The sequence below is a fragment of the Cryptomeria japonica genome, chromosome 6, assembly GCF_030272615.1.
Source record: "Cryptomeria japonica chromosome 6, Sugi_1.0, whole genome shotgun sequence".
NCBI lineage: Eukaryota > Viridiplantae > Streptophyta > Pinopsida > Cupressales > Cupressaceae > Cryptomeria > Cryptomeria japonica.
In genome coordinates, this window is record NC_081410.1 from 50,057,571 (window position 1) to 50,129,659 (window position 72,089).

The following is a 72,089-nucleotide window of genomic DNA, read 5'->3' on the forward strand; positions in this document are numbered from 1 at the left end:
AATAATTCAAAGCTCTTGTAGAAAACATATCCGGGAAGAAAATCAAAACATTAAGAACGAACAATGGGGGGGGGGAATATACTTCAGACATTTTTAAGGAGTTTTGTGTAAATGTTGGAATTAGAAGGGAGTTTACTATACCTTATAATCCCCAACAAAATGGGGTGTTGGAAAGAAAGAATAGGACTATAGTAGAAGCTGTTAGAGCTATGATATATGATCAAAACATAGAAACTTCATTTTGGGTTGAAGCCTATAGAACAGTTGTCTACATCCAAAATAGATGTCCTCGTTCACTTCTAGACAACAAAACACCCGAAGAAGCATTCACTGGCATCAAACCTGATATAAGTCATCTAAGAATCGTTGGTTGTCCAGTCTACTTACATATACCTAAAGAAAAGAGGTCTAAGTTAGAACCCTTGGGCAGAAAAGGAGTGTTTGTAGGCTATAGTGAAACATCTAAAGCCTATAGGATATACATACCTAGCCAAAGATTAATTGAACTTAGCAGAGATGCCATTTTTGAGGAAGACATTGCTTTCAGAAGATCCAAAAGCTCTCTTGAGATAGAAGATCAAGATCCTCCTAACAATATGGAAGAGGATCATACTCCTGAGATTCAAAGGGAGACTCCTGAAGAAATTGATAGTGAATATCAAATTGCTCCCTTAAATGAACTCAGTAATGAAAACCAAAAGAAACCTCTTTGGGCTAGGAAGATGATTCAAGAAGCCAAGAATTATACAGCACCAAAGGGAACCTTCAGGGAAAGCAAGAGACCTCATAGATTCTCTAGCTATGTTGCCTTGATGAGTGAGATCATAAATTCAGAACCATATTGTGTTAAAGAGGCTCTCAATCATCAAGTGTGGAAAGATGCTATGTCAGAAGAGTATCAGTCCATTATAAAAAATGATGTCTGGGACATCGTACCAAGACCTAAAAAAAAATATGTTGTATCATCAAAATGGCTTTTCAAGATCAAACATGCTGCAAATGGTAGCATTGAAAAACACAAAGCCCGGTTTGTTGCCAGAGGTTTCTCTCAGAAATAGGGAATTGATTATAAAGAGACTTTTGTCCATGTTGATCGTTACACTTCAATTAGAGCCGTAATTGCTATTGCAGCATCAAAGGGATGGAAGATCCATCAAATGGATGTGAAAATTGCATTCTTGAATGGTACGATTAAGGAGGAATTCTATCTAGAGCAACCTGAAGGATTTGTTATACATAAGGTTGAATCACATGTTTGCAGATTAAAGAAAGCTTTGTATGGACTCAAACAGACCCCTAGAGCCTGGTATGAAAGAATTGATCACTACCTCTTGGGGTTAGGGTTTTCCAAAAATGATCCAAACCTCTACTTTAAGGTAATTGATGGTGATATGTTAATTCTTATTTTATATGTTGATGACCTATTAATCACATGAGAAGATCACCTAATTACCCAGTGTAAAAAGGACTTAGCTTCATAATTGGATATGAAGGATTTGGGTATCCTACATTACTTCCTTGGATTAGAAGTTTGGCAGCAGGGAAATGGCATCACGTTGAATCAAGGAAAGTATACTATTGACATTCGGAAGAGGTTTGGAATGATGGAGTGCAGACCCATGTCTACACCTATATAAACAAATCCGCACAAATTGAAGGAAGTAGCAATAGACTCAGAATTTGCAGATCCCACTCTCTACAGACAGATAATTGGATCCTTGATGTATTTGGTCAACACTAGACCTGATATTTGTTATGCAGTGAATGCACTTAGCCAATTTATGTGTGAACCAAAGGAGATACATCTTGTTGCAACAACATTCTAAGATACCTTCAAGGATCAATTGGATATGGTCTTAGATACAAACATGTAGACCTAGATCGATATGGATACACTGACTCGGATTGGGCTGGAAGTGTGGTTGACGGAAAGGCACATCAGGATGTTGCTTCAGTTTAGGATCAGCAATGATCTCATGGATCAGTAGAAAACAATCCTTAGTTGCACAGAGCTCTACAGAAGCTGAGTACATTACAGCCTCCATGGGAGCAAGAGAAGCAGAAGCAATGTGGCTTAGAAAATTGCTTGTAGGATTGTTTAGTCAGTCCTTGAATCCTACTGTCATCCATTGTGACAACTAGAGTTGCATCAAACTTTCAGTGAATCCAATGTTTCATGATAGATCAAAACACATTGAGATTCTTTATCATTGTGTTAGAAACATGGTAGAAAGGAATGTGATCTAGTTGGAGTATATTAGTACAAGTGATCAAACAGCAGACATCCTCACCAAGTCACTCTCCAAGATAAAGGTTGAACACTTTCGGGATAAACTTGGTATGGTTGAAAATGTAAATTAAATTTGAGATTGAGCTTTGATCATTTTATTTGTACTAATATTTAAAGATTTTTAATGTGTAAACTCTTCTATTGTCATGTGTGTGACTCCATGACTTCATGGGCCCCTATGGACATTGTTGAAAGGTGACGATTTTCCAATAATGAACACTTGTATCTAATTGATGTTGTGAAGTGACAACTTTACAATGATCAATTTTACTGTCATGATGGATATCTGTGGACATATCATGATAGTTAATATCTCTTAGACATTATGGTAGATATCATGAGACTTGATGTCATTAAATAAACCATAATAACTCTGCAAGAGAACGTCATGTTGGATATTATGAGTCTTAATATCTGTGGATATGCCATGATCTGATATCCATTATGGTGGGCATCATGAGATGTGATGCCAAGTGCACATACCATAAAGAAGGATATTTATGAGATATGGTGAATATCACGTGACTTGATATTCTTGGTTATACCATATCTCTTGATATCTTGATAAGGTATCTCTCTTCCTCCACAATTAATGGATCTATTGTGTTATGCTCTTGGATAGATTTTATCCTCCCTAGCTAAGAGGGAATGTTAAAGATGATAGCTTCGGTCAAATAAACATGATCATGAATGAGACTTACATCATTGGAATAATTTATATATGTATACCAATATACATAATAATAATAATTGAGTTTATTATTATTATATATATTAATATACATACATTAATATTATTGTCATGAATAAATTAAATTCAATTAAATGATCTAATGGCTGATCATATATCGATCATCATCTTCCAAGTATAAATTTGTGATCATGAATGATCTATACCCTGTCAATAGTGTGTATCGACTACCTTCTTCGATTTACCATAAATCGATAATGTGTATTGATTTACCATAATCGATAATGTATATCAATTAATGATTCTTCATTTTAACATAACAATTGTGAATTGGTTGTGTTAAATGAATTGTTAACTATCAATTAGAATTGGTTTGGTAAATGAAATGGTTTGTGTTAATGCATTATGAAACTACCGATTATGAATCGGTATGATGTTTGTAATAATAAATGAACAGACATATCGGTGAAGAGACATGTCTCCACACCATAATCGATAATGTATATCAATTAATGATTCTTCATTTTAACATACCGATTGTGAATCGGTTGTGTTAAATGAATTGTTAACTATCCATTAGAATCAGTTTGGTAAATGAAATGGTTTGTGTTAATGCATTATGAAATTACCGATTATGAATCGATATACTGTTTGTAATAATAAATGAACAGACATATCAGTGGAGAGACATGTCTCCACGGAGACATGTCTATCCATCATGTGCCTTCTCATATATATATATATATATATATATATATATAATTCACAAACAGATCAACGAAGGCATTACAGCAATCAATAAGTACATGCCTTTGAAGATCGATCTATTCTTCTCACTCGGCAATATAATCATACTTGGCGAATTAACTTACTGTGTGCATTTATTAATTCCTCCTTACACTTGCAGCAACCTGCAAGATTCATAGGTTAGTAAGAGCATCATTTGTGAAACATAAAATTAAAGGATACCTCTATTCTATCTACTACGAAATCTAATATACATTAACAACTTGTACTTGGAGACATTAGAAACTGGTACTGGTATTGGTACGATTAATTTTCAAAAATAGGAGAGGGAGGTACTTGGAGATGCCATTTTAAAATATATATAATTTAATAATTTTCAAAAAATATCATTTGAAAACAAAAACAGTGGTAAAATTTAACATTAACTTTAAAATTGAAATTACAACTGCTTATACTGCTGGTACCATAGCTAGTCTTAATTGTTCAGCAGAAGTAAGGAAATATAGTTGTTCAGCACAATCAATATTGTCGGGTAAATAGTAAAGGCAATTTCTCTTTAGACCATTACAGTGACAGGAAATCAGTCATACAACTGTTCATGTCCCTCTCAAAGTCTACACTGTCAGTAGATCCGATCACTATAACTTTGCATGGATTTGTCTTCCTACGATGCAATTTCCTTATTAGTTATTTCCCTGCGACTTTGTTGCAGGCTTATTTTATTTATTTGCCTTCCTTTTTTGCCATTTACTGTGTTTTGCTCTAAGCTTTTTAGCAAGAAAAAGTCAATTTCTGGTCAGGACACTTCAGAGACAGCAGGAGACGGCAGCCAAAAGCACCCTATGTGTCAGGAAGTTTCTAGGGACGTCTCTGCAACTGGAGGCACATCTCCATCTCCGAGGCCCGTCTCACGTGGTAGGAGACGGTCTCCTAGTAACAATGATTTGCAATATAAACTGCATAAATTTTAGCATAATGAAAACTTAAATGAACAAAGAGCATTAATTGCAGACAAACACTGGCACTGACATGCATGGATCCATCAAATCAATAAAGGATCCCAATCGGGTCTATTTACCACACAACAAAAAATACGCATTCGAAAGGATATATATTATATAAGTTCTCAAATTGAACATCTGAGGCCTATAATAAAAATATTTTTTAGAAATTTTGGGCATCCGAAACCACCCATTAACCAACTCCCGGTGAGGGACCAGACTCTATTCTTGCAAAGTAGTTGACATTATTGTGAGGTGCAAGCCCATGACATCTGAACATATTCCACGTGGAAATAAGTGCTCCAACTTGCTGGAAGGTCACCACACCCCAACAGACTACTTAAAAAATGCCCTTAAAACATGCATACAATTTTACAAGATCCTGTAAATCATTTTGTCGTTTGAAATAGGTACAGTACTTATGTATAATTAAATAAACTGGACAAAAACTTGGATGTGTCGTTTCAATTTGAGACCCAATTTATCAAAAAGAGTGCCAAAATTACTTATAAAGCCTTCATCCATTATAGCACACCTAATTTCATGAGACTGCCATTCACAAATATAAAAGTATTATCTAGGAATCCTGAGAACTTGCTCAGGCTAGACACAAATTCAACCCTCAGAGGCCATGTAGTGCAAGCATAAGGGTAACCGGAGCATGCTGGGACCCATGCTGTCAAGCTGTGGTGAAACTTCTACCGCAAAATATGTTCTTGCCAATTAACCAAAAAATGGATTTCTGTGTAAAATACTGTGAGATTCAAGGTCCAGGCACTGCCTATATCCCAAAGTGATTGGTGTGTCAAAGCTGAAAATGACACTGCTATAAATACTTATATCAGCTTACAATAATACACCGCCTTCTGTACAAACGTAGACTTGCAGGGCTATAACACTGGGGACAAACAATACTTACAAAGTTACAAGTAATAGAGTTTGACCTTGTCAATTTTTTTCAAATGGATTTCATTTCTGTGTGAATCTTTGTATCCAGCATATATCATACCTAGTAATTTTTGGGCTCCAGTCAAAACATTCAAATTGTCATTTTTCCAGCTCCCGAACTCTATTTTAATGGTAATCCATTCTAGAGAAAGAAAACGGCAATGACAGGGGGATAATCAAATGCTTCACCTATCACAAAAATTGCCCTTGTAAACATAAAAACGCTTAAATTTAGATTGTATAATATTCAGAAAAAAAGAAAACCACAGGAAGAGCTGGAAATATGATCAATCATCAATCAGTTGAACTGCAGCTGAAATTCTCAAAGGCTCATCCTGGACAATATCTTTTGCCGTCAATTGCATTCCAACTGAGTTTCTTGAGTCACCTCGTAGACCAGTTCCAGTAACTCGCCACAATCCTGAAGCTGTCTTAAGGTGTAGCCTTGCCATGAACCGTACCTTCTTCCTAGTATCAGAATAAGGGTATGCATCAAAAACATTTTTCCTGCTCTGACAATACACTCCAAAATGCCAGCCATTATCCAATTCATAAGTGACAGCAATCGTCCACAAGGAACCAGCATAAAAGAGACTTTTATGCTTAGGATCCAAATTCCATTTTTTATCCTTCCAAATATATTCCACCCCAAATCTGAAAGGAGGAAAATCTTTTAGTCGCATTCCTATATCTGGCTTGGCTGCCCATGTGAAGCCACTTGTTGTCTTCCTTCTCTTTGATTCAACTGACTCGGGACTATCTAACTCTAAGCATGAGAAGCAAACCAGTGAACAGCTTTCAACCCGTGATCTCTTGGGTGATTCAGTAGTCACTGCATTCCTTGAACTTGAATCATCAGAATCTCGATCACTTGATTCTTCTTCTTCATCATAATCAACCTCATCTTCATCTTCATCCTCATCATCTTCATCATCATCCTCATCGTCGTCATCCTCATCATCATCCATTTCTAAGTCGTCGTCATCAGATGAAGTACCACGAGTGTGACTTTCACCCAACCTAACCAAGTGTTTGTTTAACAACGCATTTTGCCATATACTGTCATTTATAGCATCAGAAGGTAGATTTGCATCTTCAAGTTCCTTTTTCACTGAAAACAGCTCATCTACCTCCATGTGTGCATATATGATTCCATTCCCAGTAAACAAATCAATACACATATCAAAATCATCCTGTGATCCATAGGAAGGATCTGCAGCATTTTCTTCCCACAGCCGTTTCAGCTTTTGGAGGTCAGTTTCTGAGTCAACTTCCTTCTCTTGGGGTGACGAGATCTCATTTGAGCAAACAGGAGAACCTTTTCTTTTGGTTCCTCTACTAATCTTTGAATTAAGCTTATTACACCGCAAACTCCTACTCCTTATTGATTTGTGAGCTGATGTGAACTTTAACTTGTGTCTTTTTGAGGCTGCTGAATCTGTAGGAGTATTGGCCACCTTCACTCGAGCAATCTTCCAATCTATAAGAACCTGTTTTGCAAGTTTATGCCTTTCTAATTCATTTGGAACCCAAATCTCATCAGACTTAAGAAGCCGACAGAGAACCTGCATGAAGATGGCAAACATAAGACTGTTAATGTATATGAACAATAAGGATTAACACAAAGATATTCCCTGCAAATAAACATTTCTACGACTTCCTTGCATGCACACAAAAAAAGTAAAAAATAAAATGTCAAATACAAATCTTGCCCAAACGTACTTGTGTGCAGATACTACCAATCTCGTTTGGAAATGTCTCAAACACAAATTTTGTTTTTAACTTTGAATAGAAATAGCAAATATCTCCATGATGCTTTTAAGGAATGTAGGAGATGAAAATAAACTATTGATACATAATAGTAGCATCTTGTATGGGATCCATGTTTCAGAGAATGAGATATTTTATTGCATTTGTGCCATCATGAAGTTAAAAGATACATGCGGTACATAGAAATGCCAAGTGGATAAATGTAAAAATGTTCAAAAAGTATATCCTAGAATTCTTCAGTAATAGAACATAGTAAGAAGTTGGAAAAAAGCTGGAAAGAAAACAAATATGAGGAATTAAGGCTGCATAGGTGCTAAGGTATACATGGAGCTGAAGCATTTGGTGCAACCCCAAACATTTGGATAGAATGCAGCCATGTAGGAATTATAATAAATTAGCTGAGTCACACAGGGAATTCAAGAAGCATTCATCTTGTTGCAGAGGGATCGATCATGAAGGCAGATTGATGCCACCTTGTCTATGATATGTCACCCATATGTATCAAGTGAAGGTCTGAGCTGCAGGAACAAGTTTACTGGAATGTGATCACTTCTGGAGAAGAGAAGGAAGAGAAAGAAAGTGTATATGATGTTGCTCCTTTCAGCTGACTACCAGTGATCTTTGGAGTAGACGCTATGATCGATATTCATATAACAGATACAAACATTGTCAAATGCATTACTATCTATTAAGATAAAATTAAACTTAATTTCTTTGACCAGAAATAAATTTCCCATGTTTTCGAGGGCTACCGCCTACCGAATCAGGACAACCAAAAAAAGGTGTTCAAGAATATGACTCCGTGGTCACATCAAAAGGAATTGACTCTGCCACACAGCATGCACCTTGAAATAGGCATCTACAGGCTACAGAAAACAGGGGAAAGGGAAATTAAAATCAACAGGGAAAACATAAGTCAAATTGAATCAAAGAACCTACCTCTGCTTGCAAGTAGACTTGTGCAAAATATTAAGGTTTCATCTTAGGGTTCAAATTTTTATTTTTAAAAATGTTAAACTTCAGATAAGGCACAGTCAATATGATCATTGAATCCAGGCACATCTGGTGCAGCTCCGAGTTTGTTCACACTTTGGGAACAGGTGGGTAGGGTATCCTAGCCATATTGTGCCTATATTCATGCTGGGTATGCCGGTATATGTACTAGGGGAAGGGATGTGGCAATCCAGTATCTGGGATATGATATGCATGAAATAAATCTTAAATAGCAGGAATGTCCGATGTTAGTCCCAAAAAGTTGAGAACCACCAAAGAGATTAAAGGAACTTTACTTGAAGCTGTGTAAAATAAGTCTAATAGGATCTTGGATTCAATTGTATTAATTTTGCTTCTGTAAGAACTCTACTAAGGAAATCTGCTGCCAGAGAATTTGATATTCTTGCCAGTGATAGGCAGAGGAAAGGGGATCGTCATCCTATCACCCTGTAGGATCTAAAATGCATCCCCTCCCAACAAAACAGAAGACACTCCCATTCCACAAAAAAGAAATGGAGAAATTAGTATAAAACACGTCTTCTAGAAGAAAAGGTACAAAATAGAAGGCAAGGTGAATTTAAGAACAATCCAGAGAATTTTAAGGAACCAATTATGACCTCCATATGGAAGCACATGGCAGAGATCAAGAGATAATTAGATAAGACATGTATAGAATCTCCAAGACAGAGATGAAAGGGGTTGGGAATAAGGAAATCTTAAAATTCCAAGAAAGCCCTCGGCAATAACCCAAATAAAAGAGTACAAGACTACAACCAAGCTACAATTGGTATCATGGGATTCCAAGAGAGCTCAGTCTTCTAAACGAAAATTATTTCAAAGAATATAGGGTGCTCCATGCCCCACAAAAGAAGAGGTTTCTCACAAGAACAATTGCAGGAGAAACCAAAGCCGTTGATATCCTCTAAGCAAACATATTGAGTAAAGAGCTGATTTAGCAGCAGAGCATGTAATTATAGCTATGCATAGATGTAGAAGGAGTAGAATCAAAAGGTCAATCCAAAGGATTGGTTATTTTTGGGAACCCTAGAGAGGTTTGGCATCATTTTGTTGAGCCCACTACTAATTGGATTACATACTAGGCAAACGACACCATGCATTGTCTACATTTTTCTTATATACTTCTAATGCCCAAACTATGTCATACAAAAAAACCTATTGGGACCAACTTTAATGATGCAACACCCTCATCAACTCAAACAACTGGATTAACAAAAATGACTAACTCCTTGTTGGATTGCTCAGAAAAACATAGGAAAACACAACATTAGAAAAATTATATTTCCATAAATTTGCAGCTGACATTAAGTTATAAGACCTGTGACAAGAAGGTTTACTTGGTCAAATGGGCCTAATGGTGTTACCTCCATTCGAAAGTTACTTTGATAGATTCTTAGCATCAATTATTAACTAAGCACCAACTACATGCTGAAATAAAAAATGGTGAATGGAAACAGAACAAACAACTTTCACAAACTTGATCAATTAAAAAACTTGAAGTGGTATGAGTTTCTTTCAATCTGAATATAAATGGTTAGACCACCCAAACTTCAATAAACATGTCAAAAGGACATAGATATGCTCAAGTTATTTAGCAAAAGCGCTTAAAGATGCTATCAGATGGCCAATAAGCACATAAATAGAAAGCTCTGATGGTCACACATTACACGAGATTACAAATTCAAAAACAAATAAGTTTTCAACAATACTTTTAGATAGCGAACCTTTAACGCCTAGATGCAAGAAAGTTTATAGAAGTATCTAAATGGGTGCCTTAAGTGAGAAACTTTAAGTAGAGGAAGAAACAACTCAAAATCTTTAAGAGGCTTGTAGACGTGAGAGGTTCTAGAAGCAAAAGTCAAGAATGAGATTATTGAAAGAAAGGGATGGACACACCAACTTCTATCAAGCCAATAAGATGAGACAAACTGACTATATTAGAAGGCTTGAAATACATGATAGAACTATGATTGAAATCCCTATGGAAATCAAACAAGAAACGGTACAATCCCTTGAAGACATAATTTCTGAAAGCAACGTCAATTGAGAGTCTTCCAAAAATCTAATGTTGTAAAAAAATCCTTTCCCAAATCTAACTAACAAAATCGGCAAAAAATGTAAGACCAAGGTAAGGAACGTTGGGCGCTGGGCTGGGTCACGGGGATACCTCCTTTGGGTAACAAAAAAAAAAGATCTTATGAAAAAGATTTCCCTATTAGAACACTATCTTAAAAAAATGCTGAGAGATATCAATTTGGATCTATTTTAATTTTTGGTAATACAATTTTTTTCCCTGTAACTTTTAATTTTACTTTTCAAAATGCCACCATTCATTATTTTGGTAGTTCTATTTTTTTTAAATAGTTATGTGCTGTATATTATGTTTATTATTAAATATTAATATTTTGACATGCAAATGGCTGTCAAATGTAAGGTAAGAAGTTTTCTTAACACACACACCATTACACTCCACCCCTTGCTGCCATTGTAGAATGCCTCTCGGCATTAACAAGGGCATTAAAAAAGCCACATATGATATGAATGGGGAACCTTGCAGATGGCATGGAGTCATCTCAGCAGTCCAAAAAAACTAATGCAATCTTTGTAGCTTTAATTACTAAAAATAGTGAAGCAAGGAAACCAGAAGGCTTCTGTCTCATCTCTTCTTTGCACCATTTATACAGAATCATCTCCAAGGTTGTGACAACAAAGTAAAAATCCTTACACCTCACTTTAATCTCATAAAGTCAAGGAGGCTTTGCTAGAGGGTATCAAATCACATACATTAATGTTCTTGCACATTCAAAGATCCACTCAATGGAAACTAGCAAGAGAAAGGGAATGTTAATCAAGCTTGATATCTAAAAATCGTATGACAAAGTCCCTTGGGTCTTAAGCGATGAGCTTCTAAATTGATTTGGCTATTCTTGAATGCAAAAAGTGAGTTAAACAATGTTATATGACGCCCACCATTGCAATGCTTGTGAATAGATCCCTCAAAGGATTTTCCCCATCCTAAAGAAGATTGAGACAAGAGGATCCATTATCCCCATATCTTTATATCATTGTGGTAAGAGCCATAGGGCATCTAATAAAGGCGGAAAAACACAGGTGTGTGCTAAAAGAAATGCAAGCCTCATCTCCATTAAGTGAGAAAATAGGAGACTTATTCTAAATCTTCATGGATGCCTTGGGTCAGGCTATCAACAAAGGAATTCGTAGCATTTCTTCTTGGAGGCTAATCCTAACAAACAAAGTTTTCCCTCCAAGCAAATGGGTTTTGAAAAAGCCAGCTTACCTAACACCTCTCTTGGAGTTCCCTTCTTTAAAAAGAAAAGCCAAAAGCCAATTTTGGCATACTCTAATTGATGTTAAGCAAAATGGCTCTCATCAATTTCCATGGGGCAAGGCTTGCTTGCCCGCATCTTTAAGTGGATCAAGGATGTTGAATCTTTGTAAGTGAGATCGCATAAACCAAAATTGTGTCTCACTTGATAGTGACCTTTACACTTATCACACAAATTTGGCCCACAATGATAAGCTGTTTTGGAAAAGTCTTTTACAAAAACTTCAGAAACTTAATAATTAAACTTGTCAAATAGGATAAACTCAAATAGTAAATCATTGAGGATTTCATAGAGGAGATAAATGTTCAAATTCCTAGGAGACATTATATTAATAAATACACAAATGTTGAATGTTATAATGCATCTATGTCATTCAATGTGAGGTATATGGTTAAAAGTACAGATGTCGAATGTTTAAATTTGTAAACTACCACTTCCGATTTTAATTGCATGTTAAATTTACAAATGTTGAGTATTCATATGGTAAACTACCACATCCAATTCTAAGTGTGATGAGTACCTCAACAAACAAGGCCAAGTGCAATGCTAAGACAAATTGATTGAAGCGTTATATCTCAGTCATGGCATCTAAGTAGAATACCATTCCACAAGGAGAATTTATCAATAAAAATAAATATAACTTAAACTACACAAAACAAGAAACAAATGACTTGAAAGAACATATTTAAATTACAAAAAAGTTAAAAATCTAATAATTTAATTAAAAATAAAATAAAAATAATAAACAAATCTGAAGAGGCAGTTTTAGCAAAAAATATAGCCATTTCCTTGCACCATAAGAGAAAAGAAAAGGCCAGCAAGCAGCCCTCACAATTTCTACATGCTGCCGATAAAAATGCCACTCCAACAACATCTAATAAGTCACAAACATCTCAACCCCAAATCACCAATGATAAGCTCTCACACTAATATTGCAAATATTTCTAGATGGAAAATGCCCCGTTACCAAGACACCACTGGTGTTTTACACACAGTACTCATTCAAGATAGATGCATTGTCGCCCTGCTCTTTCCAGGACCCTGCCAAAAGGGGCAAAAAACATGAAATTTGGAATAAGAAAATCTTATGGGGAGGATAGTCTTACTCTTTGAAGGAAGAAGATTGTTATGCTTGAGAATATGTGGCATTGGAGGCCTTTTTATATGCAGTCACACAGGGATATGGTGGCAGCTTCTTCCATTGATGATTTTAATGTTGCTGCTCTGCTTGTTGCAGTTGCCACCACCATTTCTACAGCATTTGATGAGGTTTTATTTACTCCTTGACCGTTGGGGTTTGTAAACAAGACCTAATTGATTGTTGTCATATAGGAAAATTGAAACTAGGACTACTTGACTGAAAAGTTTTGGACGGATAGTATATTTTGTGTTAGGTTGTAGTGGAGTGCTTTTTTACTGGAAGACAGGTAACACAATGTGAGGTTCTTCAAAATGTGTTTTTTGTTTTTGGTAGAAGCTTATTTTGTTACACAATGCCCATTAATAGAAAAAGTCGTGGACTTCTCAATGTTGGGTTTACTGTACAGTAAAAGTTTGTTTTATGATGCTACTATTATTTTATAAAAATACTATAAGCGTATACAACTTTTTTTATTAATTTGTTGTAGATAAAAATGAGATTTTTAGATTTTATTAATTAGACAAAGAAACAGGCATAAACAATATTATCATTACATATGATAATTTTAATTTTTAGCTAATAGCATGATATCTTCCCCTGAATAGTTCAATCATAGTTTGCAGGCTTAAACAAGCCCAAAATTTACAACTCGGCAAAAAGCTTGGCAACTTAAAAAAACAACTTTTTTGCTAAATTAAATAGCAAAATGTATCAAATGAATCTAAAAATCCAGGGAGAAGTGTTTTAAATTAGATTTGATTCTTGAATACATATGAATTACAAATCACATCATCATGTGAAGCTAGAAACAAATAGCTAACAACTAACTAATAACTAATATGAATTTATAATGATTGTTTTTTTAAATCGTAATCATATACCGCATATCTAGGCAAGTAAAAAGAATCACAAGTTTTTACAATTTCCTCTTCCCAATTCTAGTAAAAAATCAGGCAGAAAAAGGTAAGATCCTCACACTCGATTATGAGTCCCTCATCCACTGACAATCCAATCTCCCCTTAGTATAAATCAGATCACAAATTTAGCAAATTGAATCAATTCAATGTTGGTATGTGAAGTCAGTTTTATTTCTTCCAACATTGATAAAGCAGTTTAACAGCTAGCTACACACATGAACCATATGTGTCAAGAACAGCTGAAGGCCTAAATGGCAAACAGTTGCAAGGGGCCTGTCTGTAGCCCCCTGCCACAACCAAAGACCTCACTAGAAAAAAAATTGCATATGTACAATGTGTTTAGGCTTAGGAAAAAATTTTAAAATTTAAATTTTAAAAAAAGTGGGGGAAAAAGATTCAACCTGAGAATTGCCTAAAAAATCTTCTCTATTTGCTATATGTTGTATGAGGTGTGGAAGAGTGAATGGAGGTTTGGTAGAGAAAAAAATGCATCTTTCCAAGTTTGCATCATTTTGAATCAAAATCGCATTTGATCTATGTCAAAATTGCGTCATGATCCAACATAGAGATTTTCACATGGAATTGCTGAGTTTCAACAAGTACTCGCAAAAAAAAACCAAGAAAACCAGGAGAGTTTACTTTGCGATCGCAGGGTGAAAAAACTTGCGACAACTCACCCAGTACTTGGCAATATTAAATCATAAATATTATATTTACTATTCAATGACAATGACTCCCTTCATTGGATCACTCTATGAATAAAGCATTAACAATTTCAATAGAGCGAAAGAGGTATTGACCGTAAAATAGAAGGTAATTCAACCCTATAAGCACTCTACTAGCCATAAACTGGAAGGCGAGGCATACTAGTAAGTATACCAAGAAAGGAAAGCACTTGACTGCTTAGCCTTCAACCGTGCTTCACGACCTTGACCTAAATATGCATCAGTTAAATGATATGCAACTGAAGCAGAAAGCATAGAATAGGAGTTTGAGTTTGAAGCATTAAATTGAAGTCTTAAACCCTCAAATGGGATTCCATTTGGGCATATTGCATGCATGCTCCATTATTATGCGGTTGCATGATGTTGGATGTTGCCTTTTAAGTTGCATTGGTGAAGAAACCATGCACTTGGGTGAAGGCACAGAGTTATAAGGATATGCATCCACGGGCTGCCTTCAAATGGCAATTAATAAATGCTTGGCCTTGTTTTGGAATGGGGATTGGCTTAGTTTGCTAATAGCAAAAATGGGCTGATAGGAAGAAGACATGACACTATTGCAGCATAATGAAAATACACTTTCCTAATTGGAGCTGTTCAAATCTAAAGGTCAGGTGTATCATACAACTTGGCATCTTTTTGCTAATTCTTCTTCTTTGTTTGTTAATTTTTAGGGCATCGGTGTGTATCTTTTCTACGGTGGAAAATGGTGAATATCTTGTATTAAAATGAATATGTACTGCCAGAGGATTGAGATTAGTTAGATTAGTTAGATACGAATAAGATTAACCATGAAATATAACTTGACTTGATGTGTTTGTTTGTATTTTGAGTTAGAGTGGTTACAGCTCAAATAAGCATCCATTGTTCCATGGCAAAAGTGATAGGTTGTCATGGGCCAATGGATCCATGTTGAACCCTAGTACTTCCATCTCCTTGACTGAGTAATTGGCATTCTAGCTGAAGGAGAAGAATCAAAGAGTATAATAACTAGATGCTTGTTTGAACATGAATCTGATTTGTATTATTGAGGCCTTAAAAGGAGCAAATTCTGTATCTTCTGTTATCTGCTGTAGCAGACCTGCAGTGTATACTTGGCAATGACCTTTTAACTAAATAGCGGATACTGTGACAATTATAATCATCGCTGGAGGGTGTTGGTGAAGAAAGTTACGCACAAAGTTTAATACTAATTTTCATTTGTATCTTGGCCACAGTTCACTCACAACAAACTCAGGACCCTGAACTGGAGTATTATGAAAATTCATTTTGGAAATTTCCTTATGATCCATGGATACTTGAATAATGCTGCTCAACGGACTTCTTGTCCTTGCTTCTTGTATATTTGATCTTGATTGTTGATTTGTTACTGACCTCAGGTGAATGCTTTTCTGCCATGATTCCAGAGGGAAGAGCCACAGAATAGTGGTTCTTGCATGAATGGCTGGCTTGAACCTCGACGACTGAACTTACCTAGTTTATGTGCTGGATATTACTATATATAGATGCCTTGACTATCTTAGAGCTCCTGGCTTTTGTGGTTGGATCCTATTTAGTATGAATCCTGTAGACTTCCAATCAAATATGTGGCCGATAAGTGTAGAAAACAGGAACGAACTTGGTCAGAAATATGATTGAAAGGATTATTTTAATACTTTGGCTAATGCATGTTAACAAGTCTTGCATGAGTAACTTTTTCTTAGTTTTATGTTGGCTGCCATATTGCCACCATCAAAACTATCACGCACTTCAACGATGTTTTTCCCCAACAAACTTGAGCATTTTAGCACAACTTTCACCTGACTTGAAGACTCAAATTTAAAATTAGAGATGAATCATATAGATGGATTTACAACAATTATAAAGTGGCAGTTACAGTCCTGGTTGTGTAAAATTCATGATGTTCAGTTGACTTGTCTAGTATTTACTAACTCCAAGTAAATAGCTGTACATCTGTTGTTATCTTTGTTTGTACCAAGACAATTGAAATTCTATTATTAACCATTGAGACATTTAATTGACTAATCTTTGCTAATGTATAATATAGGCGATGCAATATGCAATTGGAATCTATACTCCTTGTACCCTGTTTGGGAAAAGAGATCTAGAGTTTGAATTGAGTTGTACTAACCATAGTTGGAAAACTTAGACTGGGCAAAAACTCGCCAGGCACAAAAAGCTCCACTTGGCAAAAGCTCAGTAAGAACTCAAAACTTAAAAAATTGCTTAAATTTCTTAAAAAACACATTTTTTTGACAAAATTCAAAGATAAAATATATCCAATGAGTACAAAAGTGTTTTCTATTAGATTTGATTCATTTGAATACAAATTGAGTACAAAATTGCATCATCGTGTGAAATCCTGATACAATAGTTATCTAGCAACTATTATGAATTTATGATGATTGCCTTTGAAAATCATCATCATAATTCATAAATTGCATCAGGATTACATCCTTCCTATCATGGCCCCAACCTGACATTGGAGGAACATCAAGGCAGGAGAATGAAATTGTCTTACACCTGTAAGACTTAACCATTTCATTGCAATCGATTTATCTCTTTCGGTCGAGTATAGAGCAAACCCTATATCATAAGAATTGGTTAAGGGATCAATCCTCTTCCATAATTACGTGTGAACTCCTCTAAAGCACGAGTAAGAAATGGTCAGAATAATTAATAACAAACTGAAGAAGTGATTGGTCGTGCGATGGATTAAGGGACACATCTCCTCCCAAAGACCACCACTGTGAAGAGAAACATAACCTTTCACAACCAATGGAGGAATATAAAGCAACAACACCGCATGGAAGAGGAGAATTTAATAAGCATTCAATCTAAGAAGAGTGCTGACTCAGAAAACATACATTAACCAGCAGCATATATAGTAATCCAATATTGCGGTATGAAGTGTAATGCATAATAATGTGGTTGATTTATTATGGGTCCTTCATTTGATAGATGTACAATATTATATAGAACATATATATATATATATATATATGCATATATTGTTTTCTTACTATGATTCTGCCTCATAGAATAGAGATAAGGATTCCTTTAAACTTTCAACAAACTACAGTTCCATTATGGAGGGGAGAGTTAGGGTATATGAGGAGAGCAAGAGGCTTAAGGGTCCATTCAAGTTGGGTAACCCCGGGTGGGGCTGGGAGGCCGAATGGTGGCTGTCATTCCATGCTTCTGGGCTTGGTGGACAACCTCAAGGCACCTTGTGTGACCTCCCAGGTTGCTTCATAATGTGGATAGGTTGTTAGGGGAAAGCTTGAGGGAATTTCGCATGTACATTATGAATATTCTTGAGTTGATTAGAATCCTATTTTTAACATTGTTGAACTATATGTTTATCTTGTGAAAACTAACCTATTTGCAGGCTCTAAATCGAGATACTAAGTTGATATCTTACATTCCCGAGCATAATCCAAACCCTATTTGGGAATTCTAGAGCAAATTGAGTAAAGTCCCAATAGGGAACATTACAACCTTCCTCTTCCCACGTCTGGTGAAAACTTGGGGAGGTTCTAATCTTTGCACTTGGTTGTAGCTCCTCGCTCAACATTAAAGGATGTGTTTGTGGCTCTGATTCGACCAAACCAATGAACACCTCTAATTTGTTGTCTACCTTTCTTTTGCAAGGCTGAAGGTTGTATTATATTTTATAATAATAATAATAATGGCATTTGACTTTTTTGTACTCCTAGTATGATACTTCATCAATGATCAATAATATTATGATAGCGATAAAGAAAATTGTCTAAGCTGTCAATTATGGTTTCCACTCCCAAATCCCCTCATTGTAATCAAATTTCTTATATGAGAAGAGATCCAATAACTAATGGGGGTCTAGGAGTTGAAATCCCAATGGGGTCAAGGGGTAACACCCCTCGTTGAGGTTTTGGGGCAACGCTCCTCGTGGGAGTCGAGGGACAATGCCCCTAGCAGGGTCGAGGGGCAACACCCTTGGTATTCAACACAAAACTTCTTGTCGCGTACCATTTCACAATTTTATGATTTAACAAAGAAATTAGGTATTTGGCACATTTTTTATGAATAATATTTTCTCTCCAAGTGTTATGCAAGGAAGCTTGAGGGAGCGTCCATGCATTTATAGGGCAAAATCGTGACCTTTTTGACTATATTTCCGCTTTTTTTTGCCTTATTTTCGTGTTTTGCATTTTAATGTGTCTGGCAAGTTTCTTTGTCAAACTCGACAAGTTTCTAGCAAGTAATTGCCAAAAATCCAACAAGTACCCACCAGAAACTCAGCGAGTCTTTCTAGAAATAAATGGATCAAAAACTCATTTTGTATTGTACTTCCCGAGTCGGTGAGTATGCCATATGTGGACTGCCAAGAATCCCCACTGAAACACTCTTGTTAGCTAGACTGAGATAGCCATCATTACCATCACTAGGTTATGTCTAATTGATACAGTGTCGTTAGTTATTAACTATCAATGAGTTTTGAGTGACATGGTATAACTTGCTTGTAATCATAGCAGGCTCTTCGATTTCATTATGTTATAATTTGGTCCCCTTGGCCTTTCTGTCAAAGCCTATATGAGGGATTGCTTTAATGAAATTCTTAAATATTTAATTGACAGTCATTTCTGCTCTTCCTTATTCAACAAAAATGCAATATTCTGCTAGGAATGCATATATTAGAGTTCGGAGGTTGAAAAGCTTCAGCATTCACAACTTGAATCATTATTTTCCATTCAAGGTTCAAAGAACCAATGACAGGCAATGGAGAGAGAAAATAAAATGACAGATAAGGAAAATCTAAAGAAGGCAATATGCCTTGCTACTTCTGTCCCACCTTGGACAGCCCCAACAACTAGAAGGTGTAAAGATTAGAGACGCTAGGATACTATGAGAGTTTTGGAAATGCATAAGATTCTATATAAGAAGAGAACAAGACAGAAATTGAAGGCATTACAAGAGGCTATGAAGTGATACTTTCCCAACAGAGCTTTATGCTTCAGAGGTGGTAAAAAACAAAATAATCCTTTCAAGGACAAGCTAACCATTGTACAAGTACACCGTGCAAAACAATTAAAATAGCCAAACATGCTATGTCCCCTTAAGCAATAATCATAAATTAATCAAAAAAACTGACAATTAAAATACATCATTAATTGCTTAAAAAAGCAATAACATAACCTGATTGGATAGCTTTGTTAAGACATGAAGGAGCAATAAAATTCATAAGGAAATCAAATAATTCACACATATTTCAGAGAATATAGCAGCTAAACAAACTCAACATGTTGAAAGATGTCACAGCAGAGCATTTAAAGTGCTCCCCAAGACATGTTCCCAAAGCCTACACTAGTACACATCCATCTGGGGCATTCTGGGGGCAAGGATGAAACATTTCCCCATCTCCCTTTTTGATGAAATAGGAAAGTCTTGAATGTACCCTTTTATTTTTCTTGAATTCAGGTGCCCTGCCATCCTGAAGATGGGCGTGCCCCCCAAACCTGCACCTTTTAAACAGCATGTAAAATTGTAGGAGGTTTCCCATGAGCGTATTGTGACTAAGGTCAAGCCCTCTCAGGCAGACTAGTAAGTAAACTGAGGAATCTATGTAGCCTTCCAGATTTAGCAAAGCCAAACTGGTAACACCAGTCTACCAAAATTTGGCATATGTAGTTCCATTCCATTCACAAGACAACTGAGGAGACTCATTCTCAAAATAAACCCAATTGAACTAAAATGCATTAGCAAACAAATGATAAGAATCAACTATTTTGCATCCATTTTGCTATGCAAAAGCAAGAAAATAAATAAGCAGGCATCATTGTTTAGAAGCAATGAATTAAGAACACAAAAATTAACTTAAGTTGAGGATGACCTATTGAATACAAGGCAATCTTGTGATCTCATCTTATTGGTTTTGGTCAAAGACATATTCAAATGTTAGCTAAGAAACTCGGCCTTGATGGAGTTCTAGTCCACTTTAAACTACTGAAGCATAAGAGGATCAATAAATTTCAGCAAAATTTCATTAAAAAAAAAATACTTTACACATATTTCAGAAGATACAGCAGCCAAACAAACTCCAAACATGAGAAATGTCACAATGTAAAGAAGTTTACAACACTCCCCAAGGGCATGTCCCTGGAGCTTAGGCACCCATCTTGTACGTCAAAAATAAAATAAATTGGCCATGCAGGAACCAAAATGAAATTTCAGAAGATGGAACTAAAAAACAAACTAAATGCTGTAAATATTGTCAGAATAAGTAAACATTTTAATAACCTAACAACTAATTTTAAATAAAAGTCTAATACATCATTAAAAATATATAACCTACCCATGAAAAGATATCTCATTAAAAACCTAATTATGCAAAGAAATTCTAGTTTCAACCCATGGTAATTTAAAGAATTTTGATTCCAGCAGCTTGCCCTTCTAGCAAGTTTCAATCCTGGCCAATGTAAGTTCCCTAGCATTTAGACAGACAAATTGTGCTCCCCATTATAAATGTTCAGATATGAAGAGAATTCCAATAGGGGATCTCACTTGTAAAGATTCAAATAAAATTCAAGTAAAATCCTAACAGTTCATATGAATTAAGAAACTTCACCACAAAACAAACCTGCCAAGGTTAATTTTATCTCAAAAATATAAGATTTAAAAAAAATGAATATAAAAATCTAATAATTGAAATTCACATGATTTTGGAATATTCAACAAAAAACGAACTTAACCTTACAGGCAATGCCACAAACACAAAATTTTAACCAACAATTCACATAGTTTCCAAAAATTGAACACCTAGACAAAGTTAAAGACAAAAATTTAATCTTTAAAGTAATGAAGGTTCACATAAGGTACAAAAAATTGAAAATCAAACAAACTTAATTCTAGAGGACATGTCACAATTATAATCATGAATTTGTTGGTGTAATTATTTAATGTACCTTATCATATTAAGTTTATTTGGGTAATTTATTTTCATTACTTGGGTGGGACAAGATAGTCGATCGTTGAATCTAGCATACAACTTGTTTTTAAGACATTTTCAGACCAGATAGACCCTCCCATTGCATCTAGAAGGCCTGAAAACCCCCATTTTCATATAAAATTTGTCAATATTGGGCTCAAGCAAATTTGGGGCAAAATTTTTGTGGCTTCAAGGTTGTACAACTGTGGGCCATAATATATAGCTCTGTCTAAAAAAATCTCAAAAATAAATTAAAAATTCCCTAACCTAACTCTTATAGCCACTTGTAGCAAGGGCTAAACCACTTGCAGCAAGGGCTAAACCACTTGCAAATCGCTAGTGGTTTGCCTTCCATGCAACCCAAAAATCACCACCAAGACAATGCCCCCTATAATTTGCCCCCATGACCAAACCACCTTTTTATCCCTCCAACAATTTCTTGATGAATTTGACAATTTCCAAAATTTAAATCAACAGCTTTAAATAATAAAGAAGGTAGTTTTATGGCAAACTAAAGGCAATTTTTTGGAGGCATCTTGGAATATTCCTCTACTGATGTTAGCATGACATCATCTTCTTCCCTCCCAACTTGACCCCTCTCCAATGTAGTTTGATTTTTAGTGTTGAACCTCAGAGGCTCGATTCTTGCTCACTTTTACTTCTTTCAAACAATTTTATTTGAAATACAAAAAAAATTCAACAGCTTTATGGTGGGCAGATGATTACTGATTTTGGTGGTCTAGTTTTCCCACAAATTGCAAATTATCTCATCAGGTGATTCTAAGTAATTCTCATTTTGAGGAATTTCAAGATTTCATAGGTATCACTTTTGGGTACAATTTTTTGTGTACTTTTCATTGGTGCACTCTAATTTATCCCATTTTGTATCAAAATTACAGTTCATCTCTATGGCCTATTTTTGGCATTCAAAATAAACTAAGATCAACATCACATTGCTAGTTTGGCAAGTGGCAACCACACTAAATATAAAGTGCCATCATCATAATTTGCTACGAGGTCTCATAATTGTATCAATTTTGAGAGGTAATCTCATGATTTTTCATTTGCTTTTGTTGGTTTCATAGTTGAATAATCTTAAGGGAGATGATTATTTCTCTCACAGTCTCCCATCCATTTGAGTATTCTACATAAACCTTCTAAATCATGTAATATCAAATGCAGTTATTGTGGAAAGAAATTATCATGATAAAAATCAATGTTTTCTGAAACAATTTGATGTACTAAACAACTTCTTCAGCATAATCAAATTAGCTTATCAGATTCTTCTGTTCCAACATAAACAAATATATCAAATGTTCATACTCACACATTTTGGGCAGTCATATCATGTAGGGTTGAGCAGTGTAGTTAGATGGCATGCATTGAGATCTCATTTCCATTGCTTGTTGCTTCTACAAAAATCAATGTTGTTGCATCCATAACTTCCAATGATTCTTAATTTCTTTGTAACAAGATCATATTCATCATCTTCTAGATATAGCTACTTGGGATGACTAGTTGATAGACATTGCAGATTTGTTTTGTGAGTCCTGTCTTGCAAACTTGGAGAACACCATTGAGGACATTCACCTCCTCTTAAATAACAGCTCCTATGGAGTTGCATCGTCATCTTCTTTAGATGTCATGAGGGCATATTCAGCCCCTCTTGTTCTTCCTTTGCCTACATCTACTTTATGTCCACCCCTTGTACAAGAGTACCATATTCCCATCTGTCCAGTTGTCTTACACATGGTGAGCACGAGCACCATATATCCACCGTTACTATATTTGAACCTTGCATGGCACCTAATTCATCTTATCAACATTTGACACAATTTGGTAGTGGCTTGGAGATCCTAGTTATTTGAAGGATTCGTCTTCATCTTTCGATCTTGTTCTACATCTGTTTCTACAAGGTTATCATTTGTCACTTTTTTTAGTTTAGCCTGAACTACTTGAATTGATTGTGGCGTATCTTAGCACCGACGTGACAACACGTATGTAGCTTCTAGAGAAACCACATATTCTGAGTTTCCTTCCCTCCTTCCTTTTAGGATTAGAATGATATCCTACATACCTCTTTGGCATTGTTTCCTCCCAAGGGGAGTAACATTGTTCAACAATCATGGACCATCTTTTGCATCCAATGTAAAGCATCTACCACTAGTGCAACAGGCTACTTGAAATGGAAATGCACGGTCTCTCTTAACTCTCTCTTGGGGGAGTTTTGTCCTATGTGTTTTCTCCTCCTCATCTTTTGAGGGGCATCATCATTGTACATGGGTACCTAATTAAGACTAGGTGTCATGACTTATTTCATATTTCACATTTCCCTAAGTTGCACTAAAGGGGGTGTTGGTACAATTATTACTTAAATAGGATTGGTTAATTGAGTACATGTCATTTCCTTCTTTCATGGGATTATGTTTTTTGCCTTATCCTCTCAGATTTGGAAACTTTGTTAATACAATCCCTTGTTGTTTGGTTTTTTGCCTCTTCCTCATCCTCCTCGGATTTGGAATTTTGGACTCTTGAGGCTATAAATTGTAGCTCTTCTATTCCATAGAATTAGCAATTCTAATATAGGTCTCATATTTTTTGTATTCAAATTCCTATTTTGTGATTACCTATTAGAAATTTGATCTTGGGTAGAATTCTTGTTTATGTGAAATTCTAACAAGATTCTCATCTACTAATACCCATAATTTCAAAAAAATATACAGCAAAACAAACGTGTTCCTAAAAGAAACATCGCAATTAGAAAAACTATTGTAATAATAAGCATATTGTCAAAAAATTGAACAACATAAGAAAACTAGGTCTACAAAAAATGTCATTGTTGCATGAAAACGTCTAAACGTCTAAAGCAAGGCCTTCACCCTTGTTTTGTGACAATCAAGGGATGCTAAAGCTTGCCAAGAATCTTGTCTTCCACACGTGTACCAAACATGTGGAGCTTCATTGTCATTTCATATGGCAACTTGTAGAAGATGGATCGATGGTGTTGCAGTATTGTCCAACTGAAGACCAAACTATAGACATTCTTACCAAGTTCTTGAGTCTTGAAAAATTTGTAAATTTTTAGAGATAAACCTGGTGTAGTTAGTAGATTGACCATTGAGGGAGGATGTTAAAGTAATATTGTAAAATTTCGTTCGTAATGGTCAATTAAGTCTTTAGGATAGACTTCAAGAATATTCTTTTATTTTTTTAGATAAGATCTTATCTCCTACTTTCTTAGTTGTTCATATTATTGTTTATAGATAGATCTTTTGTATCTCATTTAAGGAGACTTTTGCTGCTTGTTAATTAATCGAATATCTTGGTAATCATACTATGTCTTATATTCATAATAATAATACATATAAATTCAGAAAATTGAACCACAAAACAAACCTAATCCTATGAGAAGCATTACAATTACAAAATCAAATGATAATTATACCTAAACAAAATAACAACCTTACTTGATAGAATGGTGTCACAATTACAAAAACTACACTTATGATACACATGGTTCCAAAAAATTGAACAGCAAAATAACCATGAGTTCTACAAGAAATGACACAACTACAAAATCTCACCTAGTAATACGTGTAATTTCAGAAAAATAAGAAGCAAAACAAACGTGATCTTATGAGAAATATCACAATTATAATATATAACAAGTATGTTGTCACAAAAGTTTGCACCCTTGTTGAGCTATCAACTCAGCAACCTTGTGAAACATGGAAATAACCCCGAAGTGTGGGACTTTGCGCAAGGGAGTTAAATCTCCGAAGAAGGTCAGCTTCCTTCTCAATCCAAGTGCAGGTGTTGAACCAACTCAACACTCCAAATCCTACTTCTAAACCTACCCTAACAGCTTGTAGAGGAAAAAGGGAGAAAGGTATGCTAAAATGAAAGGATGCACCAAGATAAGAGATGTTTCTCTCCCCACCCAAAAATAACACAAAGAAACAATTGAAATACCCAGGAGATGCACAAACTTTAGTTGCATGAATGACCCCAACGCATGTATGGAGGTTAGAATTTGCTGAATGTCAAAGGGAAGAAGATTTCCCACAAGTCACACTCAAAAACAAGTTAACACAACATATATGTGAGAGAGAAGCCACAAAACATACACCTATGATGAAGGTAAGGAACATACACTGGATGCATAAGTTGAAGGAAGGCAAGAATGATAATTTCAATTCATTCTAAGGCCAATGGCCAAACTTACAGTTGCAGAAATGCAAGAAATATACAAGTCTTCAAGAGAAGTGAAAGAGCAAAAATAGCTCAAGACGGCAAGGAGAGAACCCTTTACAATGAGGCTTAACAACCTATATATAGAAAACCAGTCGCAGAGAAGAGGCCAATGGTCAAAGAAGGGAAGCCCTAACCCCAGTGTGCACAGTGAAATGTCAGTCAAGGAGGACAGAGAAGTGCGCAAGCCTAACATGATGTGCGTGCAAGCAACCTGGCCATACCTTGACAAGGCAATCCCAAGAAGAAAAGAACTTTTAGAAGGTGGATTATTTGACATTCCAAAGTCAGAGCATGCAAGCTTGACATGAAGGTCATCAAGTAAGCATAAAGGAGCATGGCCCTAAACTCCACTTGATGGCAATCTTGCAAAACATTAAATGTGCCCCTGTAGTTCCATAAAAGTGTACAAGTCACAAGAGTTGGTGGAGCATTGAGAGCTTTGAGTGTTGATCATGCCATCTGGAAGTGTCGCAAGTCAGAAACTTGGGTTTTCGGAGTTTGGAAGACTTGGGAAACTTGAGTTTCCGGGGTTCAAAGACTTGGGAAACTTGAGTTTCCGGGGTTTGGAAGACTTGGAAGACTTGGTTCCGACAAGACAAACACTTAAAACTTCATGACCATTGGCCTTGTCCTTGATCAACTAGCGCAGCACTGGTCCATGGAGTTTTTCTCTGATCAGTTCTCACTGATGGACCAAGGGTGTCATAAAATGACAACAAAGTACACAAAATTTCTAGAAACCTGATATAATTAAACTTCCAAAAAATTGGCCTAAAGCCACATATGAGAATTAGGAAACTCCTGAAAACTTACTGATTAAACTTTATCAAATACAATATATTCAAATGTTAACTCCCTGCGGCACATATTACATGTGTAATATGTGCAAATAATTTAATGTTGAAATGGAAATTCTCACTTCAAATGTTGGTTATGTGCCCAAATGTACAAATATTGAATGTTTAAACAGAGAAAGTACCACATCCACTTCTGGTTACATTCTTTAATATACAACTGTTGAATGCCTAAACAGAAATACTTAAAAATCCAATTCTGTGAATAGTGTACACCAACAGACAAGGCCAGGTACATATCTTGAGTGAGTTCGATAAAGAAATGCCCCTAGAAACCTAATAATTAAACTTTGTCAAATAAGATGAGCTTGAATGATAAGTCAATGCGGCTCAAATAGTTGAAACTTGTGTTCAAATACCCATGAGACGTGTTGCATACTAAAATTTACAAATGTTAATGTTTAATCAGACAATCTACCACACTCTGAATGGGTAAACTAGGCAAACTACAACAACCTAAACAGGAAAACTACCACATCTCCAATTCTGGGTGTAGCGTATCTCAACAGTCAAGGCGACCTTAAATCAGAAAACTACAGCATCTTACTCTGGATGTGTATACAAGTCTAGAGCGAATTTGACAGAAGAGATATACTCATACACCAACAGGTGAGACCAAATGCATGCATTTCTAGGTGTGGCATATACTCTTACCCCAAAAGGCAAGGCCAGATACAGGTCCTTAATAAAACTTGACAGGAGATTCTATATCCCAATGGACGAGGCAAGATGCGAAGCCTCCTACACCATGAAACCACATACAAGTCTTCAAGAAAATTTATGTGAAGTGATACCCAAACATGAATGGACAAGGACCGGTGAAAATTTATTGAAAAAACCATATAAGGTTCAGTTAGGGCATCTAAACCAAAGAACACCCAAGATAAAGTTGTTAAAATAGTAGAGAAAGTCAAGCTTTAATTTAAAAATTAAAAACCAAAAATTGACCCGAAAGGATATGTAACAAATTCAGAATTTCGCCAAAACCTGATTAACTGTCCTAACCTGAAGAGACAGCTTTGGCAAGACATGCAGCAGCTCTCTGGCAGCATGAGAGCAAAGAAAAGACCAGCAGGCAGCCCTCACAGTCTCCACATGCTTCCCGTAACAATGTCGCTCCGACAACGTCTGGTAAGTCAGAAACGTCTCAACCCTCAAATCACCAACAATAAAATGCACGCTCATATCACAAAGATTGTCCAGGCAGAGAAAACACCCCGCCGCCAACACAGCCACGACATTCTGCTCGTTCAAGACGGGTGTGACGCCATACAGATAAGCGAGCGCAATTTCGAGCCCCTGTGCAGTGACATTGGAATCGTCAATTTGAAGCTGTATCTTGGCCTTGCCGTGCTCTTTCCACGGCCCCGCTAAAAGGGACAAAAAATATGAGCTTTGGGATAAGACGATCTTATGCAAAGGGTAATCTTTGGAGAGGAAGGAAATTGTTATGTCTGAGAATATGTGAGATTGGAAGCCCTTTTTCCGTATGTGGTCGCACAGCGCTGTGGCGGCCGCGTCTTCTGACGATAGTACCGATGCTGCTGCTGCTCCGCCTGTAGTGGCGGCCGCCGTCATTTCTAATCCGGCTTCTTCTGGCATTTGGTGGTGTTCTGATTCAATTCACGCCCATGGCAATTCGATAACGGGAACAATTATTTTGGCCTGTTAAGGGTATTTGGCGGGTTTTTTATTTAATTCTGGTACATGGGCATTCGAAACAAGATCGATTGATTTCGGAGATTCTTGAGTTCGATTGTAGTGTTGAGCAATTCTTTCTCTTTTTGGCATGAAACTCAGAAAATTAAAAGAAGGGGAGGAGGTATTTATAGATGTGAAATTTAGGCAAGTATCTCACTCTCTCAAGGGAAGTAAATAGAAAGAATTCAAAAACGTTTAATCACAAGTAAGTTCAAAATTAAAATTACATTTTTATATGATATCATGTTAAGTGAAGTGGGAGTTGTCTTTATTGAAGCAATTGCTATGGTGTGTCCCATTAGCTATTTAAAAAGAACCAAGCAATTAGGAGGAGATAGATGCCCTGAGGTTGTTGTTAATGATGTATTGTGCAAAAAGAAGAAGTCATGGATGCAGTAAAATATTAAATAGTTGAAAAAATGGAACTTTTATTTGAGTGTGTGTCCCACGAACAACAAGGAGTTGAAGGTATTCGTTATGGATAAGTTCTACAAAAAAATATGGGGTATTGGGTTAGGTAGAAAAAAACAATACTATATCAACGAGTTCAACCCCACTTATGATCATCTCCAAAAAGTCTATATAGGGGCTAATATATCTTGGAGAGCTAAAATTCTCATTGCTCGGCTTAGAACCAACTCTCACCAACTTCGATGTGAGACCGGACGGTGGAAAAGACCAAAAGAAACTTGGGAAGAAAGAGTTTGCTTGTTTTGCAACATTGGGAGGGTGGAAACTGAATAACATTTTATGTTGGAGTGTGAAGCACTTAAAGACAACAAGGATAAGTTTGTCAATATCTTAGCTGATAACACATGGTATAATTTATTTAGCAAGGAAAATATAAAGAAGTTGGGCGCACTCATCATCGACTTGTATAGGCAGAGATCTGCCCTTCAAAAGTTGGTTCAAATTGGAGAGGTTGTCGCATAGGCTATTTTTTGCCTCGTGGACATTAAAATTGATTCTTTCTTTCTTTCTTTCTTTAAGAAAGTTCAGATTTTTGTTGTTTTTTTCAATATATATAGGGAAGAGCACTAGTAGCCGTCATAGCTAACTTTGCACCTGTAGATCTTAAACGGTACATTGGATTTCAAATTATTTTTTTGGTTGTCTTCGTATGCGATTTAACTACTTAAAGCTATTGATCTGGCTTTTGGGTAGTAACGATCCGATCTCTACAAATCGTTATGCGTAGAAAGGTCAAAAAGTGGTCATTTCGAATTGATGACCGATACTTCACCTCTTTTGCGCCAATACTCGCACATGAAAACACCAATACATTTTTATTATATGCTTAATAAATAATATATTTATCATATATTTATAACACAAAAAAAAACTTTTTAAAATACGTAATGAATATTAAAAAAGAATGTTTGAATATAAGAAAGTTTTTAATGGGTGATCGAATATTTCGTTGACCACCCATGACCGCCTTCGCACATACCACTCACAGCCCCATGTGGCACAAATTACTGCTACCTACATTGCCCTAAAAACTTAGGTAAAACAAGTTTTCAAGGCAGATTTTCGTCTGTTTTTTTCCTCCCCATCGTCGACGCTCCATCTCTGCAACGCCTCCCTTCGGCTACAGGTAACGGTCGTCGCTCTTCCTTCATGCATTATCAATGTCCAATGATGGTTTAGCTCCTTCGTAGCCGCATATGCTTTGTCCATTGATGATTTCTTTGTATGTGGGTTAGGGTTTCATTTCAATGGTTTGTTATAGTTTAATACTACCAGAATCCTCAAAGAGAATGGCAAAAAATGGTTGTCTCTTCGTTTTCTTCAGCAGCCCTTCATTATTTTTCATTTCCCTTAATGGGTGAGCTGTTAAATGGTGTCTCTCTGTTTATAACACCAAAATAATTACGGAGAATGTAAAAAAAAATGATTATTGTTTGTATTTATTCGAAACCCTTTCATTATTTATGATTTCATATTGTTTATGATGAAAAGTGGGTAATGGAACAATATTGAAAGACTAAATGAATTCAACCACGAAACCCTAGCCTAACAACAACAAAGATCCACCATAACATATGAAAATTACCTAAGACAGTGAAAATCAACAAAATCACAAAGATTATACCATCACATGTCCAATAGGGTTTGAATCTCCATTTTTCCTATCTCCATTGATCTTGCTTGATATATTTGCTCTTAGATTTAATGTGTGTACAAGAGCTCAACAAAGAATGGAAATGTGGTTGATAGCTTGATCACAAAAGGCTTGATTGCATATAAAAGTTCGAATGCTAGTCGAAGAGGATTGATAATGAAGGAAGTATCTCCTTATATAGAAGACTCTTATAAGAAATGGAGGGATAAGATTAAGAGGTGTAAAAGATAAATGGTCGGCTAGGATTAGAGGGTAGGTAAAAGAAATAAGAAAATAATGAGAAGGTAGGTAGTGTAGGAATTAAGAGGCGGATGACATGTGTTATGGGTAAAAAAAGGCTAATGAATTAATTAAATAAATAAAGATTTATTTAATTAATAGAATAAGTGAAATTAATTAAATAAATAAAAGTATTTATTTAATTTAAGAAAAAGACAATTTAAATAAATAAAAATATTTATTTAAATGAGGAAAGGCTTAGAAGAGCATTAATGAATTAATTAAATAAACAAATATTTGTTTAATTAATAGAAGACTTAGGATTAAATAATTAAATAAATACAAATATTTATTTAATTAGACAAGACAATTTTAGGTGTCTACATTTTGCCCCTCTTTGAAACAATGCAACTTGTCGCATTGTTTCAAAGAAGATAAGATAAACTGATACAAAGTTGCCCCAAGATGAGAATGATATGCCCCCTCGAGAGATTGAATGAAAATGTCTGAAAAGATCGCAAACAATCTCTCGATAAGAAAGAAAGGCTATAAATGACTGACAAGATAGGATAGAGTGACAGAGTCACGGGATAAAGAAGACTGACTCGGGAGACTAGGGCTAGGGTAGTTTATAAGATAGACTACGAGGGAAAACATCCTCATTGTTATCCACACATCTAAGAGATCATATTGCAAAGAGAGCAAAGAGCAGTCAACAGTCAGCAGCGATGGCATTGGTGCACAGATTCGATCGCGTTCGCCGATATCAGAGGCCAGCAGATGTAGGAGAGCCAGTGAGTACCATAAAACCTCCTTCTACCTTGTTGCATTAATTATTGTCATAAATGCATGTTAGGTAGTTCAATAAATGCATATTAGGTAGATTGCAAAAAAATGTCAAGCGGGGGAAAAACGGGAAGGCACGTCTATGTTGATGCCAAGCGCGTCTAGGTAGGCTAGGTACGTCTGCGTAGAATGTAAACGCATCTATGGTTCAAAAAGTGTCTATGTCAAATGCGAGCGTGTTTGTGAAGTCCAAGCGCGTCTATGCAAGGCAGGCACGTCTATGCAGAACAGAGGTACGTCTGTGTGTTTCAAGCACGTTTGTGAAATGCAGAAACATTTGTGAAGTATGTAAGTGTGTATGTATCATGAGGGCGTGTTTATATCTTCAAGGAAAAATCGACAGTTCTATGATAAACATACGTTGTCTATTGGATAAGTTGTTGAGAGGATACACTCAAATAGGTCCTCTAGGAAAGACTAAGATAGCAGATGGGGCTAGGATTGACAATTCTATGATAGAACATACGTTACCAATCAAGAAACTACTCAAGAGGATACACTCAAGAAGAGACCCTAGGATAGGATATAGCGAGGCACTTTGTGATGAACATGGAGTACCAAAGAAATTGACAGTTGTGTGATAGAACATACGTTGGCAATTGGATTAGGCTGAAATTGACAATTATGTGATAGAACATATGTTGTCAATTGGATAAGCTACTCAAGAGGATACACTCAAGTAGGTGCCCCAAAAGATAAAAGTAGCACTTTGTGATGAACAAGGAGTACCACTAGGATAGAGTGCCATATGATAGATATAAGCACTAGGATAAAAAAAGCAACACTTTGTGATGAACAAGGAGTACCACTAGGATATTGTGTCATATGATAGATATAAGCACTAGAATAAAGAGCAACACTTTGTGATGAACAGGGAGTACCACTAGGATTGACACGTTTGATTGGCTTGACTACAAGAAGACCTACCGATGCTGGAGTCACAAGAGAGATTCCCTTCGACTCAGGGGTTATGAGCAGAGCTGACATTCAAGGATAAAGCAACCATTGAGGCCATGGGCTTTTGATACATTATGTATGTGCTTGAGTTTCGGTTGAACATGAGATTGTTGACTGCATTAGCTGAGACATGGCACTTAGAGACATGCGCATTTCATTTGTCGATGAGTGAGATGATAGTCACCTTAGAGGATGTGTACAGGATACTGCAGATACCGATCGATGGGGAGTTGGTTCCTTACAATCGAGAGGGAGACAGGGACGCACTGAGACGAGTATTTTAGGATCCAGGACTAGAGATGAGGGCAGGACATGTGGCTTGGGATACCATGACAACTACAGATTGGTGCTACCGGCGGTGCTAGGAGGAGTTATCAGTGGGTTCCTTTGACCAAATAGGGCAACACGAGGGTTGGTTGTGGGATGGGGGAGGACTCTAGAGACCTTGGTGATTGAGCACACTAGGTTTGCATGGGGGTCGTGTCTGTTGGCACACTTGTATTGTGAGCTGCATCAATTTGTATATCACGGATCAACAAGATTGGGGTGTGGAGTGACATTACTACAGATATGGGCTTATGAGCATCTTTTGATTACACAACTGATACACTTTAGAGGCAGGGGACATGGGCGTAGTTATGTGCATTTGTATGATATGATTACTTCCCAGCCACAGATTGGGAGGCTAGATTATTAGCATCGAGTAATTGATGAGATAGACAATGTAGTATGGAGGCCTTATCGAGACTGTGAGGAGTGGGAGGATGATGCAGTGGAGTTGTCGTATGTATTCAAGAGTACGTATCTGGTTGGGAGGACACCATATGTTATTGAGCGATAGTTGATTGATAGAGTGTGCAGGCAATTTGGCAAGATACAACGGATGCCACATGGCTCAGGGATGTATGCGCAGACAATGAGAGATGAGGCTCATTTAGGTCTGTTATTGTCTTACGATCAGGTAGTGACACAGATGTAGGAGATGGTTCTGATGCCTTGGGATATTTGGGCAGATGTGGAGGATGTAGGGATGAATGCAGAGTACAGTGCATGTTGGGCAAAGCATCTGTTTCCACAGCTGATAGATCCAGGGGACTCGATAGAGGGTGATGGTGGAGATGGTGGAGATGATAGTGGAGATGGTGGAGGTAAAGGTCGACGACGGAGGCGAGGGTAGTGGCAGAGAGGAGGGTGGCTCAAAGGAGATATGGAGGAGAGGAGAGGCAGGTGCATGTAGTGAGGGGTAGAGGTGGATTGCCTTTACAGGTGCCAGCAACACAGGTTCCCAGATAGGTACAAGGACAGGGACAGCCACAGGAGCAGCCACAGGGACAGGGGGAGGAGGGAGGAGAGGAGGAGGATGAGCTACTATCCTTAAGGGAGATCTACCAGGGATAGGAAGATGAGATCCAGGATCTGGAGAGGGATGGGGCTACGCTCAGGATACATTTGAGGGACATTAAGCGGGAGAGGGATCAGGCTATTCAGCGCTACACAGATGTTGAGACAGCATTGAGGGCAGAAAGGCAAGCAGCAGAAAACACAAGGGCTGGATATGCCTATGTTTTGCAAGCAGAGGAGGAGATAACCTACTGGAGAGACCTGTACTATGGAGTGGTGCCACCAGATCAGCGAGCTAGGAGCTTCCGAAGACCATCGCGGATGATGATGACCACTAGAGAGAGAGACAGGAGACATGCATCTAGTGGTGGGGTCATGGGTGCTCCATCACCACCAGATAGAGGGGACATGAGAGATGATCCTGGGGCGGGTTCATCCAGGGCTCAGACTCTGTCGAGGCCAACTGGCTCCAAGGGAGGGAGTTCATCATAGCCTTAGAGGACTCCCTATGTATCAATTTTTATACCATTTTTGTATGATGATGTAAACACCTTCGGGTGATTGTAGCCATATGTATTTTGATATCATTGTATCATGACACTTGTGATTTTGATATATATATATATATATATGAGATGATTTATCCTTGCGGCAACTATATGCACGTGTACTTATGTGATGTGGCTTTAATGTGATGCATGTGTCTATATGATGCAATTTATGATATGGATGCAAATATGTATATGATGAAATGCAATGTTTTTGTTCTTTTATGTTTTAAATATGTCATGCATATGTGAATGTATGAAATACAGATGAATATGATAATGCAAATAACTATTTACATGATGAGAATGTAAAATGTGCTAACATGTGTTGTGTGCAGAATGTGATGTAATTGTGATATCTATACGTATGTATGAAACATGAATATGTGGTAATGCAGGTGCAAACTACATGAAATACAAATATTTTTGGCGTGTCATTATACTCAAGTCATGTGATAGTAGGTTACACGGACTCGGGAAGGACAATGGAGGTCAATCAAGAAAGGGGGATGGAAGATAGAAGATATGGAAGTGAAAGATTTTCGTGTGCTTTATCATCATTGAGATTTATTATGGCAAATAGGTTATGACAATCGAGGTATATGTTCGACCCAGAAAGACATTGTACCCATTTGCATGGAGATCAGACAATTGCAAACAAGGAATGCCCCAGTTGACACTAGACTCACAATGTCCTCATATCCTTGGACAAGTCATAATATTACTAAGAGACAATCCACAGACAACAAAGAAAGATAGGTGACGATATCCCATCCTCACCTTTCTAGTCAAAGACATCCTGGAGATAAAATCTGTAGTCAGAGACATCCTGGAAAAGCTAAAAGACATGTCACCAAAAGATAAAATCAAAATAAAACCAAGACTCAACACCAACATCTATTGTAGTCCTCAAGTTTAGTGTCTCTTGTCACTTGTATAAGTCTATTTGATTGTGGTCACAATGTTTTCATTCACAAAAGGATAGATAGCACTGAACCATAATGTTGTCTGAGTCTGTTGAAAAAGTTGATTTGTTGAAGCCCATTGCTGCTCGTGTCTCATCTAAAACTGACTGAATCCATTAAACTGATACTTTATTGTGGAGAAGATGAAACTTTATTGTTGATTTGTGATGCAAGTGTTGTTTTATTGTGGATTGTGCACAGATAGACTAAATAAAATTGGAAGAAACTGTACTCCTCGGAACATGTGATGCTCTCAGTTCCACACCCATCACTAGACTTAGGATTTGCCTTAGCCACATATAGGAGCTGATTTATTATGGATGGAAAGGGGTGAAAAGGAAGGTTTATTATGAATGGCTAACCAAAATTAGATAGATCAATAACAAGCCATGATAGTGTTGGACAAGTTTATTATGGATGGATAGGCTATGAGTGTGTGAAAAGTGAAAGGATGAGATTGAATCCTGAATGAGGGAGGAGCAATGTCTCTACGCATGGCGTCGGTGACCCTATTTTCACCATGGTACTTGCCCAGGGCGCCACCGAAGTGGTTTTCACCATTGGACGAATTTATTTCTCTTTACTTTTTTTTTTGTGTCACAAGGTGCTTGTTTGCCAGGTTTTCACCAAGTAATGATTTTTTATTTTTTTTTGTATATATATATATATATATATATATATATATATATATATACATATATATATATATATACATATATATACATATATATGTATATATATATACATATATATGTATATATATGTATATATATATATATATATGTATATATATATATATGTATATATATATATATATATATATATATATACATATATATATATTGTATTTTTTTATTTAGATATGCTGAAGAGCTATGTGTAAAACCTGCGAAGGTGCATGTTGTTGATTGGATTTTCTAAAGGTTCGCCATCTGGGGTCAAAAGCTAATATGCACCTGATCCATAGACTACTGTGATGACATAAGGACCCAACCAATTTGGTTCAAACTTGCCCTTCTTCTCTCTGTCTTGCTAATTTTTAGGATTCTCCTTGAGAACTAAGTCACCCACCTCAAATGTGTGAGGATTTATCTTATGATTGTAGTTGCATTGTTCCTTGATTGAATGATGTGTAGCTCGAGTGACTATCTTCCTTGATAAAGGAACTGAGATATAATTACTAATGTGTGGACTATGTTTGCCCATATGCACGTCACCTAAAGAAGTTTGGGCATTCCTGATAACAAGGTCCCTCGAGGAAGCTCCCTTTAAGATCCATGATGTATCGCCATAAGAGAATGGATGTGTGGAACAAGTGGATGAGTTATGAAGGCTTATGATTGCAAAAATAAGTGACAGTATCATGACATGGAGACTTAGGATCAACAAGTATTCTTTTTTACTTAAATTGTCGAACTTTTGCCCCCAGTTATTTTGATATTAGGGGAGATCAACTCTTGTTCTTTTTCTTTTGTAGGATTTTTATCCTTGACCTTGATTTTTGCAGAGTCCAGTAGCTTTTGATTTTGATTTGTACTAAAGGACTTTTTTTTATTTTTTACTTTTAGATTTTTCTTTTCAAAGCTTGATTTTTGATCCCCAATGAGTAAGGGCTTTTGTGATTCTTGTTGATCCAAGTCTAGGAAAGGATTGGAAATGGAAGGAGTAGATGAAATGTTAAGGCTACGTGAGTTCTCAAAAGGGTTGGTGATATATTCAATAGATTCTTTGTTGGAACCACTCTTAGGACTATTGATATCAAGAGTTGCTTGCACCACTAGAGGATATTTGCATTCAGACTTAGTAGCCACAACACTAGGTGTTCACACCCAATTCCTTGCAAATTGTTTATAGATTGTTCTTGTCAACTGAATACCTTCGAAGATAGTGGGAGTTGATCAACATGAAATATATACTCACCACATTCCACGTCTTTAATCTTGAACTTTTCATTGATCTCTACTTGTTTTAATGTAGAAGGTTTCAAGGATTCAGGATCAACATATGTTGATGAAGGAGCAACCTCTCGATTGACTAGGATTGTTATTTATGATTTAGGTCACAGATTGTTGCAATAAATGAATGGGTTTGGATTAGCTTTGATGGTCACTTCAACTCCATTGTGTGGAAACTTGATACATCGATGATATGTTGAGGGAACAACTCTCATTTCATGAATCCATGGGCGTCCCAAGAGTATGTTGTATGTGAGATATAGATCAAGGACTTGACAAACCACATCCTTCGTTATTGGCCCAACTCTAAGAGGTAAAGTGATTGTGCCCTTGGAAGAGCACTCTTCGTCATTGTATGCCTTAATGGTGATTGCATGTGTGGAATTCACAACCTTTTCAGAATATCCCAATTACTTAAGAGTATTCAATGTACATATATTGAGACCGGCTCCTCCATCTATTAGGACTCATTTTATTCGGTGTTTGTGTAGGAAGGCTTCAATGTGTAAAGGTGCATTATGTGGTTGGCTTATGAAGGTGTCGTCAGCTTTGGCGAATGTGGAACGGAAAGGTATCCCACCATGGCTTGAAACTGGTCCATGTTCAGATCAGTGGGTACAAAAGTTTCTCTTAGGACTTTGTCTAGTATGGCTTTATGCGAAGGAGAGATACGCAATAGCTCTAGGATTGAGATAAGCGCGGGTGTCTTCCCTAAAGGTTCTACTAGGTCGTACTCAGGTTTGGTCGATGAGGAAATGGTGGTTTTCGCTGGAGCACCTTTCAAAGTGACCTTACCTCGTCGAGTTATGACATTACATTCAGAGGTAGATTCAGAAGAAGGTCCAATGCCTTTTAGGACAACTTTGGCTCTTTGGGTAGAACTTTCAAGCGTTTTGTCCTTTATGATAATAGTAGAAACATAGTTGTCCATCGAAATGTGATTAACAGTTGAATCATAGTTATAGGATGCTTTGGTATAGTTGGCTTGCTCATCTGTGGCTTTGGCTTTACCCTTGTCATGTTTAGGGAATGGTTCCTTAAACATCTCATGTTCTTGATTGGATGTATGTCCTTCGATCTCAATATCACCTCTATAAATGAGATCGTGTATGATGTTCTTCAAACAATGACAATTTCGTGTTTTGTGTCCCTTGCTCTTGTGATATTCATAGTACTCATCGTCATTCCACCAATTTGGTTTGACCTTTGGCTCATATGGAGGATTGTTTGGAATTGTTATTATCTTGTTTGCCACTAGCTTCTTGAAGGCTAACTCAAGTGGTTCTCCCAATGGGGTGTATTTCCTTCATGGTTTTGAAGTTGCTTGAGTATTTAATTGGATGTTTGTAGAACTTGATCCAAAAAGAATGATTTTGGGTCTCACTGTGTTAGCATCAACAACACCATCATTTATTGTATTCTCGTTCTTGTTCCAAAATCATGACTTGTCTTTTCCTTTAAAGTCCTCTTTGTTTTCTTTGAATATCTTTGTTGGTCCCCACAACTGGAATGGCAACTAGGTAATAAAACACAATTCAGAGATTGGATATCCTTGAATAGCTAGCTTTCATGTAGCAAAGGCTCATTTGCTTATCAACCAGGGACGTAAACTTGAAATAGGCCGGCACTGTATGTGCACCAAGTTCATATTGCAACCATTCTATGCTGTGACTGAAAAGGAGATTCTTTGAAGAAAACATACAAAATCTTAATGAACTAAAAACTAATCCGAATTCACAACTGGAAATTACTTAAACAACTACTGCTAAATGATAATGTTATGGCAAGCGAACATGAACTACTCTGTTGTTGTGGCTGTAGGAACAGACACAGGAACTATTTCCAGTGGTTGCAGGAATAGACAATTGTCGAAACAACTACTACTATAAATGGAACTAACTAGAAAACATGAAGGGTTACTCACCAAGTGGCCCCCCTTGAGTGAGCATACCCGAAACTTTCAAATTACAATTGTTGAGCTTTCAAAATCACATTGATCTCTTTATTCCATTTTGACTATGAAAATACATAAAATATCAAAAGACTGAGTATTACAAATATTATGGTCGTTCTTCTCTATCTCGAGAGGAGAGAGAGAGAGACCTCTTTATTTAAATGGAAACTTATAATAGATTCCTAACTGATCAACCACATTCCTACGGAATAGGCGAACATGATTTATTTAAACAAAAGAATAAGAAGTCAACACAGGAAAACATAACAGCATATGTCCTGCAACTGAGAAAATATAGCATGACTAGCTTCCTAGATCTAAGCTCCACTAAGAAAAATTATCAATGTTTCATAAATCATTCTGCTGAAGAACCGGTCAAGTGGCTTTGATCTCCCTTATTATTGATTTCCTTTAACTGGGTCTGCATTGCGGCTATATGCTCGATACTTCTTTAAACCGCCACTTAGTCTTTTCTTTTCCTTCGCCGACCTTGCATCATGATGTTAACGGGCACAACAAAGATGTGTATATACTAATGCTAACATGATATAATTTAAACCATACTTAAGATTGATTTTATATATTTGCATAGATAGATCATTTAAAAACCATTATATGACAACCTTAAGTGTAAGTCAAATCAGTTTCAGAAACACTTAAAAGGTATCAACTAAGAGGGTATCTTGATCCAAATATCATCTAACCACAAGACCTAGGTAGGAGTATTATACCAAAAATCTATCAAAATAGAGCCATTATTTAGGCTCACCATCTCCCCCCAACCTAACTTCTTGTTGATCCTCCAGCAATAGGAAAATTCTGAATTAGAACATTAATTCTGAAATTGCCAAGAGTAACCTGCCCAGAACCACCTGTAGACAAACTCCAGTAGAATCCTTTCATTTTATCCAATCTCGTCCACCTAGTACATTATGTTGCTTCACTGTATGGTGGATCATTATCCCTGCATCCCATCAGTGGCCATAGGAGGATTGGAGGCTGAAAACTGAGAGGCAACCAATGTTTTCCCTTTGTTCTTCCCAAATGCATATATTTGGGTGCTCTTTGTAGTGCGACATGGTAGTTTTGAACAGAGTGTGGCTCAGGTTGCCTTAAGTCATCTGGCAGGCTATTCCATCGTTGGATCAAATGTCCTGTTGCTACTTGTCTTCCCTTCGAGCCATTTGTTTATATTTTCTGTACACCTCCTCTCTTAAGGGTAGAATATCTTTTGCAAAATCTGGTTCATATACGATCTTTTGCCAGTCAAAATAGAGTCTTATAGGCTCTCTTGATTCAGCCTTTAATGGCAGTGAAAGGTCAACCTCTTCCTTTCTATGAAACTGAAACTGTTCTCCTCTTTCTATTTCATTCTACATCCATGACATGAGAGCTCTCAATTGGATGTCTCTAATGTAGAGGAGATGGTTCCAATCGACATCATCTGGTACAACATAGTTATGTAAATAAAATTCATAGAGTAAGTTCTTAATGGTCGTAGGAGATGTCTGATAAACATTGTAGAATTCCTTAGGTGTATGCAATGAGGGACTTAGATCCCTGACAATTCTCATCATCTGGAAATTGATATGCTGCTCTTTTAAATACAGAGAGTAAACACGAGGAGGTGCTCGACATTGCATTAGTTGTGGTACCGTACTGGCTATCGTTTCCACCCTAGTTTTAAGCTGAGCAATTTCCTCGTCCTTTTGTTCAATAATTTTCTTTTGTCGGTCGATTATCATCTGCATTTTTACCTTTTCCAATTCCCACTCCTAATAAAGGGCAAGGGCCACTGCATCGCTGGTAAGGGAAGTAGGTGGTTTATGAATAGGTACCCTAGGTTTCATATTTTCAACTTTGCTCCCTACTTCAATAACCTGTTCTGCAGCGGATGTTAAGCTATTCAACCTTTCAAAACCTACTTCTACCTGCGGCTGCTCAATGTTTTGTAGTTCTTCCTCTTCATGCAGTTGCGGTTCTTGTTCTTCACATAGCTGCGGTTCTTGTTCCCTTTGGATTTCCCTTGGTGGAGAAGGAGGAGCATCATTGTGAGGTGGACTGTGTGGCTCTTGTTCTAGAGAATCAACCAGAATGGTAACATTTGGCTTTGCTGATTGATATTGATTTTTAAACTTTTTCTGGAGCCTACCATTGCTTCTCTGAGATTTCCCTTTATCGGCTACAGGACTACTTCCTATAGCTAACTCCTCAACCACCTCAGTGGTTATAGGAGAAGCTATTTTTATAACTTTCCCTTTCTTGGCCATAGGAGAGGGTATATTCTCACTTTCATTTTTCCCTTCCTTCTTTCCTATGTCAGCTTGTTTTTCTTTTCCTTTTTCCTTTCGAATAACAGCCCTAGTTTTTATTGGGCTTTGAGAAGGAACCCCTACTGTAGCTTTTTCTTGTAAGGGTTCCTTTGTTGTAGGAACATTTTGTTCTAATGACATTCTGGAGGATGAGGGTTCAATAGGGAAACCAGGTTTTTCAAGATTTTCTAATTTTTCCAGGTCTTGAGATGGAAGTGGTTCCTCTAAACCCGCATTTCCTATCCTAAACATTCTAACTTACACAAATTCATACCAAGACATTGGAGAGACATATCTTAAAGACCTTTCAACCAATAGCTTAATTAGGCAATGATGAGAAATAGAGTGAGGCCTACCTTTCTAGGTTTCAGTTGTGCTTATAGAAAGAAGGTTGTACAATATGTTTGGAACATTCATCCTTCTCCTGTGGCGTAGATGAATTAGAATCTTGAAATGATGGGAATGCAAACATGAGAACCTTCCTTCACAGGTTAAATACTTCAAGAAATATAATGTTGCAGCTCTCCATTCAGGCAAAAGAGATTCTCACCTAGTTCCCTGTCTATCTATTACTAAAGGTGGGTCTCCTTGCCGTGTAAACTCTGCTCTTGCACTTCGTGCGTTCTTAGATTTTGGGTATTTTTCTCCATCTGCTGGCAACCTAGTTACCTCTACAATCCATTCCTCTGTCACCATAACTCTCAAACCTTTTACCTAGGCTTCTCCATCTGAAAGTGTACAGGTAAATTCCCTTGCAATTTCTTCATTAAATTCAGTCAGGTTTAGAAAATAATCCAGGCACCCACTGTTGCAGAATATTGGCTCACAATCTTGGTCCTATAGAAGGACTTCATGAACTGTCGGCTCATGACGAACAGGCGGACCACCCATTGCAGCTATGACACTTTCCAAACTCTAATGGCGTAAATTTGTCTAATTACTGCAACTAAAATATGCTCCTACTTGGCCAGAACCCAGCTGCAATACTAAAACAACTCTAGGTAGACAGAAGGATAGAGTACATAATATCATCTCAAACTAAAACAAATTTGAAAAATTAAAACGCAATCTGGGATGACATACAAATTTCCTACTTAGAGGAATTATTAACGTACTTTCCAATGTACTTTCCCCCCAACCTAAGGTTAAAAAGGTGTCCACACATGCGGAGGAGGAGTGAAAAGGACACTATGCAAAATATCATAATGATAGTTGATATGGTTAAATTATATACATGTAACAAAAATAAATACACATAAGCGTACCTGACATCACGCGATAATATCTGCAACCGAGGACATTGAGCCGCCATGCATGGAAAATGAGGTGGAAATGGGTGAAGAGAGTGGAAAGATACGAGCGAATACAAAATGTATGTTTATCGTGGAGAAATGTATTTCCTTGGGAAATGGAAGTATTTATTATGAGCATGCTACAAAGTTCTGGGATGGAGAGGTAACGACAAAGTCGTCGCCAGTTGCTGCAGGAATCTCGGTATCATCGGACGTGGAAAACTGCTGCAAAAATTCTTCCTTGCTGAGAGGCTTGTGATACAGTCGCAGACGATGACCGTTGACTAATAGTTTAAATTTGACAAGATCAATTGTGGATAATCAGACGACACCATTAGAGAATGTTTCAACTATCTCATAGGGTCCTAACCATTGTGTTTGCAATTTTCCCAAGTTATCTTTTTATCTTGAATCATAGAGAAGGGCCTGATCACCTGACTTGAATGATTTATCTTTGATATAGCGATCATGCCACTTCATGTGCTGATTTTGAATGGATTTGGTGTGTTGCAGGGCTGATTTTCTTATCTCATCAAAGGCATTAAGCTGTAGGAGCCTTTCCTGTTGTGCTACAAAAAGACTCATATCCAAGGCAATGGTCGTTCTCAAGGTCTTATGCTCAAATTACATAGGCATCATTACTTTTTTTCATATACCATCTCAAAAGGTGTAAACCTCGTTGTGGTTTTCCAAGTGGTTCTATAATCTCATACTGCTTCAAATAACTTGCTAGACCAATCTTTGCGGTTAAGAGCTACTATTTTGATCAATATTGATTCAAGGTCCATGTTAGTGATTTATGCTTGTCCATTAGCCTAAGGATGATAGGGAGTGGATTTCCTATGCCTGACGTTGTATTCATTAACCAGGGTGGTGATTAAAGTGGAAGTGAATTGTGCCCCTTGATTTGTTATAATTTCTTTGGGAACCCCATACCTAGTGAAGATATCTTCATACAAAAATTTTGCTACCTTATTATCCCTAGCACGCTTGAATGCTTTGACCTCTAACAATTTTGTGACATGGTTGGTACAAACTAGAATGTATGACCAACCATTTGATGGAGGATCAATTGGCCCAACAAAGTCCAAGCCCTATTTGTCAAATGGTGTAACAACCACCTGTGGGTGTAAAGGCATTTCATCTAACCGAGTTGGTCTTCCCATTCTCTGACATCTGTCACATTTCTTGGTATATTTGACTGCATCTTTGTGCAAGGTTGGCCAATAATACCTTGTAGTCAATATCTTGAGAGCTATTCTTTTGGCAGCAAAGTGACCTCCACAAGGCTCATCATGATTGGTGTGAAGTATACCATATGTCTCATCTTCTCTAACACAACACCTCATAACTTGTTCAGGTCCTGTATAAAATAAGCAATCTGTTATCCATGAGAAGTTGAAACTATTTTCTACTAGCAATCTTTTTTCTTTTGGTGAGAAATGAGGAGGTATCTTGGTAGCTACTAAGTAGTTAGCTATGTCAGCATACCATAGACTGCTCAAAATAATTGAAAACAAATGCTCATCTGGAAAAGAGTCATCAATGGTTTTAGTATTATCTGGTGTTTGAATTCTAGATAGAAAATCTGCCACCACGTTTGCTTTACTTGGTTTATCTATGATAGTAATGTCAAATTCTTGCATTAACAACAACCATCTTGCCAACCTACCCGTAATGTTGCTTTTGTTCGTGAGGTATTGTACGGCTGCATGATCAGTATGTACAAAGATTTGATAACCAATTATATAGTACCTGAACTTATTGAGGGCATAGATGATAGCTAACATTTCATTTTCAGTGACATTATAGTTCAGCTCTGGTCCTTGCAAATTTTTACTAATATAATAAATTGCATTTTCTAAAACTCCTTGCTTCTGCCCCAAAATGGCTCCTATTGCAAAATCGGAGGCATCTGTGTGAATGTGAAAAGGAAGAGACCAATTCGGTCCTTTAAGCACAGGGGCCTGAGTTAAGTCTCTCTTTAGTTTAGAAAATGTCTCCTCACATGTAGTTGTCCATTCAAACTCAACATCTTTTGTTAATAGAGAATACAGAGGTCCTGCTATTTTACTAAAGTCCTTGATAAATCTCCTATAGTACCCTGCATGGCCTAAAAAGTTTCTTACATCCTTTTGTTTTGTAGGGTCAGGAAGAGCAAGTATTACCTCAATTTTGGCTGGATCTACTTGAATGCCTGATTGAGAAATACGATGTCCCAACACTATTCCTTCTTGCATCATCATAAAGCATTTTTCACTGTTCAGGGATAAATTATGATCCTTACACCACACGCAACACTTTGGCCAGATTTTGTAATGCCTCCTTAAAGGTGGCCCCATAAACAGTAAAATCATCCATGTAAATTTCCATACAATCATGGGATATATCTGAGAATATACTGAGGACAACCCTTTGAAAGGTTGCAGGAGCATTACATAAACCAAAAGGAAGAACTGAATAGACATAAGTACCCCAGGGGCATGTAAAGGTAGTCTTCTCCTGATCTTTCGGAGCTATTCTGATCTGATTATAACCACTGAACCCATCAAAAAATGAAAAATATTACTTTCCTGCTAGATAATCTAACACTTGATCTATGAATGGAAGTAGGAAGTGATCCTTTTTGGTAGTAGTGTTGAGCTCCCTATGGTCCACACAAACTCTCCATTTCCCTCCTTTCTTTGGAACTATAACCAGGTGAGACACCCATTGGCTGTCTGAAATTGGGTAAATGAATCCTACATTAAGAAACTTTTGTAGTTCTTCTTTAACTATTTCTCTTAGGGCAAGATTGATCCTTCTCTGAGGTTGGCTTACTGGTTTACAATCTTCTCTGATATAAATCCTATGGGTACATAATGTAGGGTTTAATCCCTTCATGTCATGATAGTCCCATGTGAAAGCTTGTTGTTGGGCTTTGAGTAGTTCTATTAATGCCAATCTCTGATCTACTGCTAATTGACTATTGACATTCAGATTTCTTCCTGAGGCAACCTCTACTTGAGTGACTAACTCAACATTTGATATTTTAGATAGATAAGAGGTTTGAACCTCTTGTGGTAATAATGTATTAAATATGTCTGTGGCTGCAAGATAATCTAAAGAACTTGCAGACAGAAGAAGAAAATGCAAAGGACTTGTTGGCATACCTGATGACTACTGGGCTGCTCCATAATGATTTCTTATGATGTTAAAGAGTACTGTATCATCCTCTTGAAGTGCTATGAATGGTTCCTTGGTTAACATCATTAGTTGTTGAACATAATCAATTTCCTTTGCTTCTCCTATATCTGGCCATATTACTTGCTCTTGATTAAGTTGTGGTTGTGTTGGAGAATAAAGTGCAAGAGTTTTAGTAGTAATACCATCTGAAATGGTCATGTCTCCTTATCTGCAACCTATGTATGCATCAGTTGTAGCAAGCCAAGGTACTCCCAAAATGATTGGATATCCTCCCAATGTTGCCTTAGGAGAGAGTATTATAAAATCAACTAGGTACTCCCAAGAATATAATGTGACAACAATATCTTCAACCATCCCATCAAGTCGGACAGTAGAGCTATCAGCAAGTTGCAGGACCGTTGGAGTTGATCTAAGACTAGTAATGCTGAGCTTCTGCATGACATCCTTAGTCATCACATTTATGATTGCTCCTAAGTCTATCAAGGCATTTTAAATTTGAGTTCCATTAATAACTATCTTCACAATAGGGCTACTTGGGTCAAAATATTCAGGGACAACAATTTTTCCCAACATTATATCAGCCAATTGTCCCACTACATGGACTGCTTTTGGGTCCTTTTTCTTTCTCCCAGGTTTCTTCAAACATGCTTCCTTAATAGCTTTTCCATATATGAGAATATCTTTAATAGCTTGAAATAGTGGAATCTTTACACACATATGTTTTAACTGAACAATAAGATCAAAAGCTATATCATCATGCTGCCTAGACACTTCTAACTACAATCTTTGAGGAAACAGGGGAGTTCTTACAGGTGTGTCCTGAGCAAGCTCCTCAAATGGTAATTTTGTTATGACTGGAGGAGATGGATTAGGTAGAGTTGTTCCTGACTGTAAGTGAATATCACTTATATTGAGAGTGTATGCAAGGTAGTTATTAGGATTAGTTGAAAAAACTTGTTGTTGCTGCTATGGTTTGTTATTTGGATTTGGCACATGATGTGTTGGTAGTTGGGTTGGCTTGGGTGAAGTAACATTAGGAGGTTGTTGGGATTGTTGTTGTGGTTGTAGGAAACCTGATGATTGGTTTGCCCATTGTTGTCCTCCCCTCCATTGTGGTGACTGTTGCTAGTTACCTAAAGGATGTGGCCAATTCCCTTGTGGTTGTTGTCATTGAGAGGAAGAGCTTTGATAATTAGGCCAAGTATTTTGAGGGTTATTCAAAGACTAGGGAGCATAATTTCCAAAATTTTGGGAGTATGGTGGTTGCCATTGATTATTTTGTGCATTGAAATTCATATAAGGATTAGAAAATGACAATGGATCTTGTGGCATACCTTGTCTTGAAGGCCAAGGCCTTCATTGTGCAACATAGAAGAGTTGTTCATCATCTCCATTGATAGGCTTGAATTCTAGGGAAATCTGTTGACTATCAATTTTAGCTAGCAGTTTACATTTACAGTCCTTCTTTTATTGACAGTGAGGACAAAATTTTGCGAGCATAGCTTCCACCTCCTCATGCTCTTTCTTGCTTGGAGTGTATCCAACTGAGTAGCCATATTATTAATAATATCCTCCTTAAAATCCTTTAACAAATGAGTTATTTCTATTCTTGAAACTGTTGAAGATGCTTTCACAATTAAAGAACCAGGCCTATAGTGTCTTCCCCTCTTAGCTGCAGCTCTGGAGTACTTATGACAGATCTGTCTAATTTCATCCCATTGAACTTGAGTAATATCTCCTCCTCCCATGAGGTCTAATGAATCAACACAATCTTCATTGATTCCCTTTAGAAAGATCAACTTCATGGATTCTTCACTCAAAGTTCTATGCTTAGATTTCCTGACACTGAACAAAAACCTCTTCAAATAATCTTCCAAGCTTTCATCTTCTTTTTGTGTCATCCTGAAGATATCATCACCATGTCGGTCCATTCCCCTGCAATAGTCTTTATACTTATCCAAGAAGTTTGTCCTCATCTCCTCCCAAGTAGTGATTACATCTCTTCCTAGACTCATAAACCATCTCAGGGCAACTTCTTTCAGAGTAGCAGGGAATAACTTGAGTTTATGGGCATCAATGGTGTAATCATAACTCCTACAAAGGATGTCAAATTCAAACAAAAAGGTATTTGGATCTTCTGTTACCAAGCCATGATTTTGGAAGAGAAGAAGCTGGTATATTCTTCAAATTTGCATTATCATGCAGGTCAGGAATGAGAAACTCAAAAGTTGGGTTTACAAGCGGAGGTGGAGGATTTGCTGCCATTGGTCCCTGATAAAGGACTAAAGGTAAAACATTTTTCTCAAGGGGTTCATTTACGAAGTCTAGGTATCCTTCTGATAAATTAAAAACACCTCTATTTCACACAAAGGCTTCTGCAAAAGGGTTTACTTCAGGTGCTTGATTTGATCTTATATCTTGAGTGGGATGCGAGGGAAGAAATATTCCTAAAGCATCTCTTCTCCTCATATGCATGCAAATTAATTCAAAGAGCTAACTAAAGACTTAAAACTAATGGTTACAACAGGTTCTCAGTTTGGCACCATCCCCGACAACGACGCCAAAAATGTTGGTCCTCACAACTGGAATAACAACTAGGTAATAAAACATAATTCAGAGATTGGATATCCTTGAATAACTAGCTTTCCTGTAGAAAAAGCTCATTTACTTATCAACCAGAGATGTAAAATTGAAATAGGCCAGCACTGTATGTGCACCAAGTTCATATTGCAACCATTCTATGCTACGACAGAAAAATAAATTCTTTGAAGAAAACATACAAAATCTTAATTAACTAACAACTAATCTGAATTCACAACTGGAAATTACTCAAACAACTACTACTAAATGATAATGTTCTGGCAAGCTAGCGAACAAGAACTACTCTGCCACTATGATTGTAGGAACAGACACAAGAACTGTTTCCAGTGGCTGCAGGAACATACAATTGCCAAAACAACTACTACTGTAAATGGAAACTAAATAGAAAACATGAAGGATTACTCACCAAGTGGGGCCCCTTGAGTGAGAATACTCGAAACTTTCAGATTACAATTGTTGAGCTTTCAAAATCACATTGATCTCTTTATTCTATTTTGACTGTGAAAATACATAAAATATCAAAAGACTAAGTATTACAAATATTATGGTCGTTCTTCTCTATCTCGAGAGGAGAGAGAGAGACCTCTTTATTTAAATGGAAACTTATAACAAATTCCTAACTGATCAACCACATTCCTAAACAAGATTTATTTAAACAGAAGAAGAAGAAGTCAGCACATGAAAACAAAACAACATCTGTCTTGTAGCTAAGAAAATAGCATGACTAGCTTCCTAGATCTAAGCTCCACTAAGAACAGTTATCAATGTTTCATAAATCATTCTGCTGAAGAACCGGTAAAGTGGCTTTGATCTCCCTTATTACTGCTTTCCTTTGATTGGGTTTGCATTGCAGCTATATACTTGGTACTGTAAAGCGGAAAAAATCAAACCCTAGTTGTTCTCCCCTCCCCAACTCCAAGGAGAGAGAAGGGAGGTCACTAGGGTTGATGGTTTTCACTTAGGAGAGACTTTACATTCAAAAGAGGGGTTGAAACCCACAAGATCCAATCCCACACAATGCAAGATTGGATTCTAAATGAGTTTCAAGGGTTAAGACATCAAGGATACCCTCTTTTGTAAAGAATATAGATAGAATGATTGAACTAGGAATGTATGTAGAAGCAAGAAAGATTCACTTGTAAACAGAGATAGGGATATGGGATGAAGCTGCGGACCTGGAATTAGCAGTAAAATGTTGAGACGGTGCTGTTCTGCAAGTTTGAGCGAAAGTTGACGGGACGATGGTGCCCAATGTGCACACGGTCCTCCAAAAAATCTGCGAAACGAAGGGGGACCTCTTCGTCTCTGCACAAGGATTCCAGATCTTCAATTACAGCCGCATACCTGCAACCTACACACAGAAAAGAGAGGACGATTGGGGGGTTAGGGATTAGGGGTTTGCCTTTAGGTCAAACCCCCGTTTTGGAATTAACCAAGAAATGAGAATACTGTAAATGTAAATGTTTGTAATGTAAACAAGTATTGATACCTTGTTGTAAGAATGTTTGTATTCTTACATGCGAAGGTGTAATGTATGTTATGTGTTATGTGTTGTAAGTGATCTCCTCTTCAATGGTTGAATCCTTGTCTTGAATGCAACACCTAGCCTTGAATGGAGACTTAGAATGCTCAATTGCTTGAGGGAATACTTGAAAGCTTGAATGTTTGAATGTTTGAATATCGCTTTCGCCTCTTGCTCTTGCTTATTTTCTTCCTCCCTTTCTAGGAGAGGAAAAGTAGTTTATATACTTGTCAATTAGGGCTGATAGACTGATTTTTCCGACCTTAGGCCGACCTAGAAACAATATTTTCCAATTTGCAAACTTCAAGACCCGATGCCCAAAAGGAGACCGGGCCCAAAATAGGGCCAAGGATCAGGGCGCTGGGCGCCATGGTCCCACCTCCCGGGACAGCAGGGTGCAAGGAGGGATCATGCCAAGGTGCAGAAAAATGCAGTTTTTGATGTCACGAGTAGGTTTCGGGGTCTCCATTCAAGTTCAACATTGCGCCGCCATCGTGAAAACCCAAATGCAGTCAAAATTGTAAGTGTCACAATTTTAGGACGCTACATTTAGCCCCCACTTTAGCGGGAGTATAAGCGTACGCTCATACTTCCGGTAAAGTACAAGGAAACAACATTGAGAGACTTTCACCACGTCAAGGAGGCAAGATACACCAATCTCCTAGTGGACTAAGGATCTTACGACTTCGATTGACAAAGTAAAAGGGAAGATCACGAGGGAGAACCATGACTATCAGTAGTAAGGTTCCCTCACTATGAGTCATGCAAGAAAGATATCAAAAATTTTCAAGGCAAAGCTAAATTTGTCAAGAAATTTTCAAGTATCTTGAAAAGATATGAACGAGATGTATGCCCCCCTACGTTAAAGCGATCACACATGCCTCATCGGGGGTGATTGCTTTAAGGTAGTGATACATATAAGAAATGAGAAAGGAGCACGTTATCACAAGGATTTAGCCCCCAAGTGTGAGATAAGCCCAAGGATAATAGACACAAAACACAAAGCACAAGGTGACTTCGCTTTCCTCGGGGTCAGTATGCTGTATGATAATTCATGTATATCATATGTATGTATGCATAATTGTTCTTCATTCCCCAATCAAGGAAGGTCACCTAGAAGAAGGGAACACATGTGTCTTTTGAGTCAACATGAGAGAGACCAAAAGAGATCTCAATGCTTTGCATCGTCCTCAAGTAGACAAAACTAAGGACAACAAATAGAAGAATGAGAATAACACATAGAAGAAGTAACAAAAGAGATCAAGAGAGGAGGAGAGAGTCTGCTATGCTAATGAAACTAGTCTAGCACGTCATCTACCCCCCGATCTTGCTGATCAATATTTCAGGAAGGTAGGAAACATGCTAGAGGAGGAACATCCAACACAGCAGATGGAGCTATCATAAGATCCAAACAAGGGCTATGTTCATGTTCCGAGCCACGTTGTTCTTGTCTAGGAGCTAGGATAAGTGCTTTAGAAAATTCGTTAGATAAATGGTTATCAACATCAACATATTCATATTCACTATCAGAATGAACAGAAGTAACATTTTCATCATGAATAACATTTTCATCTATATCATCATCAAAATTTATAAAAATAGGATCTTTAACTCGCACAGGATCAAGACCATCATGCATCTTATGTTTAGGAGATTTCGGCTCAATCTTCGGCTGAGGAGAAAATGGAATAATACTGGCTGAAGGTGTTTTTGGGGATTGCAAAGTTTGAGAAGCAGCTGCCTGAGCTCTAAGACGACGCTTTCGTCGGCGTTCACGTGCAGAACGATTTCGTTTAGTCTTAGTAGGAAGTTGAGAAGATTGAGGAGGAGGAATGTTCTCATCCTTTTCACTTGGGTGTTTAGGTTGTGGTCTCTTAGGTTGAATAATAGGAGAAGAGGAAGGTCTCTTCTCTCCATAAGAGGAAGGAGGAGGAATTGCTCCATATAAGGGAGGAATATTTGGTTTAGGAAGGAGACCAAGTCCATCATGACGAGGAGGTATAGGTGTACTTTTAGGAAGTTTATTAGTCATAGGCATAGTCACATTCATAGGGATGGGTTGGGAATCTTCTTGAGGAAAGACATTAGTTTTATCTTTCAAAGGAAGAACTTCCTTCTCAAGAATGATAGGAACATCAAATTTGGGTGTTCTAGGTTCACTTAGAGATAGGATCATATCTTTTTTCCACCTTTGATAAGATTTGAAAAGATGATCACTTCACGGAGGAAGAGATTGGAATTGTTCAGGCCAAAAGTAATCAATAGGAAAGCTAGAAGTTCTTTCAGCTGGTTTAAAGAGGCTATGATTGACAGTAACAACTTCACCATTACGGGGAAATTTCAAACACTTGTGAATAGGAGAAGCAATAGCTTTCATGGAAGATAGCCAAGGATAGCCTAGCTTCACACGAAATTGTTCAGATGATGGAATAATAGCAAAGCTCACATCAAGGGATTTGTTATGGACCTCAATAGGTAATGTAATAGAACCAATTGCAGGAGAAGAAAATGCATCAAATAATTTCACAACCACATTTGTTTCGTCATAGATCACTTGATTCAATTGCAAAGTAAAAAGAAGTTCTTCAGTAATGATATTAACCATACAAGAAGGATCAATAAGCACTCCACGGCAAGGTGTATTCTTGACTTTTGCAACTATATATAAAGGACCATCAGGTGCCCTGATAGTTTCACTGGAATCAAAGGTGATGGAAGGTTCTTTAGGGATTTTCTGCTGCTCTACAAAGTTAATCACATTCGGAGTCATAGACACAAGATCATCAGGTGAGACAGAGGAATCATTAGTATCAATCGCATTAGAGGTATGAGAAGGCAATGGATCAGTAAAAATATTAAGATTTTGGTTAGGAGGAGCTACAGATGTGTTGCCTTTATCATTCACACCAGAAACAGAGATAGTATTATTATCAATCAGATCTTGAATTTTAGCCTTTAAAGCAAAACATCTTTCAGTATCATGCCCAGGATGACGATGAAATTGACAAAAAGATTTGTTATCAAAATAGGGTGAATTAATATTTGCAGGATCTATTTGCCTTATAGGAGGAAGAGTAAGCACATTTTGTTCCAATAACTTATTCATAATACTATGCAATGATTCATTCAAAGGAGTAAACTTTCTTTCTTTCTTGAAAAACTTAGAAATAGGAGGCACACCTGATGCTGCATTCACATTGTTGTTGATGATGTTTTCATTGAATTTAATTGACTCTCTGTTCGGTTTAAACTTCCCAAATGGTTGTTGACTACTATCACCCTTATCACTCGGAGCCATAGGATTTGCTTGTTCCATTTGACTCACAGTCAGTTGATAATTGTGAAGAGTTGCGCACAACTGTTGGAAAGAAGTAAACTCAGAAAACAGAAGTTTTTCTCTAATATCTTTTTGTAAGTTAGAAATAAAGATTCTTTGAATATCATTGTTAGGTACTGGAAAAGAAATCTGAGCATACAAATGCTTATATCTACCAATGAAATCAGTCACTTTTTCTTTAACACCTTGTTTACAATGCATTAAATCAATCAAAGTAACTTTAGGACTTATATTGTTTTGAAATTGTTGAATAAAAGCATTTGCAGGTTGTTCGAAAGAAGTAATAGAATAGGAAGGCAACGAGCAATACCATTGTAGGGCTTTATCTCTTAATGTTCTAGTAAACAGTTTTGCAAGCAACCTTTGGTCATAAGCAAAATCAGTACATATTGTTTGAAAGGTCTTAACATGTGTTAGAGGGTCACCCTTACCATTATAAAGCTCCAAATGCGGAATTTCAACATGTTTAGGGGGAATAGCTTGAACAATGTCAAGAGAAAGTGGGCTCGCGACATCAAATGTGGGCACACTAAACTTAGATTGATTCATAGAGGCAATTTGTTGCTGTAAAGAAGAGACAGTTTGTGCAAGATTGTTAATGGTCGCTTCAGTTGAAGAGTTCATATTAGACGTGTTAGATTGTGATGGAGGTATTATGTTATTGAAAGAAGGTATTGATTGAGAGTAAGGTGGTGGGACACTATGATAGTTAGTCATAGGAGATGATTGGAAAGGAGGAACACTACAAGGAGGAATGGAATGGTTAAATGAATTGCCCCCTTGCGTCATGTTTATTTGTGAAATAGGGACACTCATTGAAGGATTGAATGAAGAAGTTGGATTGAATGAAGGAAGAGGGTTGATTGAAGAAGAAGGATTGCCCCCATGACTAGTGATCATAGGCGGAATGTCTTGTATTGAAGTAGTCATTATGTTTGATGTAAAAGTAGGTATACTAGCAATAGGAGTTATCAAAGGAATAGAATGATTAACTTGAGTAGGAGGTTGTGTATAACCTAAAGTTTCGGCACAACTCTTCATAGGCATCACATTCGAATCCACAATGTGTGCAATACCATGCAAAATATCAATTCCATTCTTATCACTTTGAACCATACGTTTTAGACCCTCAATTAATGAAAGAGCTTCACTATCGGGGTATTCTTGAGACATACATTGTCGAAAATCATCAAATTGGTTATCCAATTTTGAAAGTTGTTCTACAGAAACCTCATGGAGAGCTTCTTCATCATTAAGAGGATTAGAGGAATTACCCATGTCCTCATTAAATAGGCCATTCAAATTAGGTTCCATCTCCTCAGTAATTAAACCTTGGAAGGACTTAATTCTAAGGCTTCGTCTAATGGGAATAGTGTAAGTAGGGCTTATTATTGTAAAACTCATGCACTAAAGAGAGAGAGAAGATTTTTAATTTTAGAGGTAGCAAATTTCAATAAAATCAGCCAATCTCCTAGATTTAAGCTGTTAAATGCAATCAAGACAATCTCCCGAAATTTTGGAAAAAAATGTCCAGGACCGTGGCGAACGGAGTGCACACGGTCCTCGCAACTTTTTTCAAAATTTTTAGGGATGAAAGTTATGATGATTTTAAAGCTAATCTGAAAAAATTGAGTGATTTTACGATCTGTAGATAGGCCAAATTAAAGTTGCAATCTCAAAATTGAACCCTACCAAGATTGTTGAAAAATGTAAAATTTGAATTTTGAAAAAGACGGGGAAACTGAAATTTTGAATTTTATGATTTTAGAGGGAATACTAAAAGCAATGCAAGTTTTGAAATTTTTAAAAATTGACTCAATTTCATGCAAAATTCAATTTTGAAAGTGGAAATCAAGGTTGTTGCAATTAAACACTTAATTTCAAAAGTCACAAACTGCAAAAAATTTGAATAAAGCACTGAAATTTTGAATGAACACCAACACACTTTTCAGATTTAGGACTGTAAGAAACACAATTTTAACACAAATTTCAATTTCAACAATTTTTGAATGATTATAAGCCTTTATCCGAGCAATCACTAGACCAACTTTGACTTTAATTTTGAAAGTGTTAGAATTGATAAAATCAGCCAAAATTCTGGATTTTAGCAGAAAAATACAGTAAGATCTAGCTCCCGAAATTTTGGAAAAAATGTCGGGGACGATGGCGCTCGGGGTGCACACGGTCCTCACAACTTTTTTCCAAATTTTCAGGGATTAGAGATATTGTGATTTTATTGCGGAATCCAAAGTTACAGCCGATTTGGAGGTGTTTTGATCAGTGAAATTATTAGTCAAAGGTTGAATCAAGAAGGTTTTAAAAATTAGGGTTTTGACACTTAACCACTTAATTTTCAGAATTAGAGCACAAATATGAATTGACAATTTGCAATAGAAGGGTAGATCTGAAACAAGCATTAACAATTAAACGTTCCACAAGTTTAATTACTGAAAATAAAATTTTAGGGTTTTTATGCAATTAATCTCTAAAATTTGCAGAAGATCAAACATGGAAATGTAATTAAGGAAGCAAATTTTTCAGATCTAACCATGAATAATCAGAATTAGGATGTTCACGTCGGGTTCACCAAAATGTAAAGCGGAAAAAATCGAACCCTAGTTGTTCTCCCCTCCCCAACTCCAAGGAGAGAGAAGGGAGGTCACTAGGGTTGATGGTTTTCACTTAGGAGAGACTTTACATTCAAAAGAGGGGTTGAAACCCACAAGATCCAATCCCACACAATGCAGGATTGGATTCTAAATGAGTTTCAAGGGTTAAGACATCAAGGATACCCTCTTTTGTAAAGAATATAGATAGAATGATTGAACTAGGAATGTATGTAGAAGCAAGAAAGATTCGCTTGTAAACAGAGATAGGGATATGGGATGAAGCTGCGAACCTGGAATTAGCAGTAAAATGTCGAGACGGTGCTGTTCTGCAAGTTTGAGCGAAATTTGACAGGATGATGGCGCCCGGCGTGCACACGGTCCTCCGAAAAATCCGCGAAACGAAGGGGGACCTGTTCGTCTCTGCACAAGGATTCCAGATCTTCAATTACAGCCACGTACCTGCAACCTACACACAGAAAAGAGAGGACGATTGGGGGGTTAGGGATTAGGGGTTTGCCTTTAGGTCAAACCCCGGTTTTGGAATTAACCAAGAAATGAGAATGCTGTAAATGTAAATGTTTGTAATGTAAACAAGTACTGATACCTTGTTGTAAGAATGTTTGTATTCTTACATGCGAAGGTGTAATGTATGTTATGTGTTATGTGTTGTAAGTGATCTCCTCTTCAATGGTTGAATCCTTGTCTTGAATGCAACACCTAGCCTTGAATGGAGACTTAGAATGCTCAATTGCTTGAAGGAATACTTGAAAGCTTGAATGTTTGAATGTTTGAATATCGCTTTCGCCTCTTGCTCTTGCTTATTTTCTTCCTCCCTTTCTAGGAGAGGAAAAGTAGTTTATATACTTGTCAATTAGGGCTGATAGACTAATTTTTCCGACCTTAGGCCGACCTAGAAACAATATTTTCCAATTTGCAAACTTCAAGACCCGATGCCCAAAAGGAGACCGGGCCCAAAATAGGGCCAGGGACCAGGGCGCTGGGCGCCATGGTCTTGGGGGACCAAGGCACTGGGCGCCCTAGTCCTGAAGGACCAGGGCGCTGGGCGCCATGATCCCACCTCCCGGGACAACAGGGTGCAAGGAGGGATCATGCCAAGGTGCAGAAAAATGTAGTTTTTGATGTCACAAGCAGGTTTCGGGGTCTCCATTCAAGTTCAACATTGCGCCGCCATCGTGAAGACCCAAATGCAGTCGAAATTGCAAGTGTCACAATTTAAGGATGCTACAGGTACTTCTTTAAACCGCCACTTAGTCTTTCCTTTTCCTTCGCCGAACCTGCATCATGATGTTAACGGGCACAACAAACATGTATATATACTAATGCTAACATGATATAATTAAACCATACTTAAGATTGATTTTAGATATTTGCATAGATAGATCATTTAAAAACCATTATATGACAACCTTAAGTATAAGTCAAATTAGTTTCAGAAACACTTTAAAGGTATCAACTAAGAGGGTATCCTGATCCAAATATCATCTAACCACAAGACCTGGGCAAGAGTATTATACCAAAAATATATCAAAATAGAGCCATTATTTAGGCTCATCAATCTTAATGACTCCTTCCTCAATTAAGACCTTCTTGTTTGCTAAGCCTTTCTCGATGACATCCTTGAAGGTAGACAAACAAGCTTTCCTTAAGTCATAACCAATTTCTTTGTTGACATTCTGTGTAAACATCTCTACCATTTGTTTTTGTGGAATTTCACAAGAGCATCTGTTAGCTAAATTCCCCCATCTTTGTAGGAATGATGAAAATGACTCCCCATCTTTTTGTTTGGTGTTGCACAAAGTGGTAACTGATATGTCTATCTCTATGTTATATGAGAAATGTAGTATGAAAGCCTTTGCTAGATCACCCCATGACTTAATTCCAGGTGAAAGTTGGGAGAACCATTCCATAGCTTGTTCACCTAAGCTTTATGGGAACAATCTCATCAAGTACATTTCTTCTTCTGCTACCTCAATGGAAGTTGTGAAAAACTATCTTATATATACCTTAGGGTTCCCTTTTCCTTTGTATTTATCAAACTTTGGTGTTACGAAGTGTGTGGGAAATGGAGGCATTGGAACGCTTTTATCAAATGGATAGGGACATATATCTCTCATTGTGTAAGCTGGTTTTGGTGTATTGATGTCCTCCATCTTCTTTTGTAAGTCCTTTATCTGTTTTTCCAAAAAACAATTGGGTGGAGACTGACTTCTTGGACCATATCCCATGCCTGAGCCATCGTGTGGAGGAGGAGGATACTGCATATATGGATGGTATTGATCATAAACATGTTCATATGGAGGAGGTCTACAATGATACTGTGTATAGGGACCACCTGGTATAGAGTCATAATGAGGATGGAATATATGCTTTGTCCATGCATATCATATTCTACAGGCATGTCATGAGTTTTTTCTTATGTATTGCCCCCAAATTTGACACATAATTTTCTTGTGACCAAATTTTAAGCATGCCTTTGGATGTCCAATTGCTTTTGAGGTTGGTCCTTAGCATTGGTATGTGATTGAGTGTATTTATCTGCATAAGATTTTCCTAAAGGTCTGCGTAGATGGAGTTGTTCATGAGATGCTCTTTCATGGGTATCATAAGCTTGACCATGTAGTAGGTCTCCTTTGATCCATGTTGGGTTGACTTTCTTGCATAGGTCAATTTTCCATTATTTGAGACATGTCAAAATCATGAGGTATCTTAGCTCCACTTTGTGCCATCACTTGTAAGAAATATTGTCTATCTCTTCTCATGATTTCCTCAACCAATCTATTAAAATGGGGATCCATAATAGAGTCTTCCACATCTGCCGACTCTACTAAAATGTTGTCCACATTGTCATTGTGTGCATCATTATTGTTTGTATTATCCATGTTCTCAACATTGTGAATGTTCCTATAGATGTCCATGTCAGGTAATGTGGTTTGATCAGAATTGAAAAAAATATCGTTGTCATACTCATAGCCACTCATGTTTGCAGACTCTTGATCCTCTTTAGCTTCTCTCCTATATTTTTGGGAATGGGTTTCAACCATGAACTAGGGTTTGACCAAGATGTGTGAGACTAGATGAAGATGGAAAGAGTATGGAAGATCAAGAGTTGGATGGAATGTAAATGAATCTGAGGTGTAATTGCAATTTCCAAAGTGTAAGACCAAGTATGTATGTAGTAGAGTAGGTGTGACTTCCAAAGAGATGATAGATCTCTTGATGAGGTAAGTTGACCTTGACTCCAAGTAAGACCAAATGAGACCCAAAGGTGATAGACCTTGATGAGGGACCACCTAGAAAAATGTTTTAGTATGTAGTGTGTTGACAAAGCAAGATGAGGACAAGCAAGTGACCTTTTGACTCAAGTTTAGACAAATGTGAATGTAATGCAAGGTGTAAAGCAATGATGAACTTTATGAGACCCAAAAATAGGTTGAATGTTAGATGAAAACCTGGAGAAATAACCTAGGAAGCTCAAGAATGCTGAAATTGATTACTCTTGTTTGCTGGACTATAGATTTTTTCTAATACTAAACATAGACGTGCCTGTATAGTTCACAAACAAAATTACCCAACACATATGTGATTAAACACTGCAAAGATGCATTTCTGAGAATTTATGAATGTAGTTTTGCTTATGATTACACAAACGCGTTTCTATCCTACACAAACGTGGTTATAGGACACAAATGTGTTTCTATCAGACACAGATGCGTTTCTAAAACCTGAGTGCAATTTTGCCAATTTGTGAAGTTGTTTGTTGTGACCAGATCTAAATTTTTGACTGTTTTTCATGACAAAAGGACACAATGTTGATGAGGAATCAATGTTTGCAAGTGTCTGGACTCAAAAATGACTAAAAAAAAGTGTGTTGTTTGATGTAAAAATGTTTTGCATACACTTGAAAACACAAAAGACATAATGTTTTGACGTTTGATCTTGAATGTTTGAATGTTTAAAAGAAGACAAGCACAATTCCTATGGTTGGCCAGGACAATAGTTGTTGATCCCACATGGGGTTTCCCCTGAGGCTATGCTATTCAAAGCGGATACTTAGATGCTTGACCCCACTGGCTCCACCCTCGACATTCACTTCTTTGGGGCAGCCAAGCACCAGCCCCCATGAAAACTCCCTGTGGAGAACTTTGTACCTCTATTAAGAACCGTATGTGTGTGGGCCGCTCCAGAGGTCCGACCTCCTGCCCCAACAACTAGACGGATTTTGTCTTTCTAAAAAAAAGGTGCTAGTAAGGGCGTCCGCTCGTGTGGCTATACATGCAACACTTTAAGCTCTATAAATACAGAAGGCTCTCAGCCGGTAGAGGTTATGCCCTACTATTGATCAAATAAATTTGATCAAACGAGTTTATGGGGAGACATAGTGTCAGTATGAACTAATCAACACACGTTACCCATGGTTTTCACCATGGATACAATTATTTATAGTGGTTTGGAAGAGGTGGGTTTTCCTCGTCACCACTTGGGTCATTCCCTCCTTACTAGTAGTCCTAATGACCACACGGGGAGGCAGATCCTCTAAAGATAAACACAAAAAAGCCCATTGCCCAAGACACAAAAGACACTGGTTCATTTTACTGCACCAATTGAAGTGTTTGCTAATCTATGAAAACAAGGCACACAATGAAGATCAAAGGAAAACCCTTGTCAAAGTTCCACAACAAAGATTTTGTTAGTAGTTTTGCAATAATATATGTCTTTCAAGCACACAAGTTAGGTAAATTTTAGATCCAAAAGGCTGTGAAAAAGGGGTCTTCGACAATGTGATTTGCTTCAAGGACAAATTGCACCAACTTGTTAGCTATATCACAAGATATTAGCTTGAATAAACAAGATCTGAAATCAAAATGACAAAACGAAGCCCTAAAAACTGAAACAAAAACCAAAATTGCAAAAACCAAACACAGACACGACTTTGAACCTCACAGACGCGGTTCCAAAACATAGACGCGAATTTGCAACACAAACATGGCTAAAAGGTTCATAAATGCGATTCGGGAACATAGACGTGGCTCTACAATTTGAAAAAAAATGTTAAATACTGTCGGGGACGCATATGCGATTCCAGAGGTCACAGATGCAGCAGAAAAATAAAAACGCGGTTCCAGAAGATGCAAACGCGAAAATGTCGAAATGTTGTCAGAAATGTCAGATCTGCAACTTCAAAAACATAAAATCCGCAACTAAGATGTTAAATGCAAAAGGGACAAGAGTCCCACCGGACATGCCAAAATATTTATGGTGAAAAGTGGGTAATGGAACAATATTGAAAGACTAAATGAATTCAATCACGAAACCCTAGCCTAACAACAACAAAGATCCACATAGCATATGAAGATTACCTAAGAGAATGCAAATCAACAAAATCACAAAGATTATACCATCACATGTCCAATAGGGTTTGAATCTCCATTGTTCCTATCTCCATTGATCTTGCTTGATATATTTGCTCTCAGATTTTATGTGTGCACAAAAGCTCAACAAAGAACGGAAATGTGGTTGATAGCTTGATCGCAAAAGGCTTGATTGCATATGAAAGTTCGAATGCTAGTCGAGGAGGATTGGTAATGAAGGAAGTATCTCCTTATATAGAAGACACTTATAAGAAATGGAGGGATAAGATTAAGAGGTGTAACAGATAAATGGTCGACTAGGATTAGAGGTAGGTAAAAGAAAAAAGAAAATAATGAGAGGGTAGGTAGTGTAGGAATTAAGAGATGAATGACATGTGTCATGGGTAAAAAAAGGCTAATGAATTAATTAAATAAATAAAAATTTATTTAATTAATAGAAGAAGTGGGATTAAGGGATTAATTAAATAAATCTTTATTTATTTAATTTAAGAAAAAGACAATTTAAATAAATAAAAGTATTTATTTAAAGGAGAAAAGGCTTAGAAGATGATTAATGAATTAATTAATTAAATAAAGATTTATTTAATTAATAGAAGACTTGAGATTAAATAATTAAATAAATACAAATATTTATTTAATTAGATAGGACAAATTTACGTGTTTACACATATTATGGGTGCATTGTTAAATTGTGTCTCTCTGTTTATAATGTCAATATAATTACAGAGAGTGCAAAAAAAATTGATTATTGTTTATAATTATTTGAAACCCCTTCATTATTTATCATTTTTTTTTATGGGTGGGTTGTTTTTTATATTCACTATCGTGGAATCTGGTGGTGTCCCCGTCGAAGCGAGACTAATCCCCCAGTGTGTACGACCCGCTCACAAGGTAGCAACACATACAGAGTTAACACAGTCGGGGACTCGAACTCAAGACCATGGGGAGCATACCCATGCCTTAAGTTGCGATCCACGACCGGGCGAGCTAAGGCCGAAGCCCCTGGGTGGGTTGTTAAATGGCATATCTCTGTTTATAATGCCAAAATAATTATAGAGAATGCAAAAAAAATTGATTATTGTTCATAATTATTCGAAAGCCCTTCTTTATTTATCATTTTATTTTATAGGTGGGTTGTTAAATGGTTCTCTATTTATAATGCCAAAATAATTATAGAGAATGCAAAAAAAATGATTATTGTTCATATTTATTCGAAACCCCTTCATTATTTATCATTTTATTTTATGGGTGTGTTGTTCAATGGTGTCTCTTTATTTATAATGCCAAAATAATTACAGAGAGTGCAGAAAAATTGATTATTGTTGATAATTATTTGAAACCCCTTCATTATTTATCATTTTTTTTATGGGTGGGTTGTTAAATGGTGTCTCTCTGTTTATAATGCCAAAATAATTACAAAGAATGCCAAAAAAATTGATTATTGTTCATAATTATTCTCTGTTTCATTTCAATGCTCTGTTACAATTTAATAATTTTGAAATCCTTACAGTATAATAATGCCGAAATCCTCACAGAGAATGGTAAAAAAAAATGATTATCTATTTATTTTATTCAAAACCCCTTCATTATTTATCATTTCATTTTATGGGTGCGTTGTTAAATGGTGTCTCTCTATTTATAATGCCACAATAATTACAAAGAATGCAAAAAAAAATTATTATTGTTCATAATTATTCGAAACCCCTTCATTATTTATTATTTTATTTTATGGGTGTGTTGTTCAATAGCAATTCTTTGTTTATAATGCCAAAATAATTACAGAGAGTGCAAAAAAATTGATTATTGTTGATAATTATTCGAAACCCTTTCATTATTTATCATTTTTTTATGGGTGGGTTGTTAAATGGTGTCTCTATTTATAATGTCAAAATAATTATAGAGAATGCAAAAAAAAATGATTATTGTTCATAATTATTTGAACCCCTTCATTATTTATCATTACAATAATGTGTATGCTTGATACTGGCTATAAGGTTGTTGTCCTCATATATATATATATATATATATATATATATATATATATATATATATATATATATATATATATATATATATATATATATATATATATTTGTGTGTGTGCGTGTGCGTGTGTTATTGTCAACATATAACAACCTTCTCACATATACTTTATGGGCCACTTGGCACAAATTACCGCCAACTACATTGCCCTAAAAACTTTGGGAAATGAAGATTTTTTGAGGCATTTTCATTATTTGCTCTACCTTCAATTTGTTAATATATTCACTGTAAATAATATTATCAGACATACACTATATTACTTCCAATAAATTTCATATGAGAAATACAAAAACATCATTCAATTATTAGTCATTTGAGAAATGAATCTGCATCTTAATACAATATCAACAATATCTAGTTTTTAATCACATAATAGTTACATCTTTCACTCCTGCATCTTGTGCTTTTAGTTTCTCTCCTTGATATATAATGTCTCAAGTTTTGTACCTATATGGTTATTGTCCCCCCCCCCCCACACACACATATCCATTTTATTTTGTTCAAAGATGTTCAATGATGGATTTGTACTCATTGGTACCTGCAGAAATTGATTTGTTTTTTCATCATTTATCTCAATGGCATTGAGGGTTTCATTTCAATGATCTGTCTCCCTCTATATATATTTATACAGGCACACATAGTAGCATTTTTATTTTGTTGAAAGATGTTCAATGATGGAATTGTTCAGTATCTAATAGAATATCAGCAATATCTAGTTTTCAATCACATCACTATTACATATTTACTCTTGCATCTCATGCTTTTAGTTTGTCTCCTTGTTATATATAGTTTCAAGTTTTGTTCCTATATGGTTATTGCCCATATCTATGTATACACATACATATATATATACACACACATATACATATGTATGTGTATATATATATATACATGTATATGTATGTGTATATATATATACATGTATATATATGTGTGTGTATATATATATATATATATATATATATATATATATATATATATATATAGAAACACACACAATAACATAATATGCTCTATAATGATGGTTGTTTCGAGTTCTGTGGCTATATGGTTATTGTATATATAAATGTGTATATGTATATGGACAATAACCATATAGCCACATAACTTGCTCTAATCAACAACATAATCACTAAATTCCTTATTTAAAGGCACTCATTCAGATTGGTACACACTGAATAACTAAATTCCTTCTGTAGTCAATGTTAAATGTTATAAATCTTTCAATTTAAATTATACTATTTTCAATAAACCAACATTTCTTTCAATATAGTCACTGTAAATAATATTAACAGCCATATTGGATCTCCCATGATGGTTTATGCTCATTCGTAGCTGCATTATGCTTTGTATATTGATGATTTCTTTGTATGTGGTTTACAATGTCATTTCAATGCTTTCTTATAGTTTAATGTGCATATATGGTTATTGTCCACACACACACACACACACACACATATGATTATTGTCCACACACACACAATAGCTTTTTTTTTTTGTTCAAAGGTTTTCAATGATGGATTTGTACTCATTGGTACATGCAGAAATGAATTTGCTTTTTAATCATTATAGTGTGAACTTGACTCCACTTTATTTGCTTCATTATAGTGTGAACTTGAGGGTTTATAGTGTGAACTTGACTCCACTTTATTTGCTTCATTATAGTGTGAACTTGAGGGTTTATAGTGTGAACTTGACTCCACTTTATTTGCTTCATTATAGTGTGAACTTGAGGGTTTATAGTGTGAACTTGACTCCAAATTATTTGCTTTATTATAGTGTGAACTTGACTCCAAATTATTTGCTTCATTATAATGTGAACTTGAAGGTTTATAGTGTCGACTTTACTCTAAATTATTTGCTTCATTATTGTGTGAACTTGACTCATTATAGTGTTAACTTGATTCAAGTTTCTTTGCTTCATTATAGTGTGAACTTGAGGGCTTATAGTGTCAACTTGACTCCACATTATTTGTTTCATTATAGTGTGAATTTGACTCATTATATTGTGAACTTGACTCCACTTAATTTTGATCTTTATAGTGTGAACTTGACTCATATATATTTACATACATATTTATATATATGCATATGTACATATATATATACAACACCATTTTATTTTGTTCAAAGATGTGCAATGATGGATTTGTCCTCATTGGTACTTGCAGATATTGATTTGTTTTTTTCATCATTTATCTCAATGGCATTGAGGGTTTCATTTCGATGATCCTTCTTTGTATATATTTTAATATAGGCGCACACACACATATACATACATATATATAGTATGAACTTGACTCATTATAGTGTGAACAATTCAAAGCATAGAAGAAAACTGAACAATTCAAAGCAATGGAGGACTACATATTTAATATGACATGACCGACTGTTTTCCACAAAAATTCAAATTTGAAAATAGCTAGCTACCACAATCGAATGCATTGCACATTTGAATTATATTATAAAACATAATTTTCCATGTCACTTTCATTATAATCCAATTCATTGCATATTTATGGGTTATGCAAATTCCCTTTGCACATTCTTTATGCAACTATTTGTTTGCAATATGTATGTATGTTATACATATGCATGTATATGTGCAATTCTATGTACATGTGCATATGTATGTAGGTGGATATGTATATGTATGTACTTATGCATTTGAATATGTATGTATGAATGTGTAAGGATTGTATGCATGTTGTCAAATGTTAAAGAGGATCAAAAAGTTGTTCTACATTCAATAATGATGGATGATTTGTTGTGACAACGTTACGCTACCCCAGATTATTACTATTTTTTGTAGGCGTGCTAGAGCATCGAGGGAAGGACCATACTTGTGGAAGATCATCATATCAATGTAAATGTGTTTATTAACACACTTCAATTCTTTGGAGATTATTCCTTTAATGCTTACATTTTATATTAATTTGTGTAGATATCTTAGGTAGTTATGCATTTCTTATTAAATATGTTTCTTAACACACTTTAGTTTGTTTTGCATTTTATTGTGATTGTTATGGCAAGCAATTATAAACATGATGAGGAGTCACTATGTCAAGTACAACAAGTATTCCTCTCAGGTAAAGTCAATATGACTTTACTTTGATAATGATCTAGTAGGCAATGCAATTTGTGATTTATTTTTGTTTCAATTTGTGAATTGTTTATGTTTGAATTTTTGAATTGTTTATGTTTCAATTTGTTTCAATTCCTCACTTAGTTCATATGGCTGCAAGAAATGCACTTAGTTCACATTAGAAAATAATCTAGTAGAAAATGCATTTTGTGAATTGTTTATCTTTCAATCTTCTCTTTGTGGGACTTTACTTTGGCAATGATCTAGTAGACAATGCAATTTGTGATTTGTTTATGTTTGAATTTGTGAATTGTTTATGTTTCAATTTCTGAATTGTTTATGTTTAAATTTGTTTAAATTCCCCACTTAGTTCATATGACTACAAGAAACACTCTTAGTTCACATTAGAAAAAAATCTAGTAGAAAATGCATTTTGTGAATTGTTCATCTTTCAATCTTCTCTTTGTGGGACTTTACTTTGGCAATGATCTATTAGACAATGCAATTTTTGATTTGTTTATGTTTCAATCATCTCTTTTTGAGACTTTAATTTTTTTCAATTCCAACATTTATATGCCTATGTTGTTGTGTTTTATATATATATTATTGATCAAAAGGAAGTGCCCCATTAGTAAAAAAATATTAGACAAAGAATTGTTTAATAGTGCCTTAAAAGATATTTTGGTAGATACTGCCAACAAGGAAAACTTGGCAGCTAACAAGATATCTTGTAAGGCACTAGAAAATAGTTCTTTTGTTTGGTGCCTTTTTACAAATAAGACATTTTCTTTTATCATTTCTATGCAATGACTTAATAGACATATTAGACATTGCATTTTATATATGATCACTGCAATTTGAACACTTATAAGCATTCAAATTTCTCACTATCAAAAGAGGACATATCGGTGGCATTTGATAATATGGCCTCTTTGATAGTGAGCAATTTGAACACTTTGTGGCCTCTTTTGATAGTATGCCATTATGTAATCACATCAGAAAAAAAAAACATATGAGATTTATAACAATACCATCAATTCATTGGAATATTCATCTGAGATATCTGAAAACAATGAAGTTCTAAAAACATTACAAAATATGGCAGTATGTCATTCTATAATCACATCAAAGTTATATCGAAACTCAAAATCTGTTCTTCGGAGGGCTCACAAAATATAATTGATCATAGACTTCATCAATTCTCCATATGGGTATTAAATGGAGGAGGTGTCACAAATCCAACCCCAATAGACTGTGGCCTACTAGGGTCTGACCCAACATCGGTGTTTTCTTGGCTGGGAGGGGTTTGTAAGCAACTTTCTATTTGAGCAAGCAATGCATGGTTTACACCTGAAGTAAGTTGCATGGTGTCTGAGGATCTAGGTGCAGTCCCAACTTGCATAGTATTAATAATCACAAAGGTTGGGGACAAGAGGTTCATCATTTCCATGAGAACTAGGTGTTAGATGGGTAGATGTTTTGCGACTGTGGCGACATCTTTCATCCTCTTTGCATGCTTGGCTGCCTTTTCAGCTGCCTTCCTCACCTTCTCAAGCTTTACTTCTACATCTTTCTTTGCCTTCTCTTATCTTTGAATGAACTTCTCTTGGGAATCTTGCAATATTTTGGCCTGTTTTTCCACCCTCATAGCCTCCTTTTCTATTGCTTCTGCTTCATGTTGTGCCTTCCTTTATCTCATCTGTTATTTCTTTCGTTCTGCCAATTCCTCATCTCTTTTCCTTTCAGCCTCTTTATCTTTTTCCCTTTGAATGTACTCATCAGATGTCAAGATCTATGACTGGCTACTAAGACGTAGCACCCCATTCATACCTCCGCATGAAGATTGATTCATTATCTGCACTAGAAGTCTTAAGAATCTAGTGAATTGCCTTGGCACTTGTTGTCCATCCTCTTGTGTACATGGCACAAACTCAAGTTCGTCTTCACTTATGTGAATTTCATCTTCATAATCATCACCATCTTGTTGCTTCTGGTTGAGTGCATTGGTGAAGTAATGTATCAATCTGCTAGATCATTTTTTGGCAAACTTGGCATGGAAAGGGTTACATCATTGTGCAGTTGGTTGATTCTTGGGTCCAGTCTGGTATGACAACTTGTGTAGGAAAAGACATGCCTACTGATGTACTTTCCAAACCCTCATTTGGTTGGCTGATTTGTGGGAGCAGACCTGGTTCGACAGTTTGTGGTGTCAAACTTGTACCCTCAATCGTTGCTTGTGTTTCGCTATGGTGTTCTGCAAAATCTTGAATGCCTTCCTCATTAAAACTAGCCAACCGCAAGCAAGCTTTCACTATCATATACTATGGTTCTTCATCCCTTAAAGTGGCATCATGTTATGTTCCAACAGTTGGTTGTATATCAAGTGCAACCTCAAATGCCTCACTTGGCCTCATATCATTCTGTAATGTAGATCGGTTAAGTGGCCAAATCCCTATCCTACGGAAGCCACTAATTATATTAGCCGGTGTCAATTCTTGGGCAAAGGCCTTGCTCGCAAGAGTTGCCAACTCTTCCCTTCCAATTTCAATTTGTGGGTACTTTGACATCCATATACTCCTCTGTTGTTTGAAATAATTCTTGAAAGGTGAGAATACAGAAACATCAAGTGGTTGCAGTTTGTGGCTTGTATGAGCAAAAAGGGTTACCAAATCTATCCTTATCCACCTTGCTTCTTCAATTGTCTTGAAGGCTACATGGCTACCATGAACGTCGAAGATCATTAGGGCCCTACGTGAGGGTGAAACTCCACTAGGGACTGAACCTACAAAATGTCCCAACCAATTTAAGAACAACTCCTTTGTCAACCATGCATGTTCTTGGACTGCCATGCATGCTCTTGGCTCGTAGTTTGAAATGTAGTTTTAGATATGCCTCTTAGATTTGAACAAATAAAATCTAGGAATGTTGAAACCACATGCACTAACACATGCCAAAACAATAATCCACTCTCTACTCTTGGAAATTAGGTGCAGTACACACCTTTGGCCGAATTTGGCTATCACTCTCATTCCATAATTCTTCCCATCTTGCACACCTGTCTCATCACAATTCCAAATCCAACTGCTACCATATTGATTAAGGTTGTACATTACCTCCAAGTTGTGATAGAAAGAGGCAACAATTCAAGTTCGAAGTATAATAGCCCAATCGAAGTTCACTCCTTTTGTTGTTCTCATCGTTAGATCAAGGTGCCTTCATCTAAAGCGTGCCCACCATGACCTCCTTGACATCCCATTTTTTAATGGATTAAGCCTATTCTTGGTAATTTGGGCAACGGTTGATTGAAGTTGATAGATTTGGAGACCGTGACCAATTTCAACCATGTCTTTGCACCATTGGACAACTTCATCCTCCTCCTTTGCTGATAAAATGGTGCGTAGACCCCTCATAGTCATGGTTGTGTCTCCCATCAGCCATGTCCTCAAAGAGGAAATGGGGATACCATACTTGATTGTTGTTCCTCTAACATACATGTACTTGTCTTCTATGCATGTTATTGCTTCTTTCATGTTAGATATGCTCCATTTTGGTTTGGGAACCTTTGAGGCCACCTATACTTGTGGTGTTTCTGAAATAGGATTATAGGCTACAATAGAATGGTCATGTACAACAATAGTTTCCACATCAGTTTCATTGTTAGTTGAATGGTCATCTACAACAGGAGTCACTGGATCTTCATTTTGGACAAAACTATCTTCATCAAGGAAGTGCACCCCACGAGTGACTCTAACTATTCGACGTCTAACACATCTATTTTCCTTTGTACCTAGTGTCATTATGTTTAGTGAACCTGCAACAATAAGGTACCAATGATAAAATGCAACTATGTGTGCTTATATAAATATATATACAAAGACAAATCATTGGAATGAAATCCTCAATGCCATTGAGATAAATGATGAAAAACAAATCAATTTTTGTAGGTACTAATGAGTACAAATTTATCATTGAACATTTTGAACAAAATAAAATGGTATTGTGTCTCTATTTTGTTATGCCTGATAACATAGACAATAACCATATAGCCACAAAAATTGAAACAACCATGCAGGAGTTAAGTATGTAATTGTGATGCAATTGAAAATTGGATATTGCTGATATTCTATTAGATAGTGAACAATTACATCATTGAACATCTTTCAACAAAATAAAATGGTGCTATATATATAGATACACACACACACATAGGTACAAAACTTGAAACATTATATAAAAAGGAGAGAAACTAGAAGCATGAGATTCAGGAGTGAAAGATGTAACTATGATTTGATTAAAAAATGGATATTGCTGATATAGTATTAAGATGCAGATTCATTTCTCAAATGAATAATAATTGAATGATGGTGGTGTATTTCTCATATGAAATTTATTGGAAGTAATATAGTGTATGCCGGATAATATTATTTACAGTGAGTATATTAACAAATTGAAGGCAAAGCAAACAATGAAAATGCCTAAAAAAAATCTTCATTTCCCAAAGTTTTCAGGGCAATGTAGTTGGCGGTAATTCATGCCAAGTGGCCCATAACATGTATGTGAGAAGGTTGTTATATGTCGATAATAATTAACACACACACACACACATGTGGACAACAACCTTATAGACAATATATAGTCACTGTAAGTAATAGTATCAGGCATACACATTCTTGTAATGATAAATAATAAAGGGGTTTCGAATAATTATGAACAATAATCAATTTTTTTGCACTCTAAAATTATTTTGGCATTATAAACAGAGAGACACCATTTAATAGTGCACCCATAAAATGAAATGATAAATAATGAAGGGGTTTTCAATAAAACAAATAGATAATCATTTTTTTTTGCCATTCTCTGTGAGGATTTTGGCATCATTATACTGTAAGGATTTCAACATTATTAAACTATAATAGAGCGTTGAAATGAAACCTATATCGCAAAATGAAGCAAAGATAGTGGAGTCAAGTTCACACTATAATGAAGCAAAGAAATTGGAGTAAAGTTCACACTATTAATGGACAATAACCATATAGGCACATTAAACTTTAAGAGAGCATTGAAATGAAACTGTAAAACGTATACAAAGAAATCATCAATAGACAAAGCATAATGCAGCTATGAAGGAGCTAAACCATCATTGGACATCTAATATGGCTGTTAATATTGTAGACACCCAAAATTGTCCAAGCTAATTAAATAAATATTTTATTTATTTAATTATCTAAGCTTAATTCTTTTATTAATTAAATAAATCTTTATTTATTTAATTAATTCATTTATCCTCTTCTAGCCTTATTTCTCATTTAAATAAATACATTTATTTATTTAAATTATCCTTTTTCCTAAATTAAATAAATATCTTATTTATTTAATTATCCCACTTCCTCTATTAATTAAATAAATATTTATTTATTTAATTAATTCATTAACCTTTTCTA

The 72,089-nt window shown here is 36.4% G+C and overlaps 1 protein-coding gene across 1 annotated transcript; it reads right to left on the reverse strand.

Moving 5' to 3' along the window:
* Nucleotides 1-4,824: 4,824 nt before the first annotated feature.
* LOC131079418 (uncharacterized) lies at nt 4,825-28,467 on the reverse strand. The gene is made up of 2 exons (XM_058017358.2): nt 27,666-28,467; nt 4,825-7,242 (listed from the first exon to the last, which is right to left on the reverse strand). The coding sequence occupies exons 1-2, from the start codon at nt 28,260-28,262 to the stop codon at nt 5,965-5,967; spliced, it is 1,875 nt and encodes a 624-aa protein (XP_057873341.2). The 5' UTR covers nt 28,263-28,467; the 3' UTR covers nt 4,825-5,964.
* Nucleotides 28,468-72,089: the final 43,622 nt, after the last annotated feature.

Excerpts from the sequence above, each read along its gene's own strand:
- LOC131079418 (XM_058017358.2), bottom strand. The coding sequence starts at position 28,262 with ATGCCAGAAGAAGCCGGATTAGAAATGACGGCGGCCGCCACTACAGGC. Across the intron at positions 7,243-27,665 it reads TGCCAAAGCTGTCTCTTCAG|GTTCTCTGTCGGCTTCTTAA; the intron begins GTTAGGACAGTT and ends ATCTTCATGCAG.